The sequence below is a fragment of the Mustela nivalis genome, assembly GCF_964662115.1.
Source record: "Mustela nivalis genome assembly, chromosome: 2".
Taxonomy (NCBI): Eukaryota; Metazoa; Chordata; class Mammalia; order Carnivora; family Mustelidae; genus Mustela; species Mustela nivalis.
Genome location: NC_139021.1, coordinates 125,638,460 through 125,710,548, shown reverse-complemented (window position 1 = coordinate 125,710,548; position 72,089 = coordinate 125,638,460). Strand labels below are relative to the sequence as shown.

At 39.9% G+C, this 72,089-nt stretch overlaps 2 protein-coding genes across 13 annotated transcripts in view; one reads left to right on the top strand and one right to left on the bottom strand.

The window, feature by feature from the left end:
- JMJD1C (jumonji domain containing 1C) overlaps positions 1 to 9,299 on the top strand; it is a gene marked incomplete at its 5' end in the record, with an annotated part of 325,008 nt that extends 315,709 nt beyond the window's left edge. For all 11 annotated transcript variants that reach the window (XM_082720126.1, XM_082720120.1, XM_082720122.1 and 8 more), the window contains 2 exons: positions 7,920 to 8,051; positions 8,371 to 9,299. In XM_082720126.1, coding sequence (XP_082576252.1) covers positions 7,920 to 8,051; positions 8,371 to 8,460 — 222 coding nt within the window. In that variant the 3' untranslated portion in view covers positions 8,461 to 9,299. The remainder of the gene's footprint in view (positions 1 to 7,919; positions 8,052 to 8,370) is intronic.
- Positions 9,300 to 24,837: 15,538 nt separating this feature from the next.
- NRBF2 (nuclear receptor binding factor 2) lies at positions 24,838 to 60,370 on the bottom strand. 2 transcript variants are annotated; one of them, XM_082720129.1, is made up of 4 exons: positions 60,126 to 60,367; positions 42,940 to 43,024; positions 38,713 to 38,753; positions 24,838 to 26,348 (listed from the first exon to the last, which is right to left on the bottom strand). In XM_082720129.1, exons 1-4 carry the CDS (start codon positions 60,153 to 60,155, stop codon positions 25,638 to 25,640), a joined length of 867 nt encoding a protein of 288 aa, XP_082576255.1. In that variant the 5' UTR covers positions 60,156 to 60,367; the 3' UTR covers positions 24,838 to 25,637. The 2 variants fall into 2 exon arrangements, with proteins under 2 accessions (XP_082576255.1, XP_082576256.1); XM_082720130.1 differs by lacking the exon at positions 42,940 to 43,024 and having other exon boundaries at positions 60,126 to 60,370.
- Between the last annotated feature and the right edge of the window lie 11,719 nt (positions 60,371 to 72,089).

Genomic DNA, 72,089 nt, shown 5'->3' with positions numbered 1-72,089 from the left:
ACTTAACACTTAAGTATTAAGACCTGAGATCACACATTTTCTAGGCACCAAACTGAGCAGAATGAAGTGTTGGCTAGAACGTTCCATAACTCAGGCTTTTAGTGTAACTCCTGCCTTGTTTGCTAACATAGCAATAGTGTGTCCAAAGAAAGATGATAATGTAATTTTTATAGCTATTGATCCACAAATTTTAAGAAGTAAAATAAACACATTATCTTTGTTTCTGTGGCTTGACTCTGTGGACCTGGAAAAAAGGCATAGAATAGATAATGGGCATGGAGGATTGGATTAAAAGCATAACAGTGGATTTTGATAAATAGACTAGAGCTACCACACACCAGCTTAGCCCTCATAGTAGCAGAGTGTGCCGAGGAAATCCAAGAACCACGAAAGCTAGTTACCCTCAGAGTTGGTTCCCCACCTCTTCTACCACATGATAGTTGAGATGTATCAGGTGTGTGTCCTTTTTTTTTTTTTTAAACCAAGGAATGTTTTCCACATTTTATATAACTATATATGCAATTATTGCCTGTGTAGCATTGTCACACCATTATGTAATAGCACAAATATTCTTTAAGTGATCATATTTGCTTAGTTTTTAACATGTCAAGCTCAGGGTTAGATTTATCATTCTTAGATATCAAATAGCATTTATGACAGTAAAATACAGACATCATAATAAATATACCTGTTTCATGACAATAACTTCCTAGAGGAAAAAATGTGTTAATTATACTAAGTTTAATGCATTATTTATGTTAAATTGTTTTATTGTCCCATATTGTCTTACCTGATCATTTCAGAGATATTGTATCATTAATAATTCAAGTTCCCACATACCATTTTTTTGCCTTCTAGTCTCTTATCAGAAAAGAGCTAATCTGTATCAAAATGTAAAACACCCTCAATGGAGTAGCCTATTTAGGAGAATAGTACATTTTGTACTACTTTGTAAATAGAAAGAATTTTTTGATAATATAAGACAGGTTCCCTTGAAAATCCTTTTATATTTAACTTACCCAATATTTATTTTCTTAAAGTTAAACTGGACAGTGCAGTTTTTAAATTGAGGTATAATTTTAGCGTGCAGTTCTTTAAGTTTGGAGAACTGTATAGTTAGGTAACAACACAACAAAATACCAAACACTTAGATTACTCCTAAAAATTCCCTCCTGCCTTTTTTTATTCATCTCTCATCTGACATTCCTACAACTACTTAGTTTTCCTCCTATAGTTCTGACTTTCAACATATAATACTTCTGAGATTCATCCATGTTTTTGTACATACCATTACTTGGATCCTTTTTTTTTTTTAAATAAAGATTTTATTTATTTAACGGCAGAGAGAGATCACAAGTAGGTAGAGAGGCAGGCAGAGAGAGAGGAGGAAGCAGGTTCCTGGCTGAGCAGAGAGCCCGATGCAGGGCTCCATCCCAGGACCCTGAGATCATGACCTTAGCCGAAGGCAGAGGCTTAACCCACTGAGCCACCCAGGCGCCCCTGGATCCTTTGTATTGCTGGGTAGTTGTTCATTATACAAATGTAACAATTTCTTAACCCATTCACCAACTGAAGAACATTTGGGTGTTTTCCAGCTTGAGACAAATAATAAGTAAAGCCACCAAAAAATTTGCATATAGGTTTTTCTGTGAACATCGATTTTCATTTCATTTTGATAAACAATAAGTGATGGAATTTCCTGATCATAAAATAAATGTATGATTAACTTTGTAAGAAACTGTCAGGTGGTTATCCAAAGTGATTGTACCATTTTCTATTCCCCAAAGTAGTATATGTGAGTTCCATTTCCTCTGCTTATTGTCAGTTTTTGTTTTTAAACATTTGAATAAGCGTGCATTGGTATCACATTGTAGGTTTAATTTAAGTTACTTTTTCTTAATAACTAAGTATGTCTAGCATCTTATCATGTATTTATTTGCCATCCATATATCTATGTTGGTAAATCTGTGTGTTCAAATATTTTATACATTTTTCCAGTTGTATTTTCTTTTTTCTGAGTTTCGAGTATTAACTACAATACTTTATAAGCCCTTTATCTAATATATACTTTGCAAATATATTCTCCTAATCTGTGGCTTGTCCTTAAATTTTCTTAATGATATCTTCCAAAGAGAGGTATTTTAATTCTGATGAAGTTCAGGTGATTAGTTTTTTCTTTTATGTATCATACTTTTATTGTTGTATGTCCAAAATTGCTGCCTAGCCCAAGATAGTAAACATTTTCTCTTACATTTTCTTTTAAAAGCTTTATTGTGGTTAGTCTTAAATTTAGACCCATAATCCATTTTTAGTTAATTTTTATACATTGTGCAAAGTATGTACCAAGGTTCAATTTTGGGGGGAGTATGGATAGTTTAGTTGTTTTATGCTGTCTCAATTTTTATTTTGAAATGTAAGGGGCCCCTGGGTGCCTCAGTGGGTTAACCCTCTGCCTTCAGCTCAGGGATCATGATCCCAGAGTCCTGGGATTGAGCCCCCTCATCAGGCTCTCTGCTCAGCAGGGAACCTGCTCTCCCTACCCCCCGCCTGCCTCTCTACCTGCTTGTGATCTCTGTCAAATAAATAAATAAAATCTTAAAAAAAAAAAAAGAAAGAAATGTAATAAAGTGATACAATTTTTAAGAATCTAAGTAGTACATATGGACATTGGGGAGGGTATGTGCTATGGTGAGTCCTGTGAAATGTGTAAACCTGATGATTTTAGAGACCTCTACCCCTGGGGCAAATAATACATTACATGTTAATTTTTAAAAAAGAATCTAAGTGGTACAATAGGCTTCACAGTAAAAATTCAGTCTCTTCTTCACCTTTGCCTCCAGTTGCCCTCCTGCAGAAGCCGTCAGTGTTTACGAGAGATTCCATGCCATGTACATGTCTCTCTGCTGTTGCTTTTTTGTGGGTAGAGAGCCATGTTTTCTCAAAATAGTAGGCATAGCAATCATGTTAAAAAGTTTAGTTCACATAATTCTGCTCAAAGCTTCACAAGGTCCTGAATGATCTGTATTTTTATCCTGTTCGAGTCTCACTGCCTTTCTTCATTACCTTTCTTCCCAGTTTCCCTCCTTCTTACTTCTCTTTGGCCACCCTGCCCTCTCTTTGGTTTTCACATACACCATGCAAGTTTCCTCCCCAGGGCCACTGTGCTTGCTAATCCTTTGGCCTGGAATTCTTTTTTCAGATCTCTATAAGAGATCTCTGATTGCTTCTTCACATTCTTTAAAGGTTTATTTGCTCATATGTCACCTTCCTCAGTGAGGTCTTCCTTAACACCCTAGTTTTAAAGTGCAGATTGCAAATTGTGTCTCCCAGTTCCCTGTCATCTTCCCTACTTTATTCACTATTTCAATCATCACCTTCTAATATTATTCATAATTTGTTTACCTTGTTTATTGTCTTTTAATCCCCACCTGGAATTTAAAGTTCATGAGGACAGAGTTTTATGGGTTTTTCATTGCTCTTTCCCATGTTTAGAATAATGCACTTAAATATTTGTAAGTCCTGACAGCCTGAAAATATGTTCTCATACACAACATATTTTTGCACAAATACAGATAAAAACAAAGTTACAACTTTACATAATTTATATGTATTGTGCTCTTTGTACAAACATGTAAATTTTGGCCTCTTCATGTGTCTTCTGGCCCCTTCAAAAAGTTTACTTAGGTTGGAATCTAACTTCCAGTTACGACTGTATACGTAAGTATATAGGAAGACGTGCTTTCTTTTGAGAGATATAGAAATATCACTTAGATTCTAGAGAGCAAATTTCATTTCTAGAGTATAAAAGATGTTATACTTAAATACAGCATGTATAACCTAGATTGGCAAATTCTATTCTGAGCTCTGCTACTAACTTGCTGAGTGTTCCAAGACCACTCTGCTGCATATTTTGGCATAGAATTGCCAGCTATAAGCACAAAAATTTCTGTCTTTTCCTTATGTGGTGTGATAATGACAGCATGGTTATTTGTACTCTTTTGAAAGGATGTTGTCCATGACTCAGAAGTGATGATAATGTGGTTTTGAGAGAGAATTAAAAGGAAGTACGAACTCTATGTTCACAATATTAACGTGCATTTGAGATGTAATTATTTACAACTTACTTAGTCTTTAGAGGTCCTGAAAGCTTTTCATTGATGACTTCACTTCCAATAGACTATAGGTAGTCCTTAAAATAAACCCAAAGTCTAAGTAAGTATTTCTCGTGTGTTGGCATACATCAGGATTTCCTAGAAGATTTGATAAAACAGATTGCTGGACCCTACCCCGAGAACTTCTGATTCAATGGGTCTGCGGGAGCGACCTGAAATTTTACATTTCTAACAAGTCCCCAGGTGATGCTTACAATACTCTCTGAGGACCACACTTCAAAAACCATTAGATGGAAAGTCCTTACAAACACAAGGCATCTATCAAAAAATGGTTTTGACCAGATATGATACATTGTATTCTTTGGTTTGTCACCCGTGAGCACTTTGAGAAGCCACACTGAGGGAAAGTATCCTAGCCACAACCCTCCATATATTAAGAACAGTGGCAGGCTAATCTTCTCTTGGCAAACATGAGTGAATCTGTGGAACCCCAGTATATCACCAGATGGAGCAGGTGGACCCTGACCTCCAGGATTTACTTTGTCTTAACTCTAGTACCCTGATGTCCTCAGTGGCCTTCATTTTATTTGTTTATTTATTCATTCATTCATTCATTTTAAAGATTTTTATTTATTTGAGAGAGAGCAGGGAGAGGGGCAAAGGGAGAAGCAGACTTCCCACTGAGCAAGGAGCCCGATGTGGGACCTGATCCTAGGACCCTGGGATTATGACCTGAGCCGAAGGCAGATGCTTAACTGCCTGAACCACCCAGGCAGCACCCCAGTGGCCTTCATTTTAAACAGCAGCCTTTTTTTTTTTTTTTTTTAAGCCACAAAATCTTTAGGATAAATTTGTCCTTAATTGTTTATCTTAATTGATTATGCTTGGTCATCTATAGTTTATAATATTGCTAACTTGTGAGTTTTCTGCATTCATAATGCTAAAAGAACTTCCAGCAAAATCTTTTACTCTTAAATTCTCCGAAGTCAGTATGTATATGGCAAGAGTCACATTCTCTTAACACTACCTATTTATGATTACAGTTGATCCCACAGGCAAGTATGAATAAGAGTCTGTCAAAGAAGTGAAATGTAAATGAAACAAGATAGCCAAAAAAAGGAATTAGTGGAATGGGAAGTTCAAATGGGTTCTACTTTTAAGACTGAACCCTGTCTCTTCAAACTGACCTGTAAGCCTTTAAGCAAAATATTATCAGGTTGAGGTCATTAGAAAGCATAATACCATTTTTAAGCACTAATAAAAGTCACAGTTCTGAAAGTGATTTACTTAAAACAACCATGAACTGGCAAAAACTGACAGAATCAACTTTTTTAGAACTCGGGAATCAAATCCAAATTAACATCAGTTGGGAGACTGTTCCGTGAAGAAAAGGGCAGCTGATTTGGGGCATTTAAGGAAATCTCTGACCACTGAGATAGCGGAACAGACTTCAGTGATCACACCCAACAAGGAACACAGCCTTTGCAAGAATAGTGTGGGAAAGTAACAAGAAATGGATGGCTACAGCCTTGTCCAATAATCAGCAGCAACAGTGAGGTAGAGAGAATCTGATTTCCAGTGACCACATTATAATGTTCCTGTGTCCAGCTTTCAGCAAAAAGGGATAATAATCAGCAGAAACTGTCCCTGAGGAAGCAAAGACACTGGACTGACTAGACATAGACTTTATTCCAACTGTCTTAAATGTACTCAGAGAGTTAAAGGAAACTGGTGAAGAAAATCAGGAAGGTAACATATGAACAAAATTAGGATATCGATGAAGAGACAAATTATAAAACAGTAGAACTAGACATGCTCAAAGAAAGGTACATGCCAGAACTTTTGAAGGACTTAATCCCCACAGCATGTTCACAGAAGTGAAAGACATAACAAGACAGGACATTTGGAAACTATGCTGGTGTGACTGAGTTAATATAGGACCATAAAGCATCTGTTAGACAAGATGTTACAGAAGCTGGGCTCCTGTTGGCTTGCCATTTGTTGGCTGATTTTTCTTGGAACAGGCACTGAACTTCTTATCCATAGTTTCCTGCTCTGTGAAGTAGAGCATCTGTTCTAGAGACACATAGTGAAGATCCAGGGAGACTGTATAGTAGCGCTGAAAATGTGAGACATCACTATGTTCATCCTGCAGAGGAACCAACATCATAATGATTAAAGCAAGAGAATGCGTAAATATGCTATCAGGTGATCATTAGAGGGACAGCGCTTGACTTAAACAACGTGCAGACTTGAGCAGCTAGCTGTTCAGGTAGATAGTATGCCCGGAGGAGGAATTTCAGTGCCTTTGGATTCCATCACTCTATTGTTAGATTTTTCTCACTGTTCTCTGTTCCCCACTTAACTGTCTTCTTCTCACACCTCCCAACTAAACCTAAAAATTAGGATTAGTGTTGGCATGGCTGTGTGGCTCAGTTGGTTGAAAGTCCAACTCTTGATTTCAGCTCTGGTCCTGATCTCAGGGCCTTGTGTCAGACTCCATGCTCAGTGTGGAGATTGCTTGTTCTTCTCCCTCTGCTTCTCCCTTTATCTTTCTCCCAAGCAAATAAAATCTTTTTTAAAAATTAAAATTAGTGTAAATGCTTTAGTTTTCAGTTATTTCTCCTTTCCTAGGAATTCTGTGGTATCCATTCATACCACTAGAAGACAACCTAAAATGTCATAAAATCCAGATTGGATCAGCCCGGTCCTTCTGTGTGATTATACTAAGTATTAATAGAAAACAATTCCAAGAAATAGTGAAGTACTGAGTCAATTTGTACATGGTGTACAAATAATAGATAAAACTGTTTGGGTTCTTTTTAAGATTTTTATTTATTTATTTGACATAGAGAAATCATAAGTAGGCAGAGAGGCAGGCAGAGGAGAGGGGGAAGCAGGCTCCCTGCTGAGCAGAGAGCCCAATGTGGGGCTTGATCCCAGGACCCTGAGATCATGACCTGATCCAAAGGCAGAAGCTTAACCCACTGAGCCACCCAGGCGCCCCAACAGATAAGATTGTTGACTGGCTTCTTCCGAAAACCATTTAGTCAGGGGAGGGATAACTATTAAAAACAGTTGTACTGATGCCAGGGGAGCCTGAAGGTATACTTTAGTATTTGAAAGAAAGGCACAATAAAATCCTAGGGTAATTCTAAAACTGTTGTGAGCAATAGATAGCTGAAACTAGAGTTTTCACCCCCATTCCTCACAAACTAAATTTCGTTTCTTTTGCTTTGATCTACATTCTGTTGTAAAAGTTAACAGGGAAGGGCACCTGGATGGCTCACTTGGTTAAGCGTCCAACTCTTAATTTTGACTCAAGTCATGATCTCAGGGTCCTGGGATCAAGCCCCAAGTTGGGTTCCATGCTCTGTGGGGAGTCTCCCTAAGATTCTCTTCCTCCCTCTGCCCCTCCCCTCTCTCTCAAATAAATAAATAAAGAAAAGTCTTAAAAGAAAAAAAGTTAACAGTGAAATGACCCAAATGCTGAAAGCCAAAGGAGCATCAACAAACATCAGATTGTTTTGACTAAATGGTAAAGCAGATACCTTCCAGTTAGCTTTTTTGTTGTTGTTGCTAAAGTAATACCAAAAAGTCACCTTGACTAAACTGATAATTTAGGATCTGATTATCAGCCTCTCTGAAGGATTCCTGGAAAAGTTCTGTTCTTTTCATTATGTAAAAATATTTCATTTATAAAGTCCTGTTCTGCTTTGAAATGCATTTGATGTTTTGGGGAAAATAAGTTCTCTGATAGTGCTGCCTCCTAAAATTGAAATTTCACTGTTTTTGTTTTGGGGATAGGTACAGAATTTTCACAGCTGTATTCAGGTAACTGAAGACTTTGTGTCTCCAGAACATCTTGTACAGTCATTTCACTTAACACAGGAACTGAGACTTTTGAAGGAGGAAATCAATTATGATGATAAACTACAGGTAAGAGACTAACTTTCTAACGAGCTCCTGCTCTGCATGACTTTTCAATTCAGAAATAGGAAACCTGCAGAACTGCTTGGGTAATCACTGCCTAGTTTGTCATAATTGAATAACAACCACATGTTAACAATATGCATTTAATTGTATGATTTTTAGTGACCCTTATCCTGACTTGCGGTTTAACATTTTTAACTATGACATTTGTTTTTCTTGAATTTGGCTTTGTTTCATTAAGGAAAAAAAATTTTTAATATAGCAATTTTCATTTGTTAGTTTTATCTCCAGCTGAAGTGATTAGAAATGCCAACATCTCTTTCAGGTTAAAAATATATTGTATCATGCAGTCAAGGAAATGGTGAGAGCTTTGAAGATACATGAAGATGAAGTAGAGGACATGGAAGAAAATTAGGTGTGGTCCAGCTTGATGTTTTTAGGCCATTGAACTGGAATCACTTAACTCTCGAACGATGTTACGTATGCACATTGACTTAAGCTTCATAAAACCATCAGTGCCAAGAAATTCTCTTTTGTAGTAATTACTTGTTACTGATACCGCAGCAGTATAGCATATGTCACAGCCCCTGTGATTCAATGTTAGTTATGAAAACAAGCTAAATTTAAAAAGCAGCGCTTCCTAGCTGTTTTTGTATTATAGTGTATATGATGTTTGTGAAAATGCCAGATTTAAAATGATGTATTTATTTTTGAAAAAAAAAAAAAACACAAAATTCTATGCTATATTGTTGATCAAGTGTAAATGTGACCTTGTACAGTTTACTAAAATAACTGATATTTTTCACTACATTGAGACAGTTACTGTGAGAATAGGACACAAACACCAGCTATTGCCTGCATTTGGGAAATTGCTGAATCGCACAGCATTCATGTCATAATCAGAAAATTACTGCCAAATAATTGTAAAATTTGTAAAATATGAAGTATATAAAGTAGATACTAAATAAGGACACTTCAATATTTTGTTGAAGCTATTGACTGTACAATTAAACATTTTCAAAAGGTGTAATTTATTTAAAATTGTCTCATTTTGGTAAAATTTATGTGAACTTTTAAAGCTAAATATTAAACTTAATATGCTATGTAAATATATACATATATACATTTAATGATGTATTTTTTTAAAACATTGGCTTGCTTTTATTTGTTAAAAGTGCAAGTGTTACATATGGCTTTGTACATTAAAGTTGAAAGGGGTTTTACATTTTCCATTAAAAGGACTTTATCAGAAAATGGCTTGTTCCAGAGTTCTTCCTTCTAACCTACTACTGGGGATTCATTGTCGTAATGACTGCTTGCATTTTCTTATGATAACATTCTCTTCTGGAACATTTCTCCTTATAAGTTTCCAGCTTTTCTATAGATTTTATGAGCTATCATAAGTGTCTCAACTTACTTGTGCTGTGGCCCAGCTGAAGAAAGGAATACAGGTAACTCCCATTTGTTATTTATGAACACTTTCTCATTGAAAGAAGAACCATAAATGAATTAAAAAGCCATGATTATGAGCATATGTGATCTGTTTCAAGTAAGTGTTTTTCATAGCAGAGATAGCTGATAATATAGTTTTGTGGGTGGGAAGAAGTCCAGGAAAGCAGTGGTAGGGAAGAGGCTAACGTCAGCCAGCCTCAGTTGAATATGAGTCCTGCTTGGTAATTTGTTTTAATTTTGAAGTCTTGGTTGGTTTTATTTTTTTATTTTTTTTTTTAAAGATTTTTTTTTTTAAATTTATTTAGTCAGAGAGAGAGAGCGAGCACAGGCAGACAGAGTGGCAGGCAGAGTCAGAGGGAGAAGCAGGCTCCCCGTGGAGCAAGGAGCCCGATGTGGGACTCGATCCCAGGACACCGGGATCATGACCTGAGCCGAAGGCAGCTGCTTAACCAACTGAGCCACCCAGGCGTCCCTTGGTTGGTTTTAATAGCGGTTCCCAGTTGGCCACTTTGAGGTTCACATTGCCCTATCTGAATGCTCCCAGAAATAATGTAGTTCTCCACTGACACCTGCAGGATATTGAGGGGACAGCCTTTTATCTTCATCTGAAAGAACAGTTTAAAAGAAAAAGTAAGTAGCCCAAGTTGTGACCTTGCAAGTTGCTTGGTTTTTATCCTGTTGTTTATATCTACCATTTTTAGCTCCATGTGAACTATTTATTATATCACCTTCCACTCAGGCAGGATTCAGTCAGAAATGTGAGCAGTTACATTTCACATTAATGCCCCATGTGGCATAAGGGTTAATGGGAGGGATGATGACTACTTGGGTAGAAAAACTGGGCTGAGGCACAGTTAAAATGATTATGTGAATCTTCTGTAAGTTTTTGACTTTTTAATGTTTTTCAAAACATGTTTCATTGCATAAATGGCACTTTTTGCTTAACACTTTCAAAAGTCCTATTTAATTTTGTGGTGAAATTAATTTCAAGCCCAAGATAATAATTCTGGAGTAGACTGCCTGCTCGTCCCCTAAAGTCTACCAAGAACCCAGAGGCTTACGCTGATTTTCTTCCAAATGGTTTTGCTTCTTTGGCTCTTGTTTCAGCCACCTTTTTCACCATACTACAAACCCTACAGAATAGCTAAACTAAGGCAGTGTGGCTTCTTTCAAAGGAGACTCATCTGATAAGAGTATTTGATTCTATGCGTGGTCTGAACTTCATGCTAGTGACTTAATTCGTGGTGAGGCAGGTGGGATGAATGAACTATAATGCTTACTAAAAACATCTGACTTTGGGACGGCTGGCAGTTGTGTTACTTATCATACTGCTGATCAATTGCTCCCTGATGCAGCAATTCCTCTGACCATTTACCTTGTTCCCTCCATCCTTTTGCTTGACTCAGATGCTTCTCATATATGAAACCATCTGAGCATGTCTGTTTCCTCCTGATGGTGATAGAGAGTAAGTAATAAATGTGTAGCATAATCTGAAAAGCCTCAGGGAGACTTAATATAGGGAAACTTGTGCTGAATATTTAGGGCCCTCCCCTTTTAGTGTAATTTTAGACCTGAATATGAATTCCTTTTCCTGACCGAGGAATTACATGAGTCCAAATCCATTTCTCTTTTGCCAACAAATTCTGAGACTACAAGACGCATAAAATGTCTAGTTTCTTGTTACTTCCCTTTGGTAGGTGGAATGTGGGTTTAATGATATCTCTGTAAGATTAGTGAGCTTCAGAAGAAAAATACGCTCTCCTACTTCTACTTTGCTTATTCTGTGTGTGAACACATACCAAAGATACAGAAACATAAATTTAACATGTTCTTTCTCTAGATGCCAGCCTATCAAAGATATTCTGCCAGACTAGACCAGGAATGTTGACCACAGAAGAGGGGGGAAAATAAACCGATTCAATTACCATTCTACAACTACACTATGCACTATGAACTGGGGTATAGCAGGTGGCCAAGATTCAGGCTCAAGTTACGATATACCTGGTTACACAGTAATCTCAATAGTGACACCTTGAAACTATATGAAAGATAAAGGAACTAAGTATTTTGGCTTTTATAGTAATCAACCTGGTTCTTTTAATGAAAGCAAAGTGACTTTCAAACAAAAATGAAATGTAGGCAAGCTCCAGGCCACTGGCTGCATACAAAGAGATTCCCTTTCCTGACTCGGAAGATTTTCACAGCTGACTTAAGCTGTTCACGGCAGTTCTCTGTAAATAAGCCAACCAGCTGCAGTTAAGACTGGAGGATTGCCTGTCTTTTCTGTGTCTTGTCTTTGAAAAAGATCTCAGCCCTAGGGTCAGTGGAGGGGCAAATCAAGAATGGTGTGTTGTATGTGAGGGTGACAGCTGACTCCATTTTGGGAGGAGGTACATTCTGAGGACAAATGAGTCCCAACAATGCTGTCCTGGCCCCTAGTCTTGGACCCTCGATTTGACAGATGCTGAAAAATTTGGAGAGCTGGGTCAGTGAACAAATCAAATGAAGAAGCACAAGTTAAGATGGGCACGGACTCCAAGGGGACCAGTATAGTCCTCTGCTAATCTAGTGAGGATGATAGCTGCTTCACAGGTCCTATCAAGCTCTATTAATACAGGAATGAGGAAAAAGAACAAGATTAATATGAGCATTTTTGTTCGCAAACTTTTTTCCAGATGTAAATACTAAAGGTCACCCTATAACTAAGTCTCGGGAAAGGAGATTGAACCCCTTGAATTCCATTATACTCAGTCCCTAAAAATCACTGTACTGTGCTGAGTCCAGTAAAAACACCACAGGACTTAAAAGGGGAGAAAGGGAGGATTTGGGCATAACATTGAAAAACTTTATCAGTAATACATTTGAGACGATAATGTCTTACATATGTTACATGTTTAAGTAGATTAACAATATAAAATAAATATGGTATATTATCTTTAAAGATTTTTATTTATTTGTTTGACAGAGATCACAAGCAGACAAGAGAGGCAGGCAGGGAGAGAGAGGGAAGCAGGCTCCCTGCTGAGCAGAGAGCCTGATGCGGGGCTCCATCCCAGAACTCTGGGATCATGACCTGAGCCGAAGGCAGAGGCTTTAACCCACTGAGCCACCCAGGCGCCCCAATATGGCACGTTATCTTGAAGAAAACCAGAAATTTGCTTTGGAAATGGGCATCAGAATGCTTGCTGCTTGTGACAAACACTGTGAAGTGGCCAAAATAGGGTTCTATGAGATCACAAGTAAAATGTTAACACCAGATGCGGATGGATGGGTGGGACTCAATGTTATCATGAAGGTTTAGGTGGTGCAGTTTTCTGCACTCAAGTTTTTCTTGAAGACAAAATTGCCCCTTAAGCAAACAAAATGCACATCATGCTCAGATTGTTTCCTATAAATTTATGTTTATAGGGACAAATTTGCATTTTTAAAACCATACTTACCTCTGAACTGACTGTACAACAAAAGATTTTTCAAACCAAAGCTTTGAGCCAATGAAGCCCTAGGGTTTCAGGAACAAATTCTAGTAATTTAAAAATTTGGTATATCTGTTGAATTGTTTAGGCCCATGACTTGATGCATCATCTCATGTTCCCTCCCAGAGAAGAAACATGGCTGTTGAGCCCAGTGACTAATGTTATGTGTTCTAAAAATCATGGGAATTTGCTGTTCATTCCTTGTTGGTGGAACTTTTGAGGAAGTACATAGGACATACTGGCTTTCAAGTATGCTGAGTTAGGAGTCCACATTTGGTTCTAAGTATTCCATTCACATCTTCCCAACCAATAGCAGTTTTCTTGAATGTTTCAAATTTATTGAATTTTCAGCATTGATTCCTCATCTTCCTGGTGTTCAACACATTTTCTGTGGTGCTCAGTGAGCTCAGTGTCAACTGAAGAGGGAGAAGGGTTTATTTAAAAGGGAGAAAGGGGCGCCTGGGTGGCTCATTGGGTTAAGCATCTGCCTGTGGCTCAGGTCACAATCCCAGGGTCATGGGATTGAGCCCCAGGTACTATAAAAAAGAAAAAAATATGGGGCACCTGGGTGGCTGAGTGGGTTTAAGCCTCTGCTTCGGCTCAGGTCATGGTCCTAGGGCCCTGGGATCAAGCCCCACATCAGGCTCTGCTCAGCGGGGACCCTGCTTCCCCCTCTCTGCCTGCTTGTGATCTCTCTCTCTCTGTCAAATTAATAAAATCTCTTTTAAAAAATTTAAAATAAATAAAAATAAAAGGTAGATAGGGATGACCACTAATTGAATGAAGCTCAAACCATTTTTGATTGTTAAAAACCTCAGCAGTCTCGAAAATTACTTCTTTTTCCTGGATTTCTCAAGATATGTACCAAGTATCATGTACTTTATACCAAGTATGAAGAACTGGAGGTAAATGGGGGTGCTTGTAGTTTCCCTACCTAGAGGTGACCACTGTTAGTAGTTTACTTACCACAAATCTTTCCTATGTGTTTTTTTCACTTCACAAAACAGCGATCATGTATTATATAAAAACTGGTATGCTGTTTGCCCCCCCCAACTACTACTGTGCCATCCTACCTTTTAAACTAAATATTTCTAGTAGCTTTATAAACACATAAATAGATTGGCCACCATGGAAAGACAATGAAAAATACCACTTAAAAATAGCCAAAGATAGTTAAAATTAGCAAGTCAGGAAATAACAGATGTTGGCGAGGATACAGAGAAAGGGGAACCCTCCTACACTGTTGGTGAGAATGCAAGCTGGTGCAGCCACTCTAGAAAACAGTATGGAGGTTCCTCAAAAAGTTGAAAATCGAGCTACCCTACATTGCACTGCTGGGTAGTTACCCTAAAGATACAAATGTAGTCATCCAAAGGGGCACGTGCACCCAATGTTTATAGCAGCAATGTCCACAATAGCCAAACTATGGAAAGAGCCTAGATGTCCATCATCAGATAAATGGATAAAGAAGATGTGGGGTGGTTGGGTGGGTGTGTGTGTGTGTGTGTATCAAACAATGGAATATTATTCGACCATCAAAAAGATGAAATCTTGCCATTTGCAACATATGATCTCACTGATATGAGGAATTTGAAAAACAAGACAGAGGATCAGGGATGCCCGGATGGCTCAGTTGGTTAAGCGACTGCCTTCTGCTCAGGTCATGATCCTAGAGTACTGGGATCGAGTTCTGCGTCGGGCTCTCTGCTCAGTGGAGAGTCTGCTTCTCCCTCTGACTCTCCCCTTCTCATGCTCTCTCTCTCTCTCTCAAATAAATAAATAAAATCTTAAAAAAAAAAAAAAAAAAAGACAGAGGCTCATAGGGGAAGAGAGGGAAAAATGAAACAAGATGAAACCAGAGAGGTGAGACAAACCCTAAGAGACTCTTAATCTCAGGAAACAAACAATTGCTAGAGGGGATGAGGTGGCTGGGTGATGGACATTGGGGAGGGTATGTGCTATGGTGAACACTGTGAATTGTGTAAGACTGATGAATCACAGACCTGTATCCCTGAAACAAATAATACATTATATGTTACTTAAAAAATAATAACTTAAAAACAGAACGAAAAAAATTAAAATAGCCAAAGATAGGGGTGCCTGACTCGCTCAGTCATTAGAGCATACAACTCTCGATCTTGAGGTCATGAGTTTGAGCCCCACATTGGGTGTAGAGATTACTCTTAAGAAATTTTTTAAAATATTTTTTATTTATTTGACAGAGAAAGAGAGATAGCACAAGTACGTAAAAAGGCAGGCAGAGAGAGAGGGAAAAGCAGGCTCCCTGCTGAGCAGAGCGCCCAGTGTGGGGTTCCTTGAGATCATGACCTGAGCAGAAGGCAGAGGCTTAACCCACTGAGCTACCAGATGCCCCTTAAGAAATGTTCTAAAGTAATTTAAAATAAAACAAAAATAGCCTAAGTCCAAATCTCGGTCTTGAATTGTGAGCCTATTCATTATGTTGGCAGTTTTCCAATAAATGAGCCTACATTTTAAAAATTCAACAAATACCTCAAGTATCCTATTCAATCAACATTTTTAATAAGTTTATAAAATTTTAATTCCTCTATAGTTAACATCCAGTATTCTGTTAGTTTCAGGCATACCCTAGAGCAATTACACAATTCTGTACTCGGTGCTTATCATGAGAAGGGTACTCTTCTTCCCCATCACCTATTGCTCGCATCCTCCCGCCCACCTCCCCTCTGGTAACCATCAATTTGTTCTCTACAGTTAAGAGTCTGTTTTTTGGTTTGTCTCTTTTTTCTTTGTTCATTTGTTTTCTTAAATTCCATATTAGTGAAATCATATGGTAATTCTCTTTCTCGGACATATTTTACTTAGCATTATACTTTATAGATCTATCCGTGTTGTTGCAAATGGCAAGATTTTTATGGCCAAATAATATTCCACTATATATTTCTACCACATCTTATCCAATCATCTATCAATGCAACTTAGTGCAACCCAGTGCATATATCTTTACAAAGTAGTGTTTTTGTACTTTGGGGGTAAATATCTAGTCCTAGAAGTACTGGACCATAGGGTAGTCCTATTTATAACTTTTTGAGGAAGCTCCATACTGTTTTCCACATTGGCTACACCAGTTTGCATTCCTACCAACAGTACAAGAAGATTCCTTTTTCTCCACATCTTCATCAACAATTGTTGTTTCTTGTGTTTATTTTAACCATTCTTTGCAATATGATGTGAAGTGATATTCCTGTGTCAGCCATCTTCTGTCTTCTTTGGAGACACATCTGTTCATGTCTTTTGCCCCCCCCCCTTTTTTTAGGATTTTATTTATTTGACAGAGATCACAAGTACAGGGGGTGGGAGGTGGGGAAGCAGGCTCCCTGATGAGCAGAGAGCCTGATGCGGGGCTTGATCCCAGGACCCTGACATCATGAACTGAGCCAAAGGCAGAGGCTTAGCCCACTGAGCCACCCAGGCACCCTTCTGCCCATTTTTTAATTGGATTACTCATTTTTTCTGGTGTTGAGTTGTATAAGTTCTTTATAGATTTTGGATTCTACTCCTTTTTATCAAGTATGTCATTTGCAAATTTCTTCTCCCATTCAGTAGGTTGTCTTAGTTTTGTTGGTTTTTCCTTTGCTATGCAGAAGCTTTTTATTTTGTTGGTAGTTGCAAGTTTATTTTTGCTTTTGTTTCCCTTGCCTCAGGAGACATACCTAGAAAAATGTTATTAGAGCCAGTGAAAGAGAATTTACTGCCTGTGCTCTCTTCTAAGATTTTTATGGTTTCAGGTGTCACATTTAGGTCTTTAGTCCATTTGGAGTTTATTTTTGTGTATGGTATAAGCAAGTGGCCCAGTTTCATTCTTCATTGTCAAGGATTAATTGACCATATAATTCTGGGTTTATTTCTGTTACATTAATCTATGCATTTGTTTTTGTGCCAGTACCATACTGATTACTACAGCTTTGTAGTATTTCTTGAACTCTGAACTGTGATATCTCCAGCTTTGTTCCTCTTTGTCAAGGTTGCTTTGGCTATTCGGGGTCTTTTGTGGTCCCCTGCGCGTTTCAGGATTAATTGCTCTAGCTCTGTGGAAAATGCTGTTAGCATTTTAATAGGGATTGCATTGAATCTGTAGATTGCTTTGGGTAGTATGGACATTTTAACAGTAGTAGTTCTTCCAGTCCATGAGCATGGAATATTTTTCCATTTGTTTGAATCATCATCAGTTTCTTTCATCGGTGTTTTATAGTTTTCAGAGTATAAGTCTTTCACCTTCTTGGCTAAGCATCTTCCTAGGTATTTTATTACTTTTGGTAATATTGTAAATGGGATTATTTTCTTAACTTCTTTTTCTGCTACTTCATTAGTAGTGTATGGAAATTTTTGTATATCAGCTTTGTATCTTGAGACTTTATGAACTCATTTATTAGCTTTGGGGGGAGTCTTCAGGATTTTCTGTATAGAATATCATGTCATCTGCAAACAGTGAAAGTGTTACTTCTCCCTTATTGATTTAGATGCCTTTTATTCCTTTTTCTTTTCTGATTGCTGTGGCTAGGACTTCCAGTACTAGGTTGAATAAAAGGGAGTGAACAGGCTTGTTGCCTTGCACCTGACCTTAGGGGAAAAGCTCTCCATTTTTCACCATTAAGTATGATATTGTTAGCTGTGGGTTTTCATAAATGGCCTTTATTATGTTGAGGAATATTCCCTCTAAACCTACTTTGTTAAGGGCTTTTTTAAACCATGAATGGATGCTGTACTTTATCAGATGCTTTTTCTGCATCTATTGAAATGATCACATGGTTTTGATCTTTTCTCTTGTTGATGAGCTGTGTCACGTTGATTGATGTGTGAATATTGAACCCACCTACATCCCTGGAAATGAATTCCACTTGATCATGGTGAACGACTTTTTTTAAAAAAGATTTATTTGAGAGAGAAAGAGTATGTGTGTGCGCACACGCATGCGTGCATGGCGGGAGGGGCAGAGGAAGAAAATCTTCAAGCACACTTCCTGCTGAGCAAGAGTGCTTGGCTGGGCTGGATTTCATGACCCATGAGATCATGACCTGAACCGAAACCAAGAGGCCAACGCTCAACCAACAGCTACCCAGGCACCCTGGTGAATGACTTTTTAAAAATGCATTGTTAGGTTTGGTTTGCTAATATTTTGTTGAGGAATTTTGCATCTGTGTTCATGAAATATTTTGGCCTGTAGTTCTTTTTGTGAGGCGAATGTGATAACCGCTACACTACAGAAACGCCTGTAGTTCTTTTTGTAGTGTCTTTATCTGGCTTTGGTATAAGAGGAAAGCCAGCCTCATAGGATAAATTTCGAAGCTTCCTTTCCTCTTCTATTTTTTGGAACAGTCTGAGAAGAATAGGTATTCACTTTTCATCAAACGTTTGGTAGAATTCACCTGTAAAGCCATCTGATTCCATTTCATTGCTGGTAATGAGTCTGTTCAAATTTTAAATTTCTTACTGTTTCAGTTTGGGAGGGTTATATATTTCTAGGAATTTATCCATTTCTTCTACATTGTCCAATTTGTTGGCATATAATTTTTTGTAATAATCCTTTATAATCCTTTGTATTTCTTTAGTCGTATTTCTCCTGTTTTATTTCTGATTTTGAGTCCTCTTTTGTTGCTTTTTGTTTTTTAGTGAGTCTGGTTAAAGGTTTATCAATTTTGTTGATCTTTTGAAACAACCAGTTCCTGATTTTTATTATCTGTACTATTGGTTTTTAGTTTGAATTTCCTTTATTTCTCCTCTCATCTCCTTTCCCTCCTCCTTCTGGTTTTGCATTTTGTTTGTTCTTCTTTTTCTAACTCCTTTAAGTGTAAGGTCAGGTTGTTTTACTTGAGACTTTTCTTGATTCTGTATTGCTATATACTTTCCCCTTAGAACTACTTTTGCTGCATCCAAAGATTTTGAACCACTGTGTTTTCATTTGTCTCCATATATTTTTTTTTTAAAGATTTTATTTATTTGACAGAGAGAGATCACAAGTAGGCAGAGAGGTAGACGGGGCTGGGGGGAGGTAGGGGTGTTGAGCAGGCTCCCCGCTGAGCAGAGAGCCCGATGCAGGACTCAATCCCAGGACCCTAGACCTGAGCTGAAAGCAGAGGCTTTAACCCACTGAGCCACCCAGGTGCCCCCCCATATATTTTTTAATTTCCTCTTTGATTTCTTGGTTGACCCATTCATTTTTTAGTAGCATGGTATTTAATCCCCATGTATGTGTGCTCTTTCCAGATTTTTTCTTGAGGTTGATTTCTAGTTTTACAATGTTGTAGTTGGAAAAGATGCATGGTATGACTTCAGTCTCTTTGAATTTGTTGAGACTTGTTTTGTGGTCTATGATGTGATTGATTCTGGAGAATGTTCCATGTGTACTTGAAAAGAATGTGTATTCTACTGTTTTAGGAAGGGGTGTTCTGACTGTATCTGTTGGATCCATCTGGTCCAGTGTGTCATTCAAAGCCACCCTTTCCCTGTTCGTTGATGTAAGTGGGGTGTTAAACTTCTGTACCATTAATGTATTACTATCAATTACTTCCTTTATGTTTATTAGCTGCTTTGTATTTGGCTGCCTCCCATGTTGGGTGCATATTTACAATTGTCCTGTCATCCTGCCGGGCTGTTAGATTTATGGTTATATAATGTCCTTTCTCTCTTGTTCTAGTCTTTTGTTTTGAAGTCGATTTATCCAGTGGCATTGAGTCAGACCAGGCATTTTTGCAGAGATGCAGTAACATCAAACTGAGGGCAGCTCTTCCTATGTTGTCCCCTGAAAAACCTTCATTAGTGGGTGGGGTCTGCAGTCAGATGAGTGGTTTGCCCCCCAGCCCACTGCTGAGCCACAGTCTGACTAGTGTGTGTGCTTATCTTACCCTGTGCCCAGGGCAGGAGTCACCTTGGAGGGTACTTGTCCCTGTTGGGACTGCTTGCCCCATTCCAGGCTTCTGGCTCCTCTTTGAATAAACTCCTGCCAAAGACATATTGGAGGGGTCAGATCTACAGAAGGCAGGGGCAGGATGAACAGCGGTAGCAAGCTGTGCACAGGTGTGCTTTGGGAGGGGACCTGGAGTGGAGGCCTGCCTGGAGGGGGCATGTCCAAAGGGGTATATGGGGGTGGAGCCTGCTGTTAGCAAGTTAGGTAGTGAGTGTTGGCACAGCACTGGCTCCTGCAGGTGTCTGGGCTGGTAGGGGGGGAGGGAAATGGCACCCACTAGGTCCTTGGTTCTGGGAGGAGTCTCTCAGTCCCTGCCCCTCCAGCATGCACTCTGGAGATTGGTAAACAAATCCTCCTACGTGCCCCAGTGCCCCAGAGGTTTTCAAATCGCTGCTTCCATGCAGTCTCTGCAGGGCTGTTTGAAGTGCTCTCCAAGTGGGGACTCAGTTTTCTCTTGCCTCCCTGGTTCTCCCAGAGCTGAGCCGACTGATTCTCCAAGTTGCAGGTTTAGGCCCTGCAGACCAAGAACTCACAAAATTATGGCCCTCTGGTTTTCAAAGCCAAACATTTTGGGAATTTGTCTTCCCTGTGCGGGTTCCAATGCCTGGGGGTGCTTGTTGTGAGGGTCTGTTTCTCTCCTCTTTATACACCGAGTGCCCTCCTACCGTGGACAATCGCACAGGTCCCCTTACACTAGACCACATCACGCCACCCTTCCTACCCTCTTCTCTACCTTGAGCTGTGAAGTCTGTTCTGCCGGTCTGTGGGTCGTTTTCTGGGCTATTTACACTGCTGTGTTACCTCATTGTACCTGTGGGACAAGGTGTGCTTAGGGTCCTCCTACTTCACCATCTTCCCCAGAAATCTCAATCAACTTTTAGAGTGCAGAACAAAGGTCCTTCTAGAACTTACAGTATTCGAAGTGTTGGGTATTTTAGGGACACCTGGGTGGCTCAGTCGGTTAAGCGGCTGCTTTCAACTCAGGTCATGATCCCACGGTCCTGAGCTTGAGCCCAGCATCAGGCTCTCTGCTCAGCAGGAAGCCTGCCTCTCTCTCTGCCTGCTGCTCCTCCTGCTTGGGCTCTCTGACAGATAAATAAAACTTTAAAAAGTGTTGGGTATTTTTTAAAAGATTTTATTTATTTATTTGACAGAGAGAGATCACAAGTAGACAGAGAAACAGGCAGAGAGAGGGGGGAAGCAGGCTCCCCGCTGAGCAGAAAGCCCCATGCGGGACTCGATCCCAGGACCCTGAGATCATGGCCGGAGCCGAAGGCAGAGGCTTAACCTACTGAGCCACCCAGGCATCCCAGTGTTGGGTATTTAAATAAATGAAAACTACCTAAAGATTAAAAACGGGTCTGTGATCCTTGTCCCACTCGATTTCTTGCTGCCTCCATAATTTAGTTTTAACTCTAAAACTAAAGGGTCGGAGGGCAGAACATCTGAAACAGATACATCTGTTTCAAATAGCCAGGCCCCTCCCTGAACAGCCATTTCCTCATAAAAGAATTATCCAAAACCAGTAAAATATCTACTGGCGGCAAAAGAGGCTCTGGGACTTCATAATACCCTCAGCAGCAAAATTATTCTTTGCAGAATTGACTTCAAAGGAGCATCGGCCTAAACGTTGTCTGGTTCCTCAAACCGAGAACCCCCTTTCCAGATTACAACCTCCTAGAAAGTATCCTTTACCTTTGGAAACCCCTCATGAGGCTTTAGTACCTCAGTCCTACCCTAACCTGTCTTGTATCCTTTGTGTATCTTGGGACTGTTTGGTAACCTTAAAGATATTTTCATTTGTATTCTTGATTCCTTCAGTTTTTATCCCTATGTCATAACAAGAATACCCTGTCCTCTTTTTCCAACCTAGTAACAGAGAAGCAGGCTAAGGACCACAAAAACTGATCCCAGCCGCTGAGATCCTTTGGGCTACTGAGCAGTTCTAGCCTTGAGAGCATATTCCAAATATTTTCTACTCCTCAAGACCAGGACTTGATCCCGACCCCCTCACTTTTAGGAAAGGACAATCTGCATGAGCCTCCACCAGATTTCTACTTGCCTTGCTGTGATGATTCTGACCAAGGTCTTTCCCATTTCTGACTCTGTACTTTCTTGTTCATGCTGTTCTCTACCGAGAAAGCCACTTCCCCATCCTCTGATCGTCTTGCTTCTCCCGTGAAGGCTGCACTAGCTTCTTTATAGTTTCAGTGGCAGAAGGAAAGCTAAGTATCTGGTGCCTGATTACACTGACTTAAGTTGAGGCTTTTTTTTGGTCTCCACATATCTACAAATGACTTGAATATTTATTTACTAAATAAATATTTACTAAATACTAGAGGAGCATTTAAATATAAGGTATTTACTAGTGACCAATTAAGGATTTTTTTTTTTTTTAACCTCTGCTGCCTACACTCCCCCTTTGACCTAACAAGACCCAGAAAAGCTTCTCGCCATCCACTAGATGGCACTGCTCACTTGTTCAGCAGTGACCCTTAAAGGATACTTCCGAACTGGACATAATGGACAATCTTGAAGCTGCTCATCTTTTTTAAACCATGCCACTTGCTCCTGCAGAGGTCTCCAGTTAGGCTACACTGGGATTATACAAATAATATAATAGTGTTCACTTTTGATCTTCACATCTGTAGCCTACTGGTCTAAAATGACCCAGTAATAGCTCTATAATTACAGTTCATAAGCCCTTGACTCTTCAAATATGTTATAACCATCTGCCTCGAGCTACTATTTTATCTTTATCTTCACCTTCTAGAACAACAAAACTTGACTCAACTCCCCACAAATGAAAAGGGACCCCACAGAAAGCAGGAGATGAGGCATTTTACAGTGAAGGGCTGGGACAGCCACCTTTCAGCAGGCGGTCCCAGACTTCTCCTGGGAAGCAGAGTAGCTGAGGCACAGGGATACAGTGTGCGCCTGTGGAGAAATGTGAATGACCAGGTCACTTAGCACAAGTAGGAGACCAGCCAGCTCGGCCGGAGCAGCAGCACAGAACTGGTGGACCACTTTCCTCCTGGCTCTGCTCCCAAGCTGGGATAAAACTTCCATGCAAGTCATAACCTTCTGGGCCTCAATTTTGTTTCATTATAAAGTCAGAAGTCTTAAAGGCTTTAAAAATTATGACAAAATATATATTAAAAAAAAACCCTACAAAATGTTAAAAGCAGAACATCATAGATTTAGCATTCTGAATTGATTTAGAGACAAAGTGTTTTCATTATTTCAATAACCTTGATAAAACATGAGGGACAGACAATGGCTCTAAAGGAAAGATCTTGAAAATATCATTTCTTCCGCCTTCTCTTACGCCCGGTTTCCAGGCAGGAGGGATGACCTGTGGTTACCATGGCAGGAGGGCTGAGACTTACTACACACCACTTACCAGCTGAAAGAAATGTTTTTGTCCTTCTGTGAAGAGCTGAAAGAAAGAACTTTCTGGCCTTTCTAACACGTAGGCAGCCAGTTTTCTGCATTCGGCAGCGAGACGCCATTACCGAGCAAGTTAGAACAAGAGCCCCCTAAGCATCCGGACAAGCAGAATGCGTTGTCATTCCATGGACACAAGCTATTCCTAAATCCCATTCAGTGCCTTAAGCTAAATGAAGACCCAGAACTCACGACACTAGCAGCTAGTAGAGGGGGCCATGAGCCCAGAAGCTGGGTCTTAAATAAAACAAGTGGTTATTTCATCGTCTGCTCTATGGAAGACACCACTAGGATGTTGCAAAGGTGCCAGCCATGGTGGTCAAGAGGCACGTACATTCTATTAATAGATTCAAATACGAAACTGAACCAGATAAACCAGAATACGAACTAGTGTGAGGGCTTCACACCAATGTGTTTGCTCTGGAGACACTTAGAACGGGGGGACCTGAGAGAACAGAAGTCCAAGTGCAGAAAGGGAGCAGAGGAAGGGAGCCAGGGCACACCGGCCTTGGGCGAGGAAAAGGTTCAGGTCAAAATACAGCAAAGCTCGGTTTCGAGAGAGAAATGGTGAGGTGGCTAAGTTTTATTTTGCTTAAGCAGGCTCAATGCCCAGCCTGGAACCAGATCTGGGGCTTGAACTCAAGACCCTTGAGATCATGACCTGAGCTGAGATCAGGAGTCTGACGTTTAACCCACCGAGCCACCCAGGCAACCCTGGGGCACAAACTTTTAAATTTCAAGTTTTGTGAAGAACGTTAGGCAAGCACAATATTCTGAATCTGGGATATTACAACACCGAGGCAGACAAACTGATGTAACTTGAACAAAATAGGAAGAAGTCTTAGTTTTAAGAAGTTAATTTATTTTTGGTTTCACCTGCAGCAGGATGAGACATGATAAAAGCAAGGCCTCCGCAAGCTCGACTTCATCTCATCCTACTTCTGCCAGTTTCATTGCCAAACTTGTGAGCCCAGTCCTACCCCTCGGCCCCACTGTCCCTGAGGGCAGTCTCTGAGGCAGTGTGGTCTGTCCATCTGTCTGGCACTCCCACAATTCCACACAGCGTACCAAGTCTAGGCTTTAAACACACCCAGGGGGCCCGCAGCCAAGTGTTTCGCTTCCATCCTCTTCCTCCTCCCCTTCCTTCAGGCTCCTGGAATATCGGTGGACGTGGCAGAGGAGGGGCGCATGTACACATGTGCAGGGCTCCAAGCGGAGCCCAGGAGGACCTGGGGACAGCTGCCTGCGGCCTGAGCACTGTCCGTGTGGCTGGGCAAGAGGAGGGGCACATTTAAACCTCAGCAACTCCCTTACTCTCTTTCACCACCCCGTGAGAGAAACGGACAACAAAATCATGAAGCACGTCTTTAACAAACCAAGAAATCGTTTGGCTGAATCTCTTCACATGCGTATTCAGAACTGACAACAGAGGAGCCACACAAAACTTGTCAACTACCGACCACATTCAACAAAGGTATAAAACACAATTACTTTATTGACTTCTTACAATCAAACACTGCCAACTACCATTACTTCCACTCATGCATCAGTAAAGGATACTTCCTTAGTACTTTCAAATGATACATTTAAACAATAAACAAAAAAGTTAGAACTTAAAATGCACCCTGATTAATTATGTAAACTGGTAATTTTAAAAAAAAAGCATAACTAACAATTTGGTTCCTTTCTTCATAAAATGGAAATTTAAATTTCTCCTGATAGTCTTGAGGTTCTCATTATATCATGAGTAGTGCAAAGTGTGGCACACAGAGTTTCATCTAGAAAGGTGTGTCTTACACACCTATTCAACAAACGAAATGTGCATAACAAAATGCATACAGTCAATGCATGATAGAAAGCATGTTTCAAATACAAGGTGGCCCTTCAGGCCGCCATATTATTTAGGTTTTGCATTATCATTTATGGCATTACAGATTAATTATACATAACATACTTTTATACATTTTAACCCTGAAGAAAAATAACTGCTGCTCGAAAAATTATTCCAGGTAGCCATTTGGTTTGTATCAGGAGAAAGTGAGCCTCCGAGAGTCTAGTGTCTGCCCCGTCTGGAATCCTTAGCGCAAGTGCCCCATCAGACACGTGACGCGTTTCACAGTGAGCGTTTCCCGGCCCCCGCGCTGCCTCTGCCTCTCCCCCAATGGCGCATCTCTGCAGTTACCCTCTGTGTGGTTTTCCCTTTTTTTTTTTTTCTGGATGAACTGTATTACTCTATTATTTGTCTTGTCTTCTCAGCTTTTTTATGGCCTTCCATTTTCAATTATTCATAAATCCTTTCAGAATATCCTCCGAGAGCTCCATAAGAGGAAGTTCTGGAGACGGAAAATCCAAGGGCGGAAGGTTGGGTATGGGAATATCCTTGGCCTTCCCCGTGTTCGAGGCAAACTTCTGCCAGCTCGAAGAGGCCGCAGCAGTCTCAGAATGTGGTGGCAGGCTCCACAGCTCTGACTTTTCTACAAAATCAGCATCAACATCCAGCTCCTTCTCTACTGGGCCTTTGAGAAGTCTGGCCTTTTCGGCCTTTAGCTGTTTGTTTTCTTTCCTTAGTCTTTCATTCTCAGCCACAAGGAATTCCACGTGCCTCTTCAAATCAGCGATCTTGGTCGCCTGCTCCTCTATAATTGTCTTATCATCTTTGGGGGCTTTGCTTCCGATGCGCGGCTCGGCCGGCTCACTCTTCTGCTGAAGTAGAAACAGTAGTGTGTCTGGATCCCTGTCAAAGACCCCCTGAATTTCAGGCAGATGCTTCTCGGTGGAAGGGCTGTATTTCTCAGAGAGAAGGGGGCTCTGGCCCTCGGCATCCTCAGAAGAGGGCCTGTGAGATGCCTGCAGCGGGGTGGCCGCCTCCCTGTCTGTGCTCTGCTGGGCTTTCAACCTTTCCTCCCGCTTTGCCCTTTTCCACCTCTCCTGGATGAGGAGGAGCTGTTTCATGTGGCTATCCCTTTGCAATTCCAGTGACAGATGAGCCTATTACACAGAAGGAAAGGTATCATTTAACATTTAAGTCTCTTTAGTAATATCCAATGAATATCACTCCAAGATCCTATCCTCCTTTCTGAATGACTAACACTTAAAATTTACATACTATATTTGCAATTCAACAGAACCTCAAATTTTTTCAAAACAAGTACTAGACCTCAGCTGGGCCAGAGGCCACTCCCACCCACAGCAGTCATGGCCCCCCCTCCACAAAGAGAGGGTCCATGTAGGCCATAAGGGGAATTAGGGAGGACTGCACTTCAGAGCCCCACAGGACATCTACATATGGCCACTCCATCAAGACCAGAAGACAAAGGTGAACTCCCTAACACATAGACAGTTAAAATAAGGAAACAGAACACATTCTAAACGAGAGAACAAGACAGATCCTCAGAAAAACAATTAAATGAAACAAAGATAAGCAATCTACCCCATAAACAGCTGAAAGTCATGGTCATAAAGATGCTCACTGTACTTGGGAGAAAAACGCATGAACGTAAATCGTCAACAAAGAGACAAAGAGATACCTCCATAATGTAAGAAAGTGCCAGGCAGAGCAGAAGAATACAATAAATACAAAATACACTACTGGGAATAAACAGGTAAGATAATACAGAAGAACAGATCTGCAATCTGAAAGGGCAGAAATCACCCAAAATCAACATCAAAAGAAAAACTCGTTTTGGATGAGGACAGTTATTTAAGAGCTCTCTGGGACAACAAAGCACACTAAGAAAACTTATACAGAGAATAACAACAATGTCTGCAAAAGCTAAACTATGGAATGAGCCCAGATGTCCACTGATATATGGCTAAAGATGATGGGAAATAGTTGTACACAATGCAATACTATGCAGCCATCAAAAGAATGACATCTTGCCATCTTCAATGATGTGGATGTAACTAGAGGGTTTTATGCTAACTGAGGAAGTTAGAGAAAGACAAATACCATATGATTTCATTCATATGTGGAATTTAAAGAAACAGAACACAGGAACACAGGGGAAGGGAAGGAAAAATAAGATGAGACACACCAAACTCTAGGAAACAAACTAAGAGGTATAAAGGGGGGTTGGGGTAACTGGGTGATAGGCATTAAGGAGGGCACGTATGATCTCATCATAACACTGGGTGTTACATGCACCTGACAAGTCACTAAATTTTACCCCTGAAATTAAAAAAAAAAAAAAAAGGAATAGAGCGTTTTAAAAATAGTTTTTATTTTACAACAAGACGAAAAAGAAAGAGCTGAGAATTTCCTTAACATAGGGATGAAAACAGACATCAGGTCCAGGAATCAAACAAAAGCCCCAAACAAAATTGACCCAAAGAGATCCATACCAAGACATATTATAATTAAACTGTCAAAAATTCAAGTTAATCTTGGGGCACCTGGGTGGCTCAGTGGGTTAAAGCCTCTGCCTTCAGCTCAGGTCATGATCCCAGGATCCTGGGATCGAGCCCCACATCAGGCTCTCTGCTCAGCGGGGAGCCTGCTTCCCCCTCTCTCTGCCTGCCTCTCTGACTACCTGTGATCTCTGTCTGTCAAATAAATAAATCTTTATTTAAAAAAAAATTAACCCAAAGAGATCCATACCAAGACTTATTATAATTAAACTGTCAAAACGTCAAGTTAATCTTGGGGTGCCTGGGTGGCTCAGTCAGTTAAGCGTCTGACTTCCGCTCAGGTCATGATCCCAGGGTCCTGGGATAGAGTCCCACATTAGGCCCCTGCTGAGACAGGAACTCACTTTTTTGGCTGCCGTTCCCCCTGCCTATGCCCCTCCTCACCCTAAAAAACTATTAAATAAAATTAAATTTTTTTAAAAAAATTAAAGCGAATCTTAAAAACAGCAAGAGAAAAACAACTAGTTACATGTAAGGGAATCCCCGTAAGATTACCAGCTAGGTTTCTGTGGGGATTTTTTTGGTAAATCTCTTTCCTCATCTTTGTAACAACATCTAACGTCTAGAGTGGTTTTACTTTATATCATTTCTACACAGATGTTTGCACTCTGGTTTAGATGAAAACTGTATAATCTCAATTATAAAATAACATGCTGGGACGTTATTATAGAAATCAATTTTACTGTCACCATCAAAGTGATCACATTCTACAGCAGTGTGAAGCCTGCTATCCGCCACCACAGGAGCCACTGTGGCAACCGGGCAGAGCAACACGGAAACACAGTTTGGCAATTTCAGAAATGAAAACACAATGTACACTAGTTCTGATGTGAAATGTGCAAATATTAGAATAGCATCCCGTACTACTTAGTAACTGAACACATCTACTCTTATTTGGTGACCGAGTGAGGTGCAGGACACAGCTGGAACAGAGTGATCACAGACAGGTTAATTTCCACATGTTTCATTCTCAGGTTTCCAGAGTAGAAGCAACAGATTGGACAAGTTGTCACTAAACAGGAGGTAGACCAAAAAACCCTAACAGCGTTGACCACAAATCACATGGTACAAATTTTAAGCAAGTGCAAAACTCCTGTCTAGAATTGTGTTTTTCTGACCACCACCATGAAGACAGCCCAAAAATGTGGTCATCTCTTTTCCCCCAAAGACCTTATCAGGTCTTCTAACACCACAGCCCTGATTCACAGTAACAATACTAGAATCCTAACAAATAAAATCAATTATGGTATCTGGAAGGAAATGGAGAACGTGTTTTATTTTCCTAGTACTCCGTTTAGGACCAATTAAGGCCCTAAATCCCAAGATGATCTAAACGCCAGAAAGGCTCTGGCCTTTTAAGATAAATGCTTTTGGCTGGTGCTCCTGTCTGTGCAAAGCTTTCCTGCAAATTCCCTGGGTTCAGGGCTCCTGGTGACCCCCTGCCAAGGTCACAAATGGGGAGGGAAGAAGAGGGAACTCCTCCCCAAAGCAAGCAAGGGAGCAGTCAGGATGCATCCTCAGCAGGATGCCAGTGACCTTCCAAGGCCAGCCCTCCTCTGAGCCACTACAGGGAGGTGAGCCCAGGGCAGATGTCACCTGCCCCACTCATGGATCAGAAGACTTGGAATACAGAAAGTGTCAATTTTTCCCAATGTCGCTATACAGGTTTAATGTAACTCCATCGACATCACAGCAAGATGCCAGTTACAAAAGCGGGGAAGGCTAGGCCTCTCTGGTGGTAACCATAGGAGAGGAATCCTCTGCCAAAGAAAAGTCAATGTGTTCAGTTACTGAATCCTGAACCCTAAAAATACGATGTTGTTACAAAGACAATCCAATCCAGTTAGCAAATCCTCTGCCAAAGAGTGAAAGTGTTCAGTTATTGAGAAGTATGGGATGCTTGCTCTGTTTTAAATCTACAATTTAAACATTTCCAGAATCAGCTGGATTCTAAGCAAAAGGTCTGCAGGCCATGAGCAGCACAATATATTCAAAACGCTGAAAGGGAAAAAACAAAAATATCCAGCAAGGCTATCATTCAGAATTGAAGGAAAGATAGAAGAGTGTCCCTGACAGACAAAAGCTAAAGGAGCTCATCATCACTAAACCAGTTTTACAAAAAGCATTAAGGGAAATTCTTTAAATGGAAAAGGAAAGACCAAAACTAGAAATAAGAAAATATATGAAAGAAAAAAAAATGTGGCAGGCAAGGGAAAACACAGAAAAGGAAGTGGATCAACCACTGATGAAGCTAGTATGAGGGTGAAAAGACCCAAGTTGACATAATCTACTATAATTAGTTAAGGGACTCAGAAACAACAAGGTATAAAATAGGGGCACCTGGGTGGCTCAGATGGTTAAGCACCTCTCTTCCACTCGGTGTCCTGGGATTGACAGAGCCCTACATAGCGCTCTGTGCTCAGTAGGCAGCCTGCTTCTCCCTCTCCCTCTGCTGCTGCTCCCCCTGCTTATGGTCACACTCTCTCTCCCTCTCGCCCAACCCCATCAAATAGTAAAATCTTAAAAAAAAAAAAAAAAAAAAAGTATAAAAAAGATGTCAAAAATATACAATGTGCATGTGCGGGGGTGAAAAAGTAAATAAAAATGTAGTACTTTTAGAAAGCATTCAAATTTAAATGACCACCAACTTAAAACAGACAGCTATACACATGTAATTATATAGGAACCTCATAGTAACCACAAACCCAAAATCTGTAGCAGACACAAAGAGAAAGGAATCCAAACATAACACTAAAGAAAGTAAATCACAAGGGAAGAGAGCGAACTACAAAACAAGAAAACAATGTAACAGCAATAAATATATACCAATAATTACTTTTAATGTAAACAGACTAAATGCTCCAATCAAAACAGGCAGGGTGGCTAAATGGATTAAAAACAAAAAGACCTACATAGATGTTCCCTAGGACAGACTTCAAACCTAAAGACACACGCAGACTAAAAACGGAGGAATGGAAAAAGTTATTCCAAATGATAAAGGGATCAATCCAAAAACGAGAAAACACCTGGCAACATTTATGCAGCCAACAGAGGAGCACCTAAATACATAAAGCAAATATTAACAAAGGGAGAAACTGACAGTAGTAGAGTAATAGGGAATTTGAACACTCCACTTACACCAAGAGACAGATCATCCAGACATAAAATTAATAAAGGAACACTGGCCTTGAAAAACACATTAGACCAGATGGACTTAACAAATATGTGTAGAGCAATCCATCCCAAAACAACAAATTACACTCTTCTCAAACACACAACAGACTTCAGAAGAAGGCTGACATGTTAGGCCACAATGAATTTAAAGACTGAAATCATTTCAAGCATCTTTTCTCACCACCAGAGCATATAACTAGAAATCAACTACAAGAGGAAAACTGGAAAAAACACAAACACGTGGAAGCTAAAACATGCTACTAAGCAAGGTCAATTAAAAAATAAATAAATAAAAGAGGACTCCAGAAGAAGGCATGGAGCAATGAAACACAACAGTTCAAAAACTGAGAGACAGCAAAAGCAAAAGGGAAGTTAACAGTGATACTGACAACCTCGAAAACAAGAAAAATTTTACCTAAAGAACTAGAAAACGAAGAACAAAGCCCAAAGTAAATCAAAGGAGATAATAAAGACCAGAGTGAATATAAGTGAAACATTTTAAAAAACAGAAAAGATAAACGAAAAGCTGGTTTTCTGAAAAGATAACAGAACTGATAAAACTTCAGCAACACTCGTCAAGAAAAAAAGAGGATACTTATATATAAAATCAGAAATGAAAAGAGAAGTTACAACTAATACCACAGAAATACAAAAGATTTTAGGAGACTACTACAAAAAATTACATGTCAACATACTGGACAACCTAGAAGGAATAGATAAATTCCTAGAAACATAACCTCCCAAAACTAAAGCAGGAAGAAATCGAAAAATTTAAACAGACTGGTTACTAGTACCTGAACAAAATCTGTAATCAAAAATTCCCAACAAGTCCAGGACCAGATGACTTCAGAGGTGAATTCTACCAAACATTTTAAGAAGAGTTAATATCTATCCTTCTAAACCTATTAAAAAAATAGAAGCGCTAGAAAAGCTTCCAAATTCTATGAGGCCAGCATTATCCTAATACCTGAATCAGACAAAGGGAAAAAAAAAGGAAAAAAAAAGAAAATTACAGACTGATATTCCTGATGAACACAGATATAAAAATCCTCAACGAAGTATTAGCAAACCAAATCAACAACACATGAAAAGGATCATCCACCACACCACCATCTAGTGGGATTTGTTTCAGGGATCCAAGGATGGTCAATATCTGCAGATGAATCAATCAGATATACCACATTAACAAAATGAAAGATAAATCATACAATCATCTCAAGAGATGCAGAAAATGCATTTGACAAATTTCAACTTCTATTCATAAAGAAGCTCTCAACAAAATGAGTTTAGAGGGAATATAATTCAACCTAATAAAGGTCATATATGAAAAACCCACAGCTAACATCATACTCAACAGTTAGAAGCTAAAAGTTTTCTAAGATCAGGAACAAGATAAGGGTATCAACTCTTGCCACTTACTCAATTTCATACCAAAGTCCTAGCCCCAGCAGTAAGAAAAAGAAATAAAAGGTATCCAAACTGGTAAAATCATCACTGTTTGCAGATGACACAATACTATATACAGGAAACCCATAAAAAGCCACCAGAAAAGTATCAGAATAAATGATTTCGGTAAGGTTGCAGACAGAAAATATACAATAATCCATCACGTTTCTATACACTAATATCAAAGTAGCAGAAATTAAGAGAACAGTCACATCTACAGTTATATCAAAAATTAAAAAAACCTAAAAATAAATTTATAACCAGGGTGCCTGGATGGCTCAGGTGGTTAAGCATCTGCCTTCAGCTCAGGTCATAATCTCCCTGAGTTTGGCGGGGGGGGGGGGGGGGGGGAGGAAGAATGTCCTAGCTCAGCAGGGAGTCTCTCTCTCCCTCTCTTTCTGCCCCTTCCCCCCACTCATGCTCTCTCCCTCTTTCTCTTTCTCAAAATAAAGAAAATCTTAACAACAACAAAAAAAAGGAACACAGCTGGTGGTACTATACTCCCAGATTTAGCTACACTGCAAAGCGATGTAATCAGAATGGTATGGTATGGCACAAAAACAGACACATAAACCAAACAGAACAGAACAGAGATCACAAAAATAAATGCACATATAGTAAATCTATGACAAAGTAGGCAGGAATATACAACAGGGAAAAGACAGTCTCTTTAATAAAACTGGTCCACTACAAGCAAAAGCTTATACCACCTACAAAAATAAACTCAAACTGAATTAAAGACCTAAATGTGAGACCTGAAACCACAAAATTCCTGGGAGAAAACCTAAGCAGTAAGTTCTTTAACACTGCTCTCAGGGATTATTTTTTAGATCTGTCTCTTCAAGCAAGTATGACAAAAACAAAAGTAAATGGAACTATCAAAATATTAAAGCTTTTGCACAACAAAAACTATGACAAAATGAAAAGGAAACACTATGTGGGAGAAGGTATTCACAAATGATGAATCCAATAAGGGGTTAATATCCAAATATATAAAGCATTCATAAAACTCTTTATGAAAAAAACAATCCAATTAAAAAATCGGCAGGGGCACCTGTATGGCTCAGTGGGTTAAAGCCCCTGCCTTCAGCTCAGGTCATGATCCCAGGGTCCTCGGATCCTAGCCCCACATCCTAGCCCCACATCGGGCTTCTGCTAAGCAGCGAGCCTGCTTCCCAGCTCTCTGTCCCTGCCTGCCTCTCTGCCTACTTGTGATCTCTGTCTGTCAAATAAATAAATAAAATCCTAAAAAAAAAATAAAAATAAAAAAATAAAAATCAGCAGAAGACATGAATGGGCATTTCTCCAAAAAAGTCATCCACATAGCCAACAGACCCATGAAAAAAAGCTCAAGATCACTACCCTTCAGGGAAATGCAAATGAAAACCATAATAAGGTATCACCTCACCCCTGTCAGAATAGCTAAAATCAACAACACAAGACACAGCAGGTACCGGCCAGGATGTAGAGAAAAAGGAACCCTCCTGGCGTGGCTGGTGGAGCCACTATGGAACCAGGGAGGCAGATCCTTAAAAATTAAGAAATAGAACCACCACACAATCCAGTAATTCCACTACTAGGTATTAACCCAAAGAAAAGAAAAATGTTTACTTTTTAATTGGAAAAGATCTACACACCCCTACGTTCACTGCAGCATTATTTACAATAGCCCCTACATTCACTGCAGCATTATTTACAATAGCCCAGATATGAAACCACCTAAGTGTATATGGATAGATGAATGTATAAAAAAAAGATGTGGTGTATGTAAATAACAAGAGTATTACACAGCCATCAAAAATAATGTGATCTTATCACCTATGACAACACGGATGGGCCTAGAGGGTCACACATTAAACAAATTAAGAGAGAGGTAAGACAAATACTATATGATTTTACTTGTAGGTAGAATCTAAAAAGCAAATGAACAGAAACAGACTCAAATACAGAGAAATGATGGTGACCACAGGAAGAGGGGGATGGGTTGATGGGACAAACAGGTGAAGAGGATTAAGAAGTACAAACTTCCAGTTATAAAATAAGTCGTGGAGATAGAAAGTACAGCACAGGGAATCCTATCAATATTAATACTGGAGTAACACTGTATGGTGAGAGACTGGGACTATACTTATGGTCAGCACTGAATACACAGAATTGTCAAATCACTATCTTGTGCACCTGAAACTAATATAACACTATATTATCAACCAAACTTAAAAACAAACAAACAAATAAATGAGAGTTGAGAAAGACACTCTCAGGAACATGCTCAAGATCACATAGCCAAAAGGCAAAGCTGGGGTGTGGACCAACCAGGGCAGCACAGCCCCAGTGTGGTGGTTTTAAAACAAGTAAAGAGAGGGCACATGCGTGGCTCAGTCGTTGGCAGTCTGCCTTCAGCTGGGGTCATGATCCCGGAGTGCTAGGGGTCCTGGGATCCACCCCGCCCCACATTGGGCTCCCTGCTGGGGGGGAGGGGCCTGCTTCTCCTCACTTGTGCTTTCTTTCTCTGTCAAATAAATAAAATCTTTAAAAAAAAGAGTCTAATACACCTCCCCTCAAACCCGGGTGGGCCTTTGTGGTCAATTCAAGGAACAGAGCAGGAGGGATCATGCTGGGAAACTTCAAATGCCACATGGCCAGATTACAGAAAACCAGAGAGAAGAGGAGGGGGGGGGGGGTAGAGGGAAGATATCACTGCTGTGCTCTGCCTGTCTCAGGCCCTGTAAGTCTCCCCAGCCCAGCCACAAGAAAGAAGCCACCTTGGAGATAACATCACCAGCTGCCACCCTCTGACTACACGAGAGCTGCCCCCCACCCCCAACTGATCAGCTGAGCTCAGACCACCTCATTTGTGAACAAATAAATACTTATTAAAATAAATACTTATTAAAAAAACAAAACAAGGGGCGCCTGGATGTCTCAGTGGGTTAAAGCCTCTGCCTTCGGCTCGGGTCATGATCTCGGGGTCCTGGGATTGAGCCGCGCATCGGGATCTCTGCTTAGTAAGGAGCCTGCTTCCCTTCCTCCCTCTCTGCCTGCTTCTCTGCCTACTTGTGATCTCCTCTGTCAAATAAATAAATAAATCTTTAAAAAAAAAAAAAAAGAAAGAAAAGAAAGAAAGAAACAAAACAAAACCAGGGCACCCGGTGGCTCAGTCAGTTAAGGATCTGCCTTTGGCTCAGGTCATGATCCCAGCATCCTGGGATCGAGCCCTACATCGGACTCCCTGGTCACCAGAGAGCCTGCTTCTCTGTCTCCTACTCTGCCTGCTTGTGTTCCCTCTCTCGCTGACTCTTCTGTCAAATAAATAAATAAAATCTTTAAAAACAAAACAAAACAAAACACCTTTTATGATGGTAATGCAAAAACTTTATGATCTCCTTCCACTTAATGAAGAGTAGTAACTCATCAGCATGCCATATAGTTAACGAACTTAACCTTTGTTTAAGTAGCTTCATGTGAAAATCTATTAACTATGCAGGAAGAACTGTATGGACAGTTTGTGTCCTCCTCATCGCCGAAGTTCTCATTGTGTCTGACACCGAGTACAAGACTCGTGTGGAAGCAGTCTTTACGTGGGCATAATGTTTTCTTACCGTTTTATGCCTTTGCTTCTAAAAGAGTTACACTACCATTCAGTACACCTCTCCCATAAATGGGAGAAACCGCATGTTAGCCTACCATCACAGGTTAAGTGGGTTTTCAAAAATGTAACAATGTTTCCAATACCACTGTAATACTATACACCATAAATATTCTATAGTGAATGACTCATACATCAGTTTTCAGGCTAGTCTACCATAAAGCAATAATACTAACACTTCTTCGTTATCAGTGCATGCATTGTTATACCTGTAAATAAATGAGTTTTTTTCACATTTTCATTTTTGATGTCTCCTGTCAGTAATACATATTAATATCTACAGTACTGATGTTGGCAGTAACGACAATTAATCTTGTAGACAACAGAAACAAATAGAAGACTGTACTCTTAACATATTTTCTCTTCCTTGTGATTTTAGTATTTTCTTTTTTTCTAGCTTATGTTTGTAATAAGGATACAGTATATAATTACACAACATACACAGTATGTGCAAATAACTGTTTATGTTATCGTTAAGGTTTCTGGTCAACAGCAGACTATTAGTAATTAAGTTTGGCGTGGGGGGTAGGGGGAGCAAAAGCTACAGGCAGATTTTCTACTATTTAAGGAAGCTGGCACAGCTAAGCCTCAAGTTGTTCAAGACTCAACAGTATGTATTTTCCACATTTTCTATACTGTGTTTTTTTGTCAATGAGTATTTGTGGAAAATCTAACAATTTTCTATTTGTAAAGGTAACATATTCACAGTAGAGTATACCAAAAAAAGCTTTAATATTTTGTTTAAAATACTATCTGGTATTCTGTGAACAGTATTTACTGGGTGCTTTTTTTTTTTTTTTTTTAAGATTTTATTTATTTATTTATTTGACAGAGAGAAATCACAAGTAGATGGAGAGGCAGGCAGAGAGAGAGAGGGAAGCAGGCTCCCTGCCGAGCAGAGAGCCCGATGCGGGACTCGATCCCAGGACCCTGAGATCATGACCCGAGCCGAAGGGAGCGGCTTAACCACTGAGCCACCCAGGCGCCCTTACTGGGTGCTTTTAAAAAGTTCTAAGTAAGAAAAACAATGGTCTAAAAAATAATGATAATGTGATTCAATGAGAATTCTATTCTGCTAGGTTTTAAAATTTTTTAAACAAAAAAGCAAAAACAAAATAATTGGGCCTTTCTACCTTAGATAAGTTATTTTTTTTAATTCATAAACAAAACCCCATTCATTCAGAAAGTCAGAAGTCCTTTCCAAATCAACACATTAAGACTTTTTTTGAATGGCCTGACCTCTCTGAAACGCCATTTGTACTTAGCTTAAAATTAGAAAACATTCCTCTTTAAACATTCATTCTACAACTAGTTAAGATCTTTTCAGAGATTTATTTTATTTATTAGAGAGAGAGAGATTTAGAGAGCAGGGGGGAAGGAGGAGAAGGAGAGAGAGCATCTCTAAGCAGATTTCAGGCTGAGTGCAGAGCCCACAGTGAGGCTCTATCCCAAGACCCTGAGAGCATGACTTGAGCTGAAATCAAGAGTCAGACCTTCAGGGGCACCTGGATGGCTTAGTAGGTTAAAGTGTCTGCCTCTGGCTCAGGTCATGATCCTGAGGTCCTGGGATCGAGTCCCAGGTCAGGCTCCTTGCTCAAAAGGGAATCTGCTTCTTCTGCTTGCTGCTCCCCTTGCTTGTGCTCTGACAAATAAATAAAATCTTAAAAAAAAAAAAAAAAAAAGTCAGACACTTAACTGACTGAGCCACCCAGGCGCCCCAGCTAAAATCCCTTTTTATTAATGGGGTTAAGGAGGCTCTGTGTATGTTTATATTACATGGCTAACATGAGCAGTTCTATACATTCAAAGGGAAGAGCATAGAATAGAACATAACTTTTAGGTTCTCTTGGTTCAGTCTGAGAAAGTGGTATTTTTTTCCCTGCCCACTGATATCCTCTTACAGAAAGGATCTCCTTAATTCAATTAGACAAACACTACTGAGTACCTCCTATGTACCCTGCCACTTTTATAATCAGAAAATCATCTTTGGATAAAGGTATTTTCAAAACCTAGGTAGGCCCTCCCCAAACACAGAAGAAATTTAAAGCCATTAGTGAAACAAAATTTAAAGGTACCAGAACTGCTTAGGAATTCAGTAAAAGACAAATTCAGATTTAAATTATTTTTGGCATGCAAAGGGGAGGCCAACTGGTTTCCGCTTGACCAGACCTGCTTACTCTCCATGAGTCAATACTCAGGAAAGGCCCCAGAAGTCTCTAGGGAACACATTTAGTGACCTGAGATCTAGGAGTAACAAAGAGAAAACAGAAGGTTCTGCATGCCATGTCTGGGACACTGACCGCAGTTCACTGAGTTTTAATTTCTGAAGTACTTTTCTCTTTTCCATCTTAAACGTATTTTGGACAACAGTGTTCTGAAAGGGGCCACAGTATTTTTTTTTTTTTAAGATTTTATTTGTTTATTTGACAGACAGAGATCACAAGTAGACAGAGAGGCAGGCAGAGAGAGAGGGAAGCAGGCTCCCTGCCAAGCAGAGAGCCCGACGCGGGGCTCGATCCCAGGACCCTGAGATCATGAACCGAGCCGAAGGCAGCGGCTTAACCCACTGAGCCACCCAGGCACCCAAGGGGCCACAGTATTTTATTTTATATACAGTTCAAGTCCCCACAAGAAAATCCCTCTAGCCCTTACCACAAAAATATTAAGAAACTATCTCACCTGCTCAGACTGTGTGAGCTTCATGGCTTCAGAAAGGTATGCTGGTTTAAAAAAAAAAAAAGGCATATTAATATGAGTGTCATAATCTTATAATCAACAGGCCAAAGGAAGAGCTTAAGTACTCCTATGACAAAAAGAACTGGTTTTAGAAGTAATTCTGCTAAATAGTTATCCTGTTCCTGAAAATAAACGAGGTGGGTATTTGAAGACAGGATTCTTAACTTCTCCAAGAAGAAGTGGTAACCAACTGTAGATACTCTCTACCCGTCCTGAAGGGGTCTGTTCTTCAAAATCCTTATAGACTTCATAATTAAGAAAGTACAGATAGCCTAATCAGAAATATAGAATCACGAAGGATTAAAATGAAACAAGAACCTATCAAAACCCTATTACTCATTTTGATCACAAAAATATCAAAAAACTGGTTAATAGTGTCTTTTTACCCACATGAATACCTAGACTATATCATTTTGGCCTCCTACAGAACTACTTTTACTGAATTACTTCTGAGCTATCCCATCAACCTACCATGAATCAGGTAGTTAAGAGCCGTAAGAACTTGTTGACTTATTTATTGTAAGCAAGTTGCTGAGGATAGTATAATGTCTTTTATGAAGACCATAAATGTTCAGTAATTCAATCAACTTCTCTCTGACCTTAGGATCAGTTCCTGGGTGACTTAATTAACTTGGATATAAAAAGTAACTGTAAAAATCCCTAGTTTTCCTCTCTCACATATCTTCTAGAAAGCTCAAAGCCAAGTGCTCCTTCTATCAAATAAGCAAGAACTCATGGTGCATTTTGCGAACTATGCTTCCAGGCAGTCCTCGCTTTATCCTTCTGTGGATTCCTCATCTGCTTATTTTTAATTACATTTTTTATTTTGCTGTATTCCTCTCAAGGCCTTTTATATACTATCTGGAACAAAACAGTATAAATGACAAGTATAATAATAAATCACACACACTCTCCATTTTGTTTATTTCTTGCTTACTATAAACTTTTCAGTATCTCTCATCCCTACATTAAGTTCCTTTTTGCCTCTTGCAGATACTACAATGCAATGTTTCTTTCGTCTTAATTCAAATATTTTAATGATTGTATTGTCTACCAGGTTCCACCAGTCTTTATGATAAAGAATTAACTGGATGGTCTCTCCCCAACAGAAAACAGTTGGTTCTGTAGCCTTTGCTGTAGCCATACTTAACATTTTTATCCTCAACTTTTCTGCCTTTTATTTCTATAGTAAGTCTGAATAGCTGCATATAGACCGTTTTTTTTTTCTTCATGTTTAAGGGTGTTGAGACATTTCATCTACTAGTCTGATACAGTGTGGATGAACTTCCCTAAACTTCCTATTATGTCTGCAAACATTTGTGTCCCTATGCGAACTACAGTTTGCTTTAAATTCACTTTATAAACAAATGGAAGTTTCTAAAAACCAAGCTTAGACCAACTGGACCATCCCTGTAGAACCTTGAAACCGTAACATGACAGCAGAGGATACCCAAAGACACTGAGTTTCCAAAGTGCAAAAGAATCAACAAAAGTCATACTGTCACTTAAAGAATGTCCCATGCTTCAATTTAAAATCTGGGTCTTGGGACACCTGCATGGTTCAGTCAGTTGAGCAACTGCCTTCAGCTCAGGTCGCATCCCAGGGTCATGAGAAAGGGTCCCACAACGGGCTCCTTGCTCGGCGGGAGGCCTGCTATTCCCTCTCCCTGCTCTCCCCCTGCTTGTGCTCACTTGTGCTCTCTCTCTCTCTCACAAAGAAATAAAATCTTTGAAAAAAATTAATAAAATAAAATTTGGGTTTTAAGGTGTACTTGGCTGGCTCAGTCAGTAGAATTTTTGACTCTTCATCTCAGGGTTTTAAACTACAGCCCCATGTTCAGTGTAGAGTTCACTTAAAAACAAAATATAAATTTATTTATAAATAAAATTTGCCCTTTCCATTATTTATGAAAAAAACAAAACCCACTTAGGGAAGTGGACTGCGTAAGACTACAAGCCAAGAATTCTAACCAACTAAGCCACCCAGGCACCCTTAAACACATCAATTTTCAAACTAGCATTATATTCACAACTCCACTCTAAAACACAAGGCTATTTTTAACCAAGTCTGAACTCCAAATCAAATCAGTTCAGTGGGATTAACTAATCACACTTAAATTCTACCTCCCTAAGAGACGCCTGGGTGGCTCAGTTGGTTAGGCAGCTGCCTGCAGCTCAGGTCATGATCCCAGCGTCCTGGGATCGAGTTCCACATCGGGCTCCTTGCTCAGCAGGGAGCCTGCTTCTCCCTCTGACTCTGCCTGCCACTCTGTCTGCCTGTGCTTGCTCTCACTCGCTCTCTCTGACAAATAAATAAATAAAATCTTTAAAAAAAAATAATTCTACCTCCCTAATTAGAGCTAATGGGATTCAAAAGGCTGCCTTTATCTTTTCTACTACTCCTTGAGATGTCGCAGAATGCAGATACTGAGAAAGCAGAGAGAGGCGTGTAAAGCCCAACATCAGTCTTAACTTCACAGATAAAGACAGGGATATAGGTTAGGAACGAAGGAGACCTTTCTACCTTTTATATACTCAGAATCTCCTACTGCTCAAGGCACAACATATGCTGGTCACTCCACTGTATTGTATTTTATATACATGTAACCACAACCACTGTGGGTTATTTAATCAAACGTATTTATGTCAGTGGCATTCATCCGCAACATTTCTAAATAATATTTTATTTATTCATTTGACAGAGAGAGAGCACGCACAAGCTGTGGGAGAAGAGAAGAGCACGCTGAGCAGGGAGCCCAATGCAGGGCTCAATCCCACATGGCTTAAGCCAAAGGCAAATACTTAACCAACTGGGCCACCCAGGCATACCACACACAACAATGGTTTTGTTTTTTTTTAAACAGTATAGTACATTGTCTTTTCTGTGAGGTGACTATAAATTTAACAATTTGATTCACAACAAAATATGGTTTATGAAAGATTTAAAGAGTACTAGCTGCCAAGTTTAATTTTGTATAAAAGCTCTCCATAAAACTCACCATAAAAATTCATTAACAAACCCTTACAGGGTATGTATTATGCAATCAACCCTACTGCTTAAGGAATACACTTCAGTGGCAAAACTTATTCTTTAAAAACAAGGCCTGAAATTTTCTCTGAAAATCATAGGTGTGTAGGCAAAAACCAATGACATAAAAGAACTTATTCAAACCAGAGTCCACTGTGTGGTCTGTATTTCAGCACTAAGGCAACACTGGAGGGGTACACTCTGCCAAGAAACAACATGGCTTTAATCAACACAGCAGCCTGAAAGGAAAAAAAAAAAAAGTGTCTTCCTCCACTAGAAAGACTACAGGACTTTCTCTAAGAAAGGTGGCCTATTTTGAATGCAGCATGAGTAGAACACTCCCTCCCCAAAGCTTCTAGGTTTGTTAGAGAAACCAGTCTTTACAAAACAGACCCCAAAGATCTTTTTCTGAGTTCAACATATGCTGAACTGTACAACTGACTGGGATAAAATAACTGTTTGATGAGAAGTTATTAATCCTAAATTTCACACTGAAAAGAAAGCAATCAGCAGCAAATACCATAGGCATGAATGTACAGATGAAATACTCAGAAAGAAGCTAAAGAAAGAGTGTCATCAGCATCTTAGAAAACAGAAATTCAGTGAAAACTGATTGGTTAAAATTAATTCAGTTATTACTTTCATAATCCAAAACAGCTAACTATTTGAAATCCATTTTCCCTAACAACTAAGATAAACAGGTAGACTCCTTGCAAGCACATTTACCTTTAGGAATCTTTGGATTCAGGGCAACCCTGTCAGGACCCCTCTCACTCTTGAGAGCTTTTTCTGTGTCTTCACTTAATAAACTTCATCACTTGACTCACAAAATAACAAACAAACAAAAGGGAACCTTTGGATTCAGAAACCTGTGTCCAGAGTCATTTACCAATAATATGGCATATGGAACCCTCATGGTTTAGGAAGACTAGATTAGGAAGAACTGGGAAATCCAACGTACTCACTGGAACAGTAATCCAAACCAATGTTCTCATGGGCCAGTAGTGTCAACGCTGTATATGCAGGGTAACAACACATCTTTACTATTGTGACTTTCGTTCTGAATATACTGTTGAGAGATGCTGGAGAAAAAAAACTGCCCTCCAGTTTTAGATTCAGTATTTCTTTAGAAAAATACTCACCGGAAGCCTTTTTGTGACAAGAAATAGCCTCTTCGTATTTCCCTGCAGCTAATAAACGATCTGCTCGTCTGCTCTGTTGATGAGCCTAGAAGACAAACATTCCAAAATTCCTCTAAATTATAAAAAGACTTGACTTAAAAAAATTTTTTTTGACAAGATAAATGATACCCTTTTTTACCATATAGCAAACCAGTACGGCTATATCCGTAAGAAATCTAGTGGATAGCTCCTTGAGCTGAAAGGACTGGCAACTTTTCTCAACTCTACCCATAAACCATTAAGTTTCACACCAGGCACTTAATTCCTTCAGTGACTCACATTTTTCCACTATTCAGAGATTAATGAAGAGTTCAATCACAGATTGTTATCTAAAATGTGTATTTACTTGATTTTTAACAATCTCCTTTCAAAACAATAATAATCTTGCAGATCTTTCACTAGTTTGTATCATTCAACAACTATAATCAGGAAACTACTTACAGAAAAGTCAAGCTTCTCTTATATCAACTCATTCTTCCCTTCCAACATTACATTGACTATTTGTTTTTAAGATAAAAATCTGTACACTGTACAGCTGAAGAATTAACTATACAAATATTTAATATTACAGTGATTTCCTTCTCAAGAACCACTGACCAAATCAACAAAGATAAACTCAGAACTCCCAAAAGCAAATGACGAAAGGAAATGTAAAGGAAAATGGATTAGTAAGTAGTCATTGGCCTCTCTGAATCTGTGCTACACTTTAAGAATTCCTGCAAATGGGTGCCTGGGGGGTTCAGTTGTTTAAGTGTCTGCCTTCATTTCAGATAATGATTCCAGAGTCCTGGGATGAGTCCCACATCTGGCTCCCGGCTCCCTGCTCCCTGGGAGGCCTACTTCTCCCTCTGCCTCTCTCTCATGAATAAATGAATAAAATCTTAAAAAAAAAAAAAAAAAAGAATTCCTGCAACTTTCCAAGACTCCCTTTCTGACATAAGAAGGCCCAGCAGACTCCCAAGGGCCATATATCTTACCTAAGGTTATATATTAGCAGGCAAGAAGACAGACAGAAATATCAGTGCAATTCTTCTAACTACTGTAGTTTTTCTCACATTAACAAACAAATGATTTAGCAAAGCTTCTTGGGGAAAAAAAATGAAAAGCACTCTATACACACATTCACAGCAGCATTAATCAGAATAGTCAAAAGGTGAGTCAACCCAAATGTGCATCAATAGATCAATGAAGAACAAAATGCGACATCCATGCATGTGTGTGTACGCATACATACATACATACACACACACACAGGAATTCGTATTCAGCCTTGCAAAGGAAGTAAATTCTGACACATGCTACAACATGGGTGACACATGCTACAAAGAGGACATTACGCTAATAATAAAATATAAAATAAACAGTTACAAAAAGACAAATACTGTATGATCCCATTTATGTGAGTATCTAATGCTGTCAAACTCATAAAAACAAGGTGAAATGGTTGCTGAGGGTGGCAGAAGAGAAAACTGAGCAGTTGTTGAAGGTGCAGAGTTTCAGTTTTGCAAGGTGAAAAGTTCTGGAGACCTGCTGCACAACAAGTGAATATACTTGCTACTATACTTTGTACTTAAAAAATGATAAAGAGAGTAAAAAATGATAAAGAGAGTAAATTGTATGCTATGTGTACTTAACCACAATTTAAAAAAAAGAAATTGTTCAACTTCATTTCTTTAGTAATCTCTATACCCAAAGTGCGGCTTGAACTCACAACCCCGAGATCAACAATCACATGCTCTTCCAACAGAGCCAGTCACGTGCCCCTTTCCCTCAACGTTTTAAGAAGACAAAAAGCAAATCTGTTCTGTCAGGTGTAAAGTGATTTATCTTGAATGCTTTTCAAAAACTGTGCCACGGGGGCACCTGGGTGGCTCAGTCATTAAGCATCTGCCTTCGGCTCGGTCACAATCCTGGGGTCCTGGGATCGAGCCCCGAATCGGGCTCCCTGCTCAGCGGCAAGCCTGTTTCTCCCTCTCCCACTCCCTCTGCTTGTGTTGCTTCTCTCACACACACTCACTCACTCTCACTCTCTCTCTGTCAAATAAATAAATAAAATCTTTTTAAAAAATAAAATTAAAAAAAAAAAAAAAACCTGTGCCACAGATGCCTCATAAAAATACTTCAGAGAATTCGGTTTTGCAACTGAGATTAGAAATATTCTGGGCATGTTTGCAAATCATACTCAATGTAAAACAGAGGTGAAAACAAAAGTAGAAAACAGCACTCAGCAATGCTTGCTGTTTACATTTTCCCTTCTATTTTTGTAAGGAAGACCCAGCGACACTCTTTTTAAAAGCACGATCATTCATTTCAACTGTTTCAGAGACTTTTATTCCTCAAATAATAATAAAACTTTCTTCCTAACTCTCAATTTATTCCTGAAAATAATAACAGGTAAAAGAAATGGCTAAGGGCTTAAAATACTTTTAGCTGAGCAAAAAAAAAAAAAATGTGCTCTGAACCAGGAGTTATTTTATAGTACCCAGAAGTGGTACAGATCTTTTGGGAAAAGAATCTACATGAAGAAAGCTAAGTTATAATCAACACAATTTCTCTATGTGTTCTGATAATTTAGTTAAAGCAAGTGGCACAAGACTCTAAGTCTAGGCAGTAAATGAAAAATAAAGAAAGGGGTCCATCTATAGGTGCCTTAACCTTTCTGAGCTTTGCAAGAAGCCATACGTAAGAGACAAACCTGCTCTGAAATTTCAAAGTACCTCCTAACTATGCATGGCAAGTGCAGATCCACCCCTACCATGAACCCAGGGCTCTGGGCTCAAGTCTTGGCTTTACCACTAACTAGTTAAATTATGTCATCCTTCAGGCTCTGTGAAGTGATAGAAGTGGAACAGATTGATGCTTCAAGTTTTCATGGAATACAAATCACCTGGGGATCTGGTTAAAACACAGACTAATTCCACTGGTCTAGAGTAGGTGCAGGTGAAGCACAGCTTGCTCCTGGACACACTGAGAAGCAGGTATGGGACGCTCTAGGTCACCTCACTCTGACACCATGTCTCTATGATCTGTGTCTCTGATGACATTAACCACTTTCTATGTTGTACTATACTTATGAAACTTCCTAATTCAACTTCAAGCTCCAAAGTAACAGAAAAAATTGCTTCTTGAACACCAAAGAGACAAAAAGTCCTCAAGTGGTGAAAACAGGATCTCTTACCTCTCCTACATTCACTAAAAACCTCCCCATGTAAAGTCCAATCTCTGATCACTCTGCCAATTCAGGAGTTACAGCTCATTTAAAAACACATACCCAGGCACCTGGGTGGCTCAGTGAATTCAGCCTCTGCCTTCAGCTCAGGTCATGATCTCCCGGTCCTGGGATCAAGCCCCACATCAGGCTCTCTGCTCAAAAAGGAAGTCGGCTTCCCTCCTCCCCCCCACCCCCGCCTCCCTCTGCCTGCCTCTGCCTACTTGTGATATCTCTCTGTCAAATAAATAAAATCTTTAAATAAATAAATAAAAACACACACCTACTCTAGGTTATTTGACACCACAGCAATCAAATTCCCTATTAAGAAAAACAAAAACAAAAAACAAAAACAGCTCCTACTAAGTCCTTGTTAGACACCTAGCAAGCCCAGACTCAGTACAGAACTGACTGCCTAGATTCAAATCTCAGCTTGAACAATTACTAGACACATGAAATTCACTTTCTTAACTTTCTGCCTGAGTTTTCCCATCTCTAAAATGAGAGTATTGTTAAAATTAAACTAGTTAAAAGACCACAGAACCCTTGGTGATATTTGCCATCAAGTTCACAATGTAGTTGGAGAGACTAAACTGATTTTTTTTTTAAGTGACAATATTACAGGAAATTTATTTTGGTAATACTTATTTTTATTTATTTATCATTATTATTATTATTGATACTTCCTTTCTTGTTTAAGTAGGATCCATCATGGGGCTTGAACTCATGACCCTGAGATCAACAGTCAGATGCTTAACCAACTAAGCCACCCGGGCACCCCAATACTTCTTATTTTTAAAACAATCTTTAGGGATGCCTGGGTGGCTCAGTTGGTTAAGCAGCTGCCTTCAGCTCAGGTCATGATCCCAGCCACCTGAGATTGAGTCCCACATCGGGCTCCTTGCTCAGCTGGGAGCCTGCTTCTCCCTCTGCCAGCCACTCTATCTGCCTGTGCTCACTCTCTCTGTCAAATAAATACATAAAACCTTTAAAAAAAATTTAAAAAAATTTTTTTAAAGATCCCTTCAATTTAAAATTGATCTCTTTATTTTTTTTTAAAGATTTTATTTATTTATTTGACAGAGATCACAAGTAGGCAGAGAGGCAGGCAGGCAGAGAGGGAGGAGGAAAGCAGGCTCCCTGCTAAGCAGACAGCCCATTGCAGGGCTTGATCCCAGGACCCAGGATCCCAGGGACTATGACCTGAGCCGAAGGTAGAGGCTTTAACCCACTGAGCCACCCAGGTGCCCCTAAAATTTATCTTTTTGAATACTCTTCTTGGCAGAATCACAGCCATTAAACATATTAAGTCTATAAATAAAGTTACTCTGGTAATTCAAAATAAAACAGGAACGAGAAGCAACTGAACTGGAATTATTTGTTGAGAGATTCTAAAAGTAGTCTGGGCAGTGACAGATTTTAATTCTGATAACTTGGGAGTTTTTTGCCAAGTATTTCAAGATGCACTGGTTTACGGAAAAGGCTTTAATTTAACTCATTATTTCATATTCATTAAGAAAGGATAAAAGACACTCCAGGTCTTTATGAGTGGATTCACTAGTAATTCAAAAAATGTTTAAACTAAGAATGCATCTATTTTGGCTACTGAACAAAACAAATTAAACTTAAATTTTATTTATCTTTTTCTCAAAGTATCAATACTGGCCAGGAAACTGTTAGGCAGAAAAGGCAATGTAACACTGTTCAAGATCTTCAACTCCATGGAGCACCTGGGTGGCTCAGTGGGTTGGGCCTCTGCCTTCGGCTCGGTTCGTGGTCTCAGGGTCCTGGGATCAAGCCCCACGTTGGGCTCTCTGCTCAGCAGGGAACCTGCTTCTCCCTTCTCTCTGCCTGCCTCCTCTCTGCCTACTTGAGATTTCTCTCTCTGTCAAATAAATAAATAAAAATTAAAAAAAAAAAAAAAAAAAGACCTTCAACTCCATTAACCCATTTTCATTTCCCTTGCTGGTAAATAAATGAGCTCAATTTTTTGTCTGTTTTAACCCTCCAGATTTCTTGTAAGTGTATAAATCTTTCATAAAAATCAGTGTTTTCCAAAACAACAAAACAGAAACAAACAGAGAACTGGTGGTTGTCAGAGGGAAGAGGGGTGGGTTGATGAACCAAATAGGTGTAAGGAATTAAGAGATACAAACTTCCACTTACAAAATAATTATCGGATAACAAGACTTGTGAGGATCAACTTGCAATGCTTAAAATATCAAACCAGTATGGTGCATACATGAAACTAATATATTGTGTGTCAATTATACCTCAATAAAAAAGAAGAATAAATAAATAAATAAATAAGGAACAGAGATGAAAAGTGCAGCACAGGGAATATAATCAATAACAATAACATATGGTAACTTTGGTGAGCACTGCATAATATACAGAATTATTAAATCACTACATTGTTCACCTGAAATATATAACACTATGTCAACTATACTTCAAAATAAAAATCAGTGTTTTCTGTCCTAATTATCTTTTTCATTCTAATACATCACAGTTAACTAATCATTAGTAGCTGCTTCCCATAGGCTATTTCCTTTTTTAATTCAAGTATAGTTGACATGTAACATTATACTAGTTTCAGATGTACATGATTTGATATTTGTGTATACTGCAAAATGATCACAGTAAGTCTATTTAACATCACACACCTTACATTATTACAAAAAAACTTTTTTTTTTTTAAGAGGTAGTGAGCTGAGGGAGAGAGAATCTTAAGCAGGCTCAACGTGGGGCTTAATCTCATGAGATTAAGAGATCATGATCTGAGCCAAAATCAATAGTCACTTAACCAACTGAGCCATCCAGATGCCCCAAAACCTTTTTCTTCAGACGGAGATTTTTAAGATATACTATCTTTGCAACTTTCAAATACACAAACAGTATTATCAGCAACAGTCACCATGCTATACATTCTATCCTAGGATTTATTTATAACCACAAGTTTATATTTTCTGACCTCCTCCATCTATTCTGACCACCCCTCACCATCACCTAAGGCAAATACCAATCTGCTCTATGAGCTTGTTTTGGGGGGTTTTTTGCCTTTTAAGTTCCATACGTAAGTAAAATCACACATCTGTCTTTCTCTTACTTCATATCACATAATGTCCTCTATGTCCATTCATTTTGCCATAAATGAGAAGATTTTATCGTGTGTGTGTGTGTGTGTGTGTGTGTGTGTGTCTGAATAATATCCAACTGTATAAATACCACATCTTTATCCATTCATCCAGCAAGGGAAACTTAGGTTGTTTCCGTATCTTGGCTATTAGAAGTAATGCTTCAAAGAACATAGGGTCCATATAACTTTTCAAGTTAGTGCTTTCATTTTCTTCAAACACCCAGAAGTGGAACTGTTGGATCATAAGGTAGGTCCATTCTTACTTTTTATTTTAGGAGCTTTCATACTGTTTTCCATAGTGGCTGCTCCAATTTGCATTCCCAGCAATAGTGCGCAAGGGTTCTCTTCTCTTTACATCCTAGCCAACAACTGTCATTTCTAGTCTTTTTTATTATTTTATTATTTATTATTTATTTATTTATTTATTATTTTATTATTTATTAGCCGTTCTAATATGAGTGAAATGGTATCTCACTGTGGTTTTGATGTGCATCTATCTCCCTGGTATCAGTGATGTTAAGTATTTTTTCCTGTACCAATTCGCCATCTGCATGTCTCCTATGGAAAAATGTCTATTTGGAGCATTTGGGTGGTTCAGTTGGTTAAGTGTCTGCCTTCAGCTCAGGTCATGATCCCAGGGTTCTGGGATTGAGTCCCAAGTTGGGCTCCCTACTCAGCAGGGTATCCTGCTTTTCCGTTTGTTGCCTCCTCCACTCGTGCTCTTTCTTTTTCTAATAAATAAATAAAATCTTTTAAAAAAAAGGAATAATGCCTATCTACTCAGATCCTCAGCCCATTTTTTAATTGGATGTTTGATTTTCTGCTATTGAGTTATATGAATTCCTTATATATTTTAGGCATTAACACTTTATCAGATGTATAATTTGCAAATATTTTCTCCCATTCATTTTGTCAATGATTTCCTTTGCTGTACAGCTTATTAGTTTGATATAGTCCCAAAGAATTGTATTTTTTTGATATTCTTTGTTGATTCAGACGGTTAGTTTACAAAAGACTGCCACTTCCATCTTGGTAGCATTTTCTCTCCCATGCTCACTTTAATGACGCCAACAGTCCTGTTGTGAACTGCCCTATGGAAAGGCTCACATGGAAAAAAGTGAGGGTAGTTTGCCAACAGCCAGCAAGGAACTGTATCCAAAAGCTGATCACAGAGCCTTCAAGGAATTAAATCCTACCATCAACCATGTGAGTGAGCTTGGAAGTAGCTCCTGCCCCAGTGGAACCTTCAAATAGAACTGCAACCCCAGATGATACCTTGACATCAGTCTTGAAACCCTATAGCAAAGGACCCACCTAAGCCGTGCCCTTATTTCTGCCTCACAGAAATTGTAAGAAAACAAATGTGTGTTATTTTGAGCTCCTAAATCTTGGAATACTTCGCTGTATAACGCATATACTAATATATGGCATCTTCATCTTTAATTGTAAGCTGCCTCAAACACTATTAGAAGTATTTTTTTTTAATGTAAACTCTGCACCCAATGTGGGGCTTCAACTCACAACCCGAGATCAAAAATCACATGCTCTACTGATTAAGCCAACCAAGCACGCCTAGAAACCGATGTAGGGAAAGCAGTAACTGGCCAATCCTCATGAGGCTGTGATACTGTCATTGAGTACTGGATATTAGACTTCATGATACTACAATCTCATACTAAAGTACTTTCTGGCATTTAGGCTTACAATAAACTGGTGTAATTTTGTTGAGAACCTCTTGAATTCTCATGGAGATTTAGATTTATAACCCAGCTGTAAGGCAGTAGATAGCATTGGCTTACCACCAGCTGTAGACAATTACAAAGCTGACTACAATATATAAAAACAACAGTTTACAGACACTGAACAAAAAAGTTAACAGAAGGCCACATTTTCAAGAAAAGGATAAGCATACGGTGAGACCTACATTTACCTGGCTTGCTTCCTGAGATCACTTTCCAAAACATAGCGCAGAAAAATAAAACCTAAGCAGAAGGCAGTATCTAACTGGGAAGGTGGAATGAGGACAAGAGTCAAAAGACTGGAATTTGAGGAGGGTCCAGGATTGGAGGGAACTGCAGTGAAGAAGACAACCTAAGAACAGGCATTAAAAAAATCCTTTCAGGTCTTTAGCCCATGCCTAAACTGCATATGCACAAGGTATAACTCCAGGAGACCTAGCAGACGCTGCACAGACATTTCAGAAGCCACGCAGCGTTGGGGAGACAGGTTGCCGTTTAGGCTGGACAGACTACAGTAACCTTGGTGAACACCAGGGCTTTCAGTTCTGTCAGCGCTATGGATTAAGGATCCCACTCTAGGCATTAAGGGTAAAACTAAAATGGGCGCACCCTAACAAAGCCTAAAAACCAAGTTTAGACTAGATCATGGTGATGTGCCAGTATTTTAACTGCCAACCAGCATGAAATACTCTTTATAGGAAGACTCCTATTTCAGTCTCGACAACACATCATCCACAAAGCATGACACACAATAAACTTACTAAGCATGTGAAGCAGGAAAAAGTGACTGGTAATGATGAGAGAGACAACGGAAACAAACCCAGGGACAGTCCATATGCTGGAATTAATATTGAGGAACTTAAAGTAACTATGCTTTAGATATTAAAGAAAATATGGAATGAGGATGCAACAGATGAAAAGAAAACTGAAGACACGGGACAAAGATTGTAACAACTGGGACCTTGTGCTCTTCACTGTTGAATCCTTGAGGTCCAGAACAGTACCTCAGGAGACAATAATTACTCAGAGTTGTTGGTTAGCTGGATAAGGGAATGAATGCTAAGTTGCACAGAAGGATGGGAGACTGGTAAATGCTGACAGAACATTACTGTATTTCAAAAAAATATCAGAATAAAACTCTGCATCAAAATCTAAAAATAACTATACATATGTATATACATATATACAAAGAAAGAATTGGTCCTTGGTGCACTTCATTCACTATTTCATCCAACAACCAATCTCCTGGGCATTTTAACCAGAAATGTTCCTATTCTGTCTTCAATACAAATGAAAGCCCAATACTACAAATGTTCTAAAACATTTATAAAAAGTAAAAGAACTCCAGATTTAGTAATGTCTTACTGTGTGTCCTGTACAAATTCCTCCCTTGCTGAATCTTTGTTAGAAACAGCTAACGCTTCACAAATAACTTCACACACAACTCCTTCTGTGAACTGCTCTTCTTCCTAGGTAATCAACAGGACTCTTATGAAGTTGCCATGATCTTATATTACCTTGTCCTCTGGACACATAAAGAATCTCTTCCACTAGATTTTCAAGCTTAGGAACAGAGTATCTGTCAAGAAAGTTTTAAGTGGTTTTAACTAATGTGATATTCAGGAATTAATCAAATAATGTAAGTCTGCGGAGAGAAGTAAAGCAGTCAAGCCTGAAGAGGCAGAGGGAGAATCTGATTAACTTTGAGCCTCAGGTCCCCCAAGTTCTTAGACCCACCTACATTGTAGCTCTGGCCTTCCTGCACCATTCTTTTGATTCCAATACACTATCCCTTTCAATAAATTATCGCTTTTGGCATTTGCTAATCTTAAGTGGCTTTCATCACCTGCAACCAGTGAAAATCCTAACTACAACTAAATTATTTAGTGACTGCCCCCACCAAGAAGTACTTCCTACTTCCACATACTGCTTTAAAAATACAGACTCAATATTGTCTTTTTTTCCCAAAGGAAAAGAGTTTTACTTTCTATTACTTTTCATGTATTTATTTCTGTGTCCTTGGGGAAAGCTGTACATAAAGATGACAGGAAGAGAACACCATAACAAACACAATACTAAAAAGGTAGAGGAAAATGTAATGTCCTTCTGAACCTTGTGGCAGGGTCTTCAATAGAGAGCAAAAGAGAAGCCACATTCACTCTCCTCCCTTCCCCAATAAATTCACTGTAAGTCTCCCACAGAAAAGTAGTACCTCCTAACAGTAAAGTACTGAACTGACCCATCAAACTAACGTAATGTAACTAAAGATAACTGCTCAAGTGTTAGAGAAGTCCAAGACCTGTTTTTGGTTTTAACTCTAATGATCAATTTCTCCCACATGCAGCTCTGCTGCATCTTTTTTGCTACTTCATTTCCAGTGTAGCTTACTTCAGAACTGCCACCATCTGTGAAGACAAACTATAGGATACAATAATCCCCCAGTAAGTTGTGAAATCAATTTAGTGGGTCAAAACCAGCATTTAAAAAACCTAGTAGTAAATATTACAGTAAATATTTAAGCTCTAATAGGAAATATTAGAGCTTTAAAAACCTAATATGAAGTATTACACAGTAATAGCAAACGTTCGTTTTTTAAAAATATTGCAATAGTGAATATTAGAGTTTTGTTTTGGGTGAAATTTATGAAAGCCCCTGTATTTCCCACAATTTCAAGAGGCATATGCATAATGTGGCAGCTCTGCAGTAATACAGACATATGTATATGTGTCCTGGTCATTACATAAAAATCTCACTGCAGATCAGTCAAAACAAATGAGTGGCACCCAAGGCACTCAGTGGGTTAAGCCTCTGCCTTCAGCTCAGTTCATGGTCTGAGGGTCCTGGGACCAAGCCTGTTATCGCATAGCATCGGGCTGTCTGCTCAGCGGGGAGCCTGCTTTCCCCCCTCTCTCTGCCTGCCTCTCTGCCTACTTGTGATCTCTCTGTCAAATAAATAAATAAAATATTAAAAAAATAAAAATAAAAAAACCAAATGGGCAAACACTGAACTAATACTAAGATCACTATTTTAATGAGAATCTTGCTTTGAAATCCTACTATCACCATTTACTCTGCATTTCAGTATCTTCGTCTGTAAAATGGCGAAATATACAGCTACTAAGAAGATAAATAATACATTTGACCCTTGAACAACAGTGGTTCAAACTGCACAGATCCACTTATACCCGGATTTTTTTTTCAGTAAATACAGTGTAGTATCGCAAAGTACATTCCTTATGATTTTAGTATTTTTTCTCTAGTTTATTATAAGAAAATGGTACACAATATATATACAAAATATGTGCTAATCAACTGTTTATGTTATTGGTTAAGACTTCCAGTCAACAGTAGGCTAGGAGTAGTTAAATCTTTAGGGAGTTGGGAAAACTGGACAGCAACATGCAAAAGAATGAAACTGGATCACTTCCTTACACCATACACAAAAATAAATTCAAAATGGATGGAAGACCTAAATGTGACATAAAAAACTATCAAAATCCTAGAGGAGAACCCCTCTAACATTAGTCATAGCAACTTCTTACTAGATACATTTCCAGAGGCAAGGGAAACAAAAGCAAATATGAACTACTGGGACTTCAAGGAAACCATCAACAAAACTAAAAGACAACCCTCAGAACGGGAGAAGATATCTGCAAATGATCTGAGGAAGGGTTAGTCCAAAATCTATAAAGAACTTATCAAAATCAACATCCCAAAAACAAATAACCCAGTTAAGAAGTATGCAGAAGATATGAATAGACATTCTTCCAAAGAAGACATCCAGATGGCCAGCAGACACATGAAAAAATGCTCAACATCACTCATTATCAAGGAAATACAAATCAAAACTACAATGAGATATCACCTCACATCAGAATGGTTAAAATTAACAAGTCAGGAAACAACAGTTACTGGTGAGGATGAGGAGAAAGGGGAATCCTCTTACACTATTGGTGGGAATGCGAACTGGTGCAGCCACTCTGGAAAACAGTATGGAGGCTCCTCAAAAAGTTAAAAATAAAACTACCCTATGACCCAGCAATTGCACTACTAGGAATTTATCCAAAGGATACAAAAACAGTGATTCAAAGGAACACATGCATCCCAATATTTACAGCAACATCATCACAATAGCCAAATTATGGAGAGAGCCCAAATGTCCATCAACCAGTGAATGGATAGAGAAGATGTGGTACATATTTACAATGGAATATTAGTCATCAAAAAGAATGAAATCTTGCCACTTGCAATGTAGTGGATGGAACTGGAGAATATTATGCTAAATGAAGTCAAAGACAAATATATGGTTTCACTCATATGTGGAATTTGAGGAAAAAAAAAAAAAACAGATGAACATAAGGGAAAGAAAAAAAAGAGAGGGGGAGGGAGAGAAGCAAACCATAAGAAGATTCTTAACTACAGAAAACAAATAGAGTTGCTGAAGGGTAGGTGGGGCAGGGGGGTTAAACTAAATGGGTGACAAGTATTAAGGGTACTTGTGACTGAGCACTGGGTGTTACATGTGACAAATTACTAAATTCTACTCCTGAAACTAGTATTACACTGTATGTTAACTAGAATTTAAATAAAAACTTGAAACATTAAATAAGTAAGACTATTAGGGTCATGGAAACAAATATTTAAGTTTATGTAAATACTGGTAAAATAATAGAGGCATTTTTAAATTATGTTCTCATTTATTAATAATATTCTTTATGCGGGGGGAAGGCGCCTGGGTGACTCAGCTGGTTCAACACTGGACTCTTGATTTCAGCTAGGGTCATGATCTCAGGGTCGTTGGACTGAGTCCCACATTAGGCTCTGTGTTCAGCAGAGTCTGCCTGAGAGTCTCTCTCCCTCTTCCACTGTCCCTCCCCAACCCCCCAAATTAAAAAAACCTTCTATTTTTTTAAAAAGATTTTATTTATTCATCTGACAGAGATCACAAGTAGGCAGCAAGGCAGGGAGAGAGAGAAGGCAGGGGGAAGCAGGCTCCCCACTGAGCAGAGAGCCCCATGGGAGGCTCAATCCCAGGAATCTGGGATCATGACCTGAGCCTAAGGCAGAGGCCTTAACCCACTGAGCCACCCAGGCACCCCATAAATAAACGTTTTAAAAAATTACTTATTATTATTATTGAATACACGGAAAACATGGAAAATAATAAAGGAACATACAGAAACTTACGGTTAAGGTAGTACACTCATAAATAAAAATTGACAGTATACATCATAAAAAAGTATATGGGGAGTCAGAAGTTATACATGGAGTTTTTGACCACACAGGAGGCCGGCACCCCTAATCCCTACATTGTTCAAGGTCAACTATATATGTAAAGTGACAGATGCCAACGCTAGCACTTAGTAATTTGGGGGTAAGTCTTCGCGCTCTACTACCTTTCCCCAGAGTGCTTCCAGTGAGCCCAACATAGCTATGAGGATGAACTTTACTTAAAATTTTTTAGGGCAACAAGAAAGTAGTTCAAAACAGGCTGTTTTTTACCTTAAACATTTTACTGTCACCATTAAGTAAGATGGGATAATTATAAAGGCTCCTGGTATGTGCAAGGCTGTTCTCTGGACCATGATATCTGATTCCTTGTCTTACAGGAGGAATGACCACTCCAGAGGGAAGCTCAGTTACTCAACAAAACATTCTCAGCACTTAATAGAGCCAAACCCATACAACTGCGGCCACACAGTCACATGGACCCTGTCCTTAAGAGTTTGCAGAGTAGGTAAACAAAGCATGAGCAACAGTCATGTGTAAATTAAGGTCTGACATCACTTCCCAAATAGGCAGTAAACAAATCAAAGAACTACAAATTATCTCACACAAGTTCTGATGTTTGCTACCAGCACTCACTATGACAAAATTAAACGGAAAGAAATGCCTAAATATACACTAAGTTAACTTCATAAGCTATAATTTTTCTATATTAAAGATTGACAAAAAGAAAAAAACTGATGAAACCAAACTTGCTGCACCCAACAATGGATATTGGATTTAGTTTTTCTTTTAACCAATTTTAAAAACCAGAGAACTAGAACACAGTATCTGTATTATATATTAAAATGACTATTCTAGGACCAGTCTCCTGTATTTTAAAATATCTACTTCCAGGAAGTAAGGACATAAGGCCCTTACTGCAAACCTGACATAAGAGAATCCATACTAAAGCAAAAGCACTAGATGACATAGAATCCACAGTCCAATATATACAAAGCTCACAATGAATGAAAATGGTGAGTATTGTACATTAATTCAGAACTACTGTTAGAAAAGGTCATGATTATTAAAGTAACTTGTGACCCACAATCTAAGTAATTACTTTATTTCTATCAGTCTAGGCTTATTTTTATGTAAAACTGGGAACCAGTTCTTCCTAAATACCAACGATACTCTGAGGACACATAATTATAAACCTAGGTACTACAATACGTCCTTATACAACAAATCTAGACTATACTATAATGTCATTAGAAAAATCCTGTATAGGACACCTGGGTGGCTCAGTAGGTTAAGCCTCTGCCTTCGGCTCAGGTCATGATCTCAGGGTCCTCAGATCAAGTCCCACATCGGGCTCCGTGCTCAGCTTCCCTCTCTCCCTCTCTACCTGCCTCTCTGCCTACTTGTGATCTCTATCAAATAAATAAATAAAATCTTTTAAAAAAAGAAAAAAGGAAACTGGAAAATCCTATATAAACTACTGGGATTTTCACAGGCACTCATTAAATCACAGCACTGAGAACTATTTCTCACGTTTAGTCTACTGGATACTAAGTTGGTTAACTGCTGACATTAAAAAAAGTGGTAATCTTAAAAAAAAAAAAAACCTATCTTTTAAAACTGAGTGACAAAGTCAGAGGCCTCTCACTAGCATTTAGCAGTTAAAATGATTCAAGTAAATGTTAATCTCTGTTCATCTGTTATCTTCCAACTCAGATCTTTCAAATCTCAAATGGTCTGATACTTGTCCACATTAACATCTTACGGCTGGATAATGGAATTATGCTAGCCTGCTCGACAAGGTTCTTGCCAAAATTCTCCTCTATAGAAAGATAATACTATTGTCCCCATTTAACTAATTTCTCCTAAACTGGTGATTCTGCTGCTCCATCTTCAACTGTCACCCAGCTCCAGTCTTCTTATAAGCGCCCACACACGAGTGCGGCCGCTGGCTGGAGTTATGCTGCAGCCTGTAGCCAAATAAAGTGAAGCAAACTGGAACTGAACCAATGGTCATTTTGCAAGGACACTTGAACTCTGAAGCACTCTGTAAACTGCTGGTTATTTCTAATAATATTCCCGTGAAGTTTTAGTACTGAGCCATTTATTATATTTCACTTAAACTATTCATCACTTTAAATACAGAAAAGTGCAAGATGTATCCCTGGTTTTTAAAAAAAACTCACGAATCTCATCCAATTCCTTTTAAGTGAAAACAACTCTTAAGTAATGGGAGTAGGCTCAACTTAAAACTAGGAGGTGCTTCTCAGAGCAGCTAACCTGGCACCAGTCATTTGGGAACATCACCTATAGATCCTAGAATCCTAGGCTTTTCAAGCGCATCAAGTCCAAGCATTCATTTTACAAATTAGTTTTTACTGAAGTTTTGTTTTGTTTTGTTTTGTTTTGTTTTTTAATTTGACAGACAGAGATCACAAGTAGGCAGAGAGGCAGGCAAGAGGGCGGGAGTTGGGGGAGGGGGAAGCAAAATTCCTGCTGAGCAGAGCCTGATGTGGGGCTCGATCCCAGGATCCCGAGCTCATGACCTGAGCCGAAGGCAGAGGCTTTAGCCCACTGAGCCACCCAGGCCCACAAATGAGTTTTTAAATTAAGAGCTTATGGTCTGGCTACTGTAACAGCTAACTCTTACATTGTACTAGGTACAAGGTGCTGTTCTAAGCCGTTTACACCTCTTTACTCCTTTAATCCTCACAACAAACCAGAAACAGGGTAAGGTCAACTAATTTGCCCAAGGTCAGAGAACTATTAAGCAACAGAGGGCAGAACTGAAATCCAAGCAGTCTAGCTTCAGAATCTATACTAAAACCACCAAGCTCGACTGCTTCTCCACAGAATGGTTTAAATGCAGCCTATATGCTGCATTTAAATGCTAAATGCACACTAGGGTTCAGAGTTCCAACCTCAGAAACTAATTCTCCATACCTCCCTTTCTCCAATACCACCATCGCCCACCATTCAGCAAATGAACTGCAAACGTGTGACTCCAAAAGTTCCCCCTGTCTACAACCTTAAGTAATCTGACTTCAGTATCCAAAATAGGTACACTCTAGGAAACCAAAAGATGCAGCAGTCACTCAGAAAAGAACCCGTGTTGCTCGCTGCTGTTTTAATGGAACATCTGAAATGCCTAAAAACATAAATAACTAAATAGCCTATGTACGCTTTTCCTGAGAAGCACAAACACTGCCGAATTTTCATGATGTCTAAAGTGATGAAACGGAGCTAAAAACAGGGGCGGTCCTGTCCACCCCCCCCCCCAGCTGTCTCTAACTTACTTAGAGAGAGGAGATTCTCAGTTTATGCATCTGAATGTAGGTGAGAAATGCGTGGAGGGAAAAATGGGGGGGGGGGGGGGAATAGGGGCTATTCCACCAACTCTCCAAAGTAAAAGGAGGCTCAGACTTCAGACCCTATGTGTTGGAAGTTAAACCGTGCTACATACCACTGCTGCCCTGCCGGCTTCAGTGCCCCTCCAGGCTGCAGGGAGGTGGTTACGTGGCGCTTGGAGGCATTTCCTCCAGTCTGAAGAGGAGGTGGCTTTCCCCGCTGGTGGAAGCCCCTCGCTCACGGCACTGCGACTGGGAGAGCCCCAGGGCGGCGGGAAGTGGGACCTGATAGCTTCCCGGGATACTGAAGGGGGCAACGTCTGGGGCTGCTTGAGCGGAGCCGCTGGGGACCACGCCTGCTCTCCCCCTTTTCCCCTCAGGACCACCCCCGCCGGCCTGGAGGATCTGCAGCACGCCGGAGACACAACAGCACCCCTGAAGCAAAAGCTCCCGAGCGCGGACACGACCCTCTGTGGGCTACTCACCAGGTTGAGGGGTCCTTCCATTACTTCCATAGACCCCGGGGTAAGCGGCGGCCTGAGGAAGGGGAGCAACGGCGCAGGGGCACATGGAGGGAAAGAGCAGTAGAGGGGGCGACGCAGCGGTGGCGACAGCTGCCCCTCTCCGCGCCCCGGGAGCCAGCACTGGGCGCAGAGGGAGCAACAACCGCACCACTTCCTCCTCCGGTGGCGCGCCGCGGGCCCGCCCCCTGCGCCGCGGCCACGCACGCGTCATGGCGTCACACGTGGCTGGTTCAAGGTGGGAGTGGGGAGCGGGAGGAGTGGGTGGGGCTCAGGGGAGGCGGGGCATGGGCGGTCTTTCCTCTCGCGAGAGGCGTATCTTTAGCTTCTTGACGCCTTCTCTGACGTCACGTCGGGGGTGGACAGCCTTTTTGAAATTTAAATAAGATGGCTGTCTTAGCTTTTGGTCTCTCTCATTTTCTTCCGTGCGACTTTTCTCAAGCCCCTCTGCTTTGCCACGTCTTCCCTTGCTCTCCCGTTCCCACCTTTATTCTTGCATCTAATTTTTTTCGCTGGACTAGACTTCCCCCTGGAGGGAGACAAAAGAATGATAAAGGGCTCTGCCCTCTAGATGATAGCATACTAGTTAAGAAAGTAATAGGTGTACAGAAGTAATAGAAGTAATAGGTGTAACAAATAGCCAAATAGAATACTTTATTAAGTTAGCAGTTATGTGCTAAACCACTCTGCTAGGAATTCCTTTTGTCAAGGAATTCGCTGACAAAAAATAATTGCGATTTATGTCGTAAAGGGTACAGATAAGGAGCTGGGAGAGAAGCACCATGTGTTCCATGGCTTCAAGGAAATGAATTTGTTCAAGAGCCATGTGATCTTAAAAGAGGACCCCAAGCTTCAGGTGAGGTCGGAGCCCAGGCATACACCCTGACTGCATCCTTGTCAGATTCTGGGCAGAGAACTCATTGAAGTCATGCCCAGACTACCGACCGATGAAAATTGTGAGATAATGAATGGGTGTTGCTATAAGCCACGCATTTGGGATAATTTGTTATAAGCCAAACAACAACAAAACTATTATAGATCCCTTCTAGGTGAGTAGACAAACTGTAAACATGGGTTGTAAATCCATGCCACTGCACTAGTGAATTTCCAGCCGCTGGCTGTGCAGTGGACAGGTTTAATAAACTTCAGTGACAGCTGGACAAGGAAGGAGAGTATGATGTGTTCAAGTACTCACCAGTGTTTGAGAGAAACTTCAGTCAAATCAGTAAAAGAGAGAACATGATGGATGTATACAACCATATCCAAATGGTGACACAGACATTGCATCCACCAGCCCTAGTTTCTGCCACTTGCTGTCACCCTGTTGGCCCAACAAGCCAAAGGCTATGAAAAGCATGCTGGACATGGCCATGTCATCAAAGGAAAGGGTCACAGGCCTACAAAGACTTTAGAGCTATCCAAGCTGATTCCTTGAAATTTGGGAAATAGCTGCACCAGAAGCTTGCCACTGGCTGTTTTTGACTATTTGTAACTTTATATCCCTTCAGACACATGGACAGCATCTTTGCCTTTTGGGAAAAGCTCATTTATCTCCTGAGACCATCACTTGCTGTATCCAAGCAGGGTGGCAAGTATGTAGGCACTGCCTGTTGTGATTTTCCCTATTTTTACCATGTCTGAGATCAGGTGATCTTATAGTCATTGATGCCAGGTGGCAGTTGTGATAAAGTTGCATTGCCATAGAAAAAACCTTTAACCAACTTTCTTTCATTTATGTTTACATTTTTATGTATGCACGAGAGTGATATGAGGCAAAAATACATCTAAGTCTGAAGGACCAACCCTTTTCACTATATATAAAATAAAATTCTGGGGTGCCTGCATGGCTCAGTTGTTAAGCATTTTTCTTTGGCTCAGGTCATGATCCCAGGTTCCTGGGATCAAGCCCCATATCCGGCTCCCTGCTCCACAAGAGTCCTGCTTCTCCCTCTCTCCCTCCCCATGCTTGTGTTCCCTCTCTCTCTCTCTGTGTCTCTCTCTATGAAATAAATAAATAAAATCTTAAAAAATAAAATAAAAATTTAAGTGATGAAAACAATGGCTGCATTTCAGAGAAAACCAGTGTAAGCTGGCATAGTTGGCCTGTAAGTGGGTAATAACCCTCTTTCCTCTGCTTATTCTATATAAGGACTCATCTTCCTGCTTCATCGTTTCTTGCCTTGAAAGAAACCGCCAAATCCTTCCCTTTTACAAATTCATCATGAACAAAAAGTAACACTTCCTTGAACTGCAAGGGTGCCTAGGTGGCTCAGTCCATTAAGCATCCAACTCTTAGTTTAGGTTCAGGTCATGGTCTCGGGCTTAGAGTTAAGACCCAGGTCAGGCTCCAAGCTCAGCAGCAAGTCTGATCCAGGATTCTCTCTCCCTCTCTCTCTGCCCCCACCCCCCACTCTTTCACACACAAATAAATAAATAAATCTTTAAAGGGGCATTTGGGTGGCTCAGGTGGTAAAAAGCCTCTGCCTTTGGCTCTAGTCATGGTCTCCCAGTCCTGGGATTGAGCCCTGCATATCACTACCTGCTCAATGGTGGGGGGTAGGGGGCGGGGGGGTGTCCTGCTTCTCCCTCTCCTTGCTCATGCTTTCTCTCTCTCAATCTCTTGCTCACTCACAAATAAATAAAATCTTTTTCAAAAAGTAAAAATAAAAAAGGACTGGACTGCCTTTACCTTTAAATGGAGACTATAGTTTTAGTTGTTGTTTTTACGAATGAGCATGATGTTGAGCACAGGATAAACACTATCTCACTTCAAGCTGATTACAGTGCTTTTTGAAGATTTAAGTTTCTTCTTCTTCCTAAAACTTTTCTATCCCCATTTCTCAATAGCAATGGTTTAACTTTGTGTAACACTTTGCAGGGGTCCAAGTACCTACATGAAGGCTTGCTCATTTAATTCCAACAGGCTCAAATTAGTGACTTGCCCAATGTCATAAAATTGGTAAGCAGCTGAACTAGGTTTGAAATCTAGGTCTGTCTGGCCATAAGCCCAGTATTCTTTCCACTACAAGCAGCTAAATATCTACTGGAGTGACATCGAATGTGGTAATAACAGAAATAGACTGTTAGGGTAACCCACTGTAATTACATAGGTTATTTTGGGTTTTCCTAAATTCACAGTCCTGAGTACCAAGAGATTGAAGCTAAAAAGGGAGTTGCTATTGTTAGTGGCTCTATTCTCCTCCGGGGTATTTGCCAAGAACTATTCACAAACCAGACTGGGCAGGAACAGGCCCTGTGAGGGAGGGGGAGGGCAGCCGTGAGGTCACAGGCCCTAACTCCTTGGACTCTGAGCCAAGCTGTCCACTTGCTTCAGCAGGAGCCAGGATGAAGAGAGCCAAGTTAGGCAGGAGTCAGGCATTCTATTCAACAAAGTTCAACAGAGGAGAGGCCAAGGAAAGTAGAATTTCAGGGCGGGTTTCTTACCCAGTAAGTTGACACCTGGGAAAAGTCAGTCAAATAAAGGCAAAAAGGCAATGATTCAAGCAACTTTGTATTAGGTTAGTGTTTGTCAAACAAGGGAGCAGAGGAGAGCTCTCCCAAATCCTGAAATGTCCTTTGACCATGTATCTGCTGTTGCATCAGTAGAGCTGCTTCATTTCCTTCTAGAAAAAATAACTTCCCTGCTTATTTGTGGTAGGTCTGGCATGAGGGAAACCCTTTCCACATAAATATATATATTTTAAGATTTTTGTTTTTCCTTTTAAAGTAAGCTCTACACCCAATGTGGGGCTTGAACTTACAACCCTGAGTTCAAGAGTCATATGCTCTACTGACTGAGCCAGCCAGGCGCATCCCCCCATATTTTTTTTAACAAAACATATTTTTTTAACTTTTTTTTTTTAACTTCAGAACACTGAGGCATCTCTAATTAAATCCTCTTCAACCATTATAGTTCCCACCCCTGATTACACAGACCTCATTCCTGTTCTACCTCTTGCTCTGACCCTTTGCTGGAAAAGGCTGATCCACCTGGACTTTGTTTCAAACAGAGTGGGTCACATATTGGAAAGGGATCACGGGAATCCTGAGATGTTGGAAGATGATAGGGCTTGGTTACTCTTAAGTAAATCTAGATGAGAGTTTGAAATGGGATGGTACAGAAGAAATGATTAAAGTCGTAGGGCAGAAGTTTAGAGATTATTCTTCCTTGTGTTTTTAGAAGAGATTTGCCTCCAGCTTCCTCTCGCAAAATATTTTCTGAAGTTGTCAAGATTCACAAGGCCATTGTTAATCTGTTTAGTCCCTCTGTGACCATGCTTCCTGCCACCATTCTACCTGAGCAGCATTAGTACCCAACAGCTCTCGCTGACAATCCTGGGAAGCCATGTGAGGGCTTCAGGGAAGGAGGGGTCATAGCAAAGTAGCACAGAGAAAACATTCAATTTATTAATTGAATATTTTACCACTCACTTTGACTGTACTCTTTACCTCTGAGTTGGTCTTTTTCATGTCTTTATACTTTCCCCACCCTTCAGGGAACTGGAAAACCCTCTGGGAACTTTTCTTTTAAACCCTTGTAGGCAAAGGATTCCAAAACAAATAAAAAGTAAAGGGGGGGGGGAATAGGGAGGGAGAGAGGAAGTAAGGGAGAAAGAAAGAGAGTGAGAGAAAGAAGAAGAAAAAGCAGGAGGAGGAAGAGGAAGAGGAGAAAAGAAAGAAAGGAGGAAAGAAAGAGAGAGGGGCGCCTGGATGGCTCAGTGGGTTAAGCCTCTGCCTTTAGCTCAGGTCATGATCTCAGGGTCCTGGGATCGAGCCCCACATCGGGCTCTCCACTCAGCAGGGAGCCTGCTTCCTCCTCTCTCTCTTTCTCTCTCTCTCTGCCTACTTGTGATCTGTATTTGTCAAATAAATAAATAAAATTTAAAAAGAGAGAAAGAGAGAGAGAGAGGAAGGAAGGGAGGGAGGGAGGAAAGGAGGAAAAGAGAAAGAAAAAGAAATATGACAAATATACTTTCTATCCTGATGTGTTTACATCATATGCTGTTGACATTCAGTCCAGAAGCAACCGTGGGAAGAATGATGCAACCTCAGATGTGAAGACCTTGGGACTGTGGCCAGGGAATTTTCACAGCATAGATGGAGGCTGGCCAGTCTTCAGCCTTGGCCAGACACTTAGGTTTTTCTGTGCTGAATTCTCTCTCGCCAGTTCTAAAACCTGCACAATTCTGATGGACTCTTACCTGGCTTGAATACCATATTCATCACATTATTTTTTTTCTGTTTAGTTTTTGGGGGAAGGGAGAAAAGTAACTGGGGAAATAAACCAATAGGAGAATTTTTGGTCACAATGTTGAAATAATTTGCAGAACTCTCTTGAATTCTTCAATGATCACAGAGTAACTACTACTCGATTAAATTATAATTATTGGCTGTGTTTTATAGAAGTATATTTTATAATTGTATAAACCACTAAAGCCTTTTTTGCATAGGTGTACTTTGTATACCTCATATGACAAATTTCAAATATATCAAAAATTATAATAGTATAATGAACACCCAAATACCCAAAACCCTGTCTTTAGTAGTTAACATTTTACCATATTTCCTCCATCTATTTGTTTGCTAAAATTTTTTAAATTACAAGCAATATATCACTTCCCTCTAATTACTTTAGTATTCATCTCTAAAAAAATAAGAGCATTTTCGGTACTTTACTATGATTTACTATAATGCCTTAGTTGTACATAATGGAAGTATCATCAGTTCCTTAACATCGGCCTATATGATAGAGTTCCCCAACTGTCCCCAAAGTGCCAAAATTGTACTAAGTCAAGATTCAATCAAAGTTCACACCTTGCTCATGATGGTTATATCTCTTAATTCTCTTAATTTGCTTTTAATCTAGATAAATCCTGGCTCTTTTTTTTTTTCCATGACATTTGCTTGCAGAAGAGAATTGGCCAGTTGTCCACACTCCCAGTCTATTTTTAATCATGGATTGAACTGTCTTTTAAAATCAATGGGTAAAAGAGCATCTGGGTGGCTCAGTTGGTTAAGTGTCTGCCTTTGGCTCAAATCAGGGTCCTGGGATGGAGCCCTGTGTTTGGCTCGCTGCTTCTCCCTCTCCCACTGCCTGCTGCTCCCCCAGCTTGTGCTTGCTCTCTCTGTCAAATAAATAAAAGCTTTAAAAAAAATTAAAAAATAAAATAAAAAATTAAATGGCTCTAGATAAGATATTAACTATACTTTCTTCATATAGTCATTAATAATAAGCCTTTAAAGAAAACAAAGAATAACAACTCGTGACTTAATAACCAAGAATCTTATGCCACCTCTTTTTGTGGGTCCTCTTTCTTTGGCAACTAGCAGAAACCAACCCAGACTAGATTAAATCAAATGGGGAATTTCATTGAACTTGTTAGTTACAAATTGCATTTTCCTGCATGTAGTATAAAATCACAGAAGAAAAATGTCTTAAGGAAAATAGGAGTCTGTAAAAGACATCTGGAGAGAGCAATCCAGGCCTGGCCTGGCAGAGCGGTAGCAGGGGCCCAAACTCTCTCTCCACTGTACACGCAGTCACATGGCTTTCACCTCAAGGTTAACTCTCATAGCGCTACCTCTTCCTTTGCTTTGATCATCAGTGTGTTCCAAAGGAGAAGTGCATCCTCACAGACCATTCTCATTAACAACGTAGACTTCTCCCTTTTCTTGGGGACCACAGTACAGATTTGAATGAATTATAATCCTTGGTTCGTGAGCAAATGTCATTGGTAATCCATACTTGGCACTTTTTATTTATCTGTAACTGATGCATTTAGAATATAATAAGGGCCCATGTACTTACCACTACTACAAAATAAAATATGAACATTCTTCTCCATGTATTTTGGAGCACGTATGCATGCATGGCTGCTAAGCAAATATCGAGGACTAGAATTGCTGGGTCATGTGTGATGCACGTGTTCAGTGTTAGTAGACATTGCCAGTTTTCCAAAAGGCTTATGCCAGTTTACATTAACACTGGCAGTGAATGAAAATGTCATTTGCTTTAAATTGCTGTCGATACTTTGCATTTTTTGTCTTTACCATTTTAACCATTCTATTGATGGGTAGTTCGTCTTACCATTTAACTCTTTAAAAGCTGACCTGTGCTCTCAAAACTTCATCCTAGTAGAGTGTATGCTCCTGAAGATGTCTCTATTAATTTTTTGATCACCACATCTAATGACCTTTTTTCAATGTATGCCCTTCATCGATCAGTAACGTTTGACATCATTAACCACCACTTCTGGAAATTCCATTCCATTGACTTTCATGCCTTTGCATTACCCTGGAATGTGCACCTTTGTCCACAATTCCAAAATCTAGTACACCTTGAAAACAAAAAGTTTTTGTATTACTCATTTGGTGACAAAACCTCTCCTCAGCTATCATGATACTATTTAATCCTTCTTTATCCCACTTGGTGTTATGTTTACGCGATTCATTGAAGATTTGTTAATGCATCTTTTTATCTTGAGATACTGCCTCAGTCTCTGTTCTATTACATGGAGTAAAAGCACCATACTAGCTTTGAAAAGTTAGAAAATTCTGAACTCCTAAATAGATCCAACTCTTAGAGTTTGGGATAAAATTCTGTAGACTATAGTAGAAAAAACCTAACTTTGGAGTCAGATAAACCTGGGTGTCCATCCCACTTTTTTAACCTCTTAAAACTTAAATTTTGCTTTTTTAATCTCATCTCTAAAGCAGGGATTGAAATAACTAGCTGATAAGGCTGTGAACATCCTTACTTGTATGACTCACACATCTAAAACTCAATATATTGAAAACTGAGCTCACCATTCTCCCCGCCCCCGACCATCTGTTTCTTTGTTCCCTGTCTTAGGGCATGGCACCAGCTTCCCACCCATTTGCCCAACTCAGAAACCTAAACACTAACCTCAGTTTATTCCTCCTTTTCTAGTCCATTAGCAAGTCCCATCAATTCTACATTCTGAGGGTTTCTCAGTTCTGCGTATATCTCTCCATTCCCACGACCACCTTGGCTATTTCATCATTAACAGATTCCTAAGAGTTGTCTTCCTGTCTACAGTGTTGCCACTTTTCTGTTCACTCTCCCCACTAGATCCAAAATCATCAAGGCAAATTTGATTATGCCACTCTCCTGCTTACAGCCGTTGTCTTTTTTTTTTTTTTTTTTTTAAGATTTTATTCACTTGACAGAGAGAGATCACAAGTAGGCAGAGAGAGAGAGGAGGAAGCAGGCTCCCTGCTGAGGGCTGAGCAGAGAGCCCGATGCGGGACTCGATCCCAGGACTCTGAGATCATGACCTGAGCCGAAGGCAGCGGCTTAACCCACTGAGCCACCCAGGCGCCCCAGCCGTTGTCTTCTTATTGCCCTAAGATCAATTCCCAGTTCTATCATGATTTCCCAGGTCTTCCCAGGTTGTCTGCTTACTTCTCTAGATTCAATGGGCAAACTACCTTTCATTCCCAGGATGTGTGAGTGGCTCACGTAGTTAAGCAGTTGCCTTTGGCTCAGGTCATGATCTTAGGGTCCTGAGATCAAGCCCTCCATTGGGCTTCTTGCTCAGTGGGGAGCCTGCTTCTTCCTCTACCTCTACCAGTCTCTCCCCTGCTTGTACTCTCTCTTTCTGACTAATAAATAAATAAATAAAATATTCAAAAACAAAACAAAAACTACCATTCATTCCCTAACTTGCTATATTCTTTCTTGTGCCCTGGTCTTCAACTATGCTTTACCTGATGTTTGAAGCACACTTTCCCCACATCCTATACCTGGCTATTTTCATGCAAACTTATGATCTTACTTTGAATAAGACTTCTTTCTGAAAAGCTAATCTGTTTTGGATTGAATTGTGTTTTTCCAAAATTCATATTTTGGAGCCCCAATCCTCAATGTGACTCTGTTTGGAGATGGGGCCTCTAGAGAGATTATGAACGTTAAATGAGGTCATAAAAGTGTGGTCCAAACCCAGTAAGATTAGGCTTCTTATAAGAAAAGGAAGAGACACCAGGGAAAAGCCCATGTGAGGACACAGTGAGAAGATAGCCAAGGAGAGAGAAGCCTTAAGAGAAAACCAATTCTGTCAGCCTCTATCTTGACCTTTTAGTCTCCAGAACTAAGAAAATAAATTTCTGTTGTATAAGCCACTTGGTCTGTGGTGTTTTGCTGTGTCAGCTCTAGTGGACTAATACATAATCCTTCCTCGGTCTCCTCGGGGCATGCTAGAATTCTTCCGTTAGAATCTTCATCTTCTGGTATTATAATCATCTGTTTTGTTTTCCATATCTTCCTATCTCTTCTTTTTTATTTTAAAAGTTTTTTTTTTTTTAAGGTTACTTATTTGAGAGAGAGTGTGAGCACATGAGCAGGAGGGAGAGGGGAAAGCAGAATCCTAGTGAAGTGGGGAGTGGGATCCAGGGCTCGATCCCAGGACCCTGAGATCACCACCTCAGCTGAAGGCAGACTCTTTTTTTTTTTTTTTTTTTAAAGATTTTATTTATTTATTTGTAAGAGAGAGCGAGTGAGAGCGAGCACAGGCAGACAGAGTGGAAGGCAGAGTCAGAGGGAGAAGCAGGCTCCCTGCGGAGCAAGGAGCCCGATGTGGGACTCGATCCCAGGACGCTGGGATCATGACCTGAGCTGAAGGCAGCTGCTTAACCAACTGAGCCACCCAGGCGTCCCTCTTCCTATCTCTTCTTAAGGCTTAAGAAGCTACCTCCAGAAGAAGGGCATGTCTTTTTTGTTCACCACTGCAGCCCTGGCTCCTCACAGAATAGCTTGCATGTCATGGACACTCAATCAATATTTTTAAATGAATAAATTAACTGATAGAATAACATACATAACTGTTTTGTGTGGTTAACAATAGACATTCACACTCGGTAAGTCTTTGTTAGATCTTTTTGTTTCTCCTGTGTCCAATTGCTTCTTCCTATCACAAGCTCATTTTCCCATCCCATTTAATGTCATTGTAGCTTGAGTATCCTATTTAAATTGAAACATGCCCAAGCATGTCTGCAGATCTTATAGGATAGACCCACCAGCCATATCTGTGTATGACAGGTTGCGTCAGAATGCAGCATGATGCAATTGACTTAGGAGTAACAAGCCTTGGTGGTCTGTGGGGAGAAGTGACCCAGGATGGAGTGTGATATCTGTTCCTAGGAGAGCCTACCAACCAGGTGCCATTTTAATATAGATCAGCTCCAAAGGGGAGTGTACTAGTTTGCTAGGGTTGTCATAACAAAGTACCACAGACTTGGTGACTTAAACAACAGAAATTTATCCATGATAGGGAGCTAGGCATTCACTTCCACATTGCCATCAAATGTGGCAGCTTGGGTACTATACCGGGAGCATGAGCCAGAGAAACAGAGTATTGCTCCGAAGAGGTGGCAGAAACCCCTGAGTGCGAAGGAAGTGGCAGTGGTGCCCAGCAAAGAGAGACAAAACAGAAAGGGGAGAAATGGAAGTTCTCAAGAACTCCCAGGAACACTTGAGGGAAACTTTGAAGAGAGTCTTGGCTCCTATCTGAGTAAGAGAGAGCTGCTATGATGTGTTACTTTGGCATTTTTCAGGACTGTGAACCCCCTACTATGAACTCCCTTTGGACCATGCACAGTTTCAAACTTTGATGATCACCTTTTCAACAGTTCTAATGAAAATTACTTCTTATCCTTAACCTATTTCCTGAACCTGGATATTCCACCTGTCTTCCATTTCCAGCTTCTGGCTTTCCTGTGTTAGTTCATAACTCCAACATTTTTTTTAAAGATCTTATTTATTTGTTTGACAGACAGATGGCAAGTAGGCAGAGAGGCAGGCAGAGAGAGAAGGGGGAAGGCAGGCTCCCCGCTGAGCAGAGAGCCCGATGCTGGGCTCAGTTCCGGGACCCTGGGATCATGACCTGAGCCGAAGGCAGAGGCTTTAACCTGCTGAGCCACCCAGGTGCCCCAATTCCAACATTCTTTCATCTTCGATCTTCCCTTTTTCTCATTTCCAAAATCCAAAAACTTACCAATTGTAGAGATTCTACCTCCATAATTTTTCTGAAGGATGCTTTCTTTCATTCATGATTCATCACTGGTCCCATTAAGTGGCTTCCAAATTTTTCTTCACATTCTAACTAATCTTCATATTTTTATAAATGATGATAATGATGATTTGGCTTTGGCCACAATTAGCCCCACCCCTCTCAGCTTCAGTAAAATATAGCTTTAGTCATAGCTGGACTTACAGCAGGTCCTGAGAAAAATTCCTAAGTATTGGAGTAAGCAGGCAGTGCTTATGAGTTATGAGACACCATGTAGCAACGAAAAGGAATAGCAGCTATACATACTATCTCAGATGAATTTTTCCCGAGTGTGAGTAAAACAAGTCACAAAAGAACATGGGTGAAAAAAAACCCATGCGTGATATAGTTTCATTTATTGGTCAAGTCATAAACAAGAACAAACAATGTTGTTTAGTGTACATATTTGGTAAAAATGAAGAGGAAACAGATGTTAAACTCAAAGTTTACTTTTCCAGTGAGTATGTTGGATTTCCCAGTTCTTCCTAATCTAGTCTTCCTAAACCATGAAGGTTGCATATGCCATATTATTGGTAAATGACTCTGGACACAGGTTTCTGAATCCAAAGTGGCTGTCTCTAAGAGTGGGAGGAGGACATGTGATGGGGAGATATGTATATGGAACTTCAGAGTGATGGGTATGTTGGCGCTTACTGTTGTATTTTTTCCCCATTTTACCATCTCTGAAAGGAGGTGATCATACAATTACCATCAGCCAGGTGGCAGTTCTGATGAAGTTGTGTTGCTTTAGAAATACTTTTTTGTTTTTTTTTAAGATTTTATTTATTTATTTGACAGACAGAGATCACAAGTAGGCAAAGGGGTAGGCAGAGAGAGAGAGGAAGGGAAGCAGGCTCCCCGC

Excerpts from the sequence above, each read along its gene's own strand:
- NRBF2 (XM_082720129.1), bottom strand. The coding sequence starts at position 60,155 with ATGGAAGTAATGGAAGGACCCCTCAACCTG. Across the intron at positions 38,754-42,939 it reads TTGTCACAAAAAGGCTTCCG|CATACCTTTCTGAAGCCATG; the intron begins GTGAGTATTTTT and ends TTTTTAAACCAG. Across the intron at positions 26,349-38,712 it reads AGCTCACACAGTCTGAGCAG|GCTCATCTGTCACTGGAATT; the intron begins GTGAGATAGTTT and ends TCTGTGTAATAG.